Raw genomic sequence first — 72089 nt, 5'->3', positions numbered from 1 at the left:
GGAGTCAAGACGTGGGGACCAGGCTCCAGGTGGGCTGGTGATAGGTATGAGGGAGAGTTTAGAAACAATGTTAGAACAGGTCAAGGAGCTTACTACTGGCACAATGGAGATGTTTACAGGGGAGGATACAAGGATGATTCACAGCATGGGTTTGGGGTCTTGACATGGGCCAGTGGAGAATGGCTGGAATACAAAGGACAGGAGAATGGTCTGGCGGTAAATTTAATGGTTATGGAAGACTGTCTTACAAAGATCAGAGTGTATACATTGGATTTTGGAAGAATAGTAATAGAGAAGGAGAGGGCCTCAAGATGTGGATAAATGGGGTCAGCTTTTATGGTCGTATGAGAAATGACAGCTACTTTCATGGCATGATTATGAATGGTGATACCAGCTTTATATTTTCCCCATTCCAGAATTCTGCTTCACATGGGAAAGGATTTAAAGTAGCCAATGCTACTCATGGTAATGTTGATTGTATTCAGTATGATCAGGCCAATGAGGCTGCAAGATCATGCCACAGACTACCTGATGAGGTTAAACAAATATTCTACAGCAACTTTGATTTCTATGAGGGTGACGTTATTACCCGAAGAGGTCAGGAGAAAAGCGATGGGTTTGGAGAATTTAAAGCGGATAATGGATCTTATTATATTGGTGAATGGAAAGATGGAGCTCAGGATGGGTTTGGTCTGATGAGAGATCCTGTAGAGAGAACTCTGGTTGGGACATTCAGTAATGGTGTTCTGAATGGTGCTGGAGCTTCTTTATCCTATTCTACCAAGTTCAGGACCATTCACTTTGGAGGTAAGACATATGTAGCTAAATCTTATGTAGTATTGAATAGCTTTTAAGATTTCATGCTAGCAAATTATCAATTACCCTGTCAACTATTACTTTTCATAAACTTCATTAGATTTTTTTGAGTCATTCAATGTAAAAAAAACTCACTTTCTGTTTTCCGCAGAGTAATAAATTATAAGATTAAAACCAGTTTTTTAACTGGATATGCTGAAGGCACAGGCCAAAAAAATAAGTTTTAATTATTTGTAGAAAAAAGGATATAATACAATGCTATAAATAATTTTTCAGTATGCCTGAGAACCAGTTCTAATCCAACAGATTTTAATCGGGTTAGAAACCATACTGGGAAAGTTTTTTTTAACTAATAAGGATTTTCTTTTTAAGGATGGTCCAAAGGATGGCAGGATGGACCTGGATTGTTCATTTATCCGAATGGAGACAAAGTATTGGGCTACTTCAACAATGGAAGGCTGGATCATTCCAGGAATCCAATTTTTGTTCATTATAATGGTACTAAAGAAGAACTGCTGTACAACATTGTGGAATAGTTTTAAATTCACTTATCATATAAAAAAATATAAATTTTTGAGAAAGTTTTCTTACTGATAATCATTAATTAAATATATTGGATAATAAAATATATTCTTTATAATGAGTTGTTTATTCTAAATGTAAAATTAAATAATATATTTTTTTTTGCTGTCAAATGAAAAATATAAAAAATTTTTATAAATTAAGTTTGAAATTAACTTATTTCATTTGTGATTAATAGTTTAGATTTTTAAAAGTTGCATTTTATTAAAAGTTGTTAAAATTATATAAAAAAAATTAACAAGCAAGATTAATTATCTTTATTGAGCCAGAATAAATATTTATGTACATATATAAGATGCATCACATTTATAATTACAGGGTGTTTTATAACTCTACAAGTTAATTATATCTGCTTGACTAAAAAATAGTTATATGTTTACCGTATAGGTTTTTAAAATAAAGTATTTTCCTTCCCTTTTTAATAATTTTTCCCTTACACTGTAATACAATATAAATATTAAAGTTTAATAAACTACTTTTAAAAACTTTAATTCAATATTGCAATGATAAAAGAGTTTATTAGAGGTACGATAGAGTTACTCAATAGAAATTCTGTCTGATTCCATCAATAAGAGATTACTAAAGGAACATACAAGAGATCTTATTGGTTGATATTGTGTACACATTTTGTTGTGTATGGTCATAATTTTTCATTTTGTTTGTATTATGAGTCAGTTATAAATTGTCGCATATTTTAGGATTTAGCTTTTCCTGGGTAAATTAATTTGTGGAAAAAATTCTTTCCTTGTATAATTTGAAGCATATAGCGTAACATATTAAGTTAGTTAAAAAACTCTTTTCATAAAGTTAGCTTTCTAAAATTATATAGTTGAATAAATTTGTCCCACGTACCTAGTATATAACAAAATGTAAACAAAATTTCTGTCTGTAAAAATTCCCATTTTAATTTTGACGAAAAATGGGGTCAGTTAGAATTATATCTAGATATAAAATATCTTTTTAGAGGACTGTAACTAACACTGCTACCCAAAATTTAGGAATCACATTATCTTATTCATTGGATCAAAAACATCTGGGGTGAATTCTTAAAAAAACTTTTGCCTCCCTAAAATCAGTTTGCCTCAATAAAATTTAAGTGAGGCAAAATTATCCCCTCTAAATTTTTAGTTAGCCTCACTGATTTTAGTGAGGCAATTTTTTTTAAGAATTCACCTCTGGATTTTAATTGTTTAGTTTCAACATAGTAAACTTCAGAAAAGTCTACAGGTGTTGTTGTATCCAGTCTAGGTACATGTCCAACCTGGTGTACACTCCAGGAAATTCTACAGGTGTTGTTGTATCCAGTCTAGGTACATGTCCACCTTGGTGTACACTCCAGGAAAGTCTACAGGTGTTGTTTTATCCAGTCTAGGTACATGTCCACCCTGGTGTACACTCCAGGAAAGTCTACAGGTGTTGTTGTATCCAGTCTAGGTACATGTCCACCCTGGTGTACACTCCAGGAAAGTCTACAGGTGTTGTTGTATCCAGTCTAGGTACATGTCCACCCTGGTGTACACTCCAGGAAAGTCAGGTCTGGCACAGTCAACACCAAAACTGGTCACCCCAACCACTGCCCATCCAACCTCAGGATGTTGGTAAAGCATGGGGCCACCACTATCTCCATTGCAAGTATCAATGCCTCCGGTGCCAGCACATATTTTGGTGTCACCTAGAGATGTTTACATTAAAATGAGATTGACAACCTTCATAAAAGTTTAATTAAATAGACAGACAATTAAAAAATTTTACTTATTTATAGTCTGCAGTTCAATAAACAGTTGAAGACTGCACAATAGGTACCCTACTAACTGTTAAAGAGATGCTTTTTTCAATGAAGATGTTTTCACCAAATTTAAAAATAATTGGCTTAGTTTTAGTATTAATTCACCAAGCATTGTAAAGACTCATTGGCTAGACTTCTAGACCAAATTTGTTGAGTAGCTTAGCTCTTACAACTAATAATGGTGCCTTCCCTCAAAGCGAATATTGAGCACTAATACTCCAGTAACCTTAACTTTATAATAAATTAAGGGGCGCCTTAACCCTGCGGGACCTAGAATCTAACCTAATCCTGACCTAAAGTAATAAACAAAACAAACAGAGTTCAGCCTAAACCTGATTTTTAATTTACTTTTTAAAAACAAAGGATATTTCTGTGGCACTCAGTAGGCACTCCGAGGGAAACCACTACTTTGATAACCTACCAATGGAAACCTGTCCCACGTTGCCATAAGCCTCAGCACATCTAGACTGAGTTACCATGGGAACCTGCAAGTAAAGGCCTGTATGAAAACAATGTGTAAATACACATTACTGCATACTTCCTACCTTTTAGGAAACTGATATTTAAGAAGAAAATTTTCATATGAAATAAACATATCAATAAAATTTGACTGCATTTATAAATGAGTATATAATATTCATTTAATTATTATTGTTGTTCTTTTTTGTATGAATTCTCATGAATAATAAATCTAAACTAATCTAAAAAGGATGACAGTTTTCCATATTAAGGGCAGCACAAAACAATCATGGATTGAGGTTTTAAAGTAGATGTTCAGTTTCAGCAATAAAAAATCACAAAATGTATACATCTGTATTTTGAAGAATGACTAACAGACTGACGGTCCAAGTAAGTTGTATACTGGTTGATCTTTAGTAAAGGGTAACTTCACTCAATAAAAAATCAACAGTCGATCTCAAATAGCAGCTGAGAAGAAAATAACATTTTCCCCTTGTCATTATGGATGGATAGATTGAGGACGGACAGACAGACAAACCTAATTATAGTGTAGCTTCGCTTATGGGTTCGAATCTCACATAACCCAAGACGTTAAAACTTGTACATACTGCTGCTATGTCAAGCTTTAGTAATGAGAGTAGGAGATTGCCTTGGCTCAAAACGTGGACAAACATTCAAGCAAATTTATGTGCAATCAAAGGGTTGGTTATTTGCAATAGTTGGGAAATTAGTGCTTAAATGCTTGGGTCACAGCTGAAAGTGGAAAATAATGAACAAGTACATACCAAACCAAACAATCAGCAAATAAATGAAAAAAGGGAGGGAGGGGACATTGGACTATGAATTACGCTGATACCCAAAGTTTTATATTTTTTAATCTCATTAGTTGGCTTAAAAAGAACACAGTAATAGTGTCTGACTGATTATGACGTAACAAAAAAAATTAGCCAATGAGAGGCCGTTATTGACCAATGGTAAAATTTATAGTGGCCTCTCATTGGCTAATTTTTTTGTTAATCAGTCAGACACTATTACTGTGTTCCTTAAAAACTTTGATTGGTTGGTTCCAACCTATTTGTCTCGAAAATTTCAACCAAAAATTTTAATTATTGGGGACAGACATCAATTTATCGTTCATTGTCTTATCCCTTAAGATCCCTGAACTAGAAATCGTACCTTGGCCTGCATAAGTCTTGATTGTGAGGGCCCGCCAGTCCTAGTAGAGCCCCAACCTAAACATAATTTAATATACTATAAGAAAAAAAAATTTTGGGGGATGGGGAGGGGTAGTCGACCCTCTTTTTTAATCTTACTTTTTTTTGATGGGATTGTCCCAGGCCCCAGGAAAATAGCTTAAAACCATTATAGGACTAGTAGGTATATTCCCTAAAGCGTAGAGCCCAATCGGTTCAGTGGTTACTGAGATCTTAAGCCTCTGACAGACATAAAGACAGACATCGTTCTACTTCGTATTATTAGATTGAACAAGATCCTCGGAGGGTTCTACAACCAGCCCCTTTGATTAGATGTTGAACCAGAATTGATTTTCATGTTCCCTGTTAATGTAATTATCTCAGCTGGCTAAAATAACGAAAAACCCATCCCAATACTCTCCCATCCTACTGAATGAACGAACTGACCATATTAGCAAGCTAAATTGACAACAAATTTTCCCCTGTCAATATATTCATTGCATCTTTATCAATTGTCTCTCTGATCTAGAAAGTCACAGAAAATGTTTTGAATATTCTTGCTTGTTGATGAATGTTAAAAAATTTCAAAGGGAGAACGTTCAAACTGTTCATCCAATAATGTATACTAATAATATACAAAAGGGGTAATTTTGTATATTACCAATAAGGAATGTATGTACAAAAATTTTCGTCTATTGTCTTATTCCTGAAGATAAATTTGTGTTCAAAATTTTCAACCAATAATTTTGTTTGTTTACCTGCTACTGTGGGGGATGGATTTTGTAGGAGGGAGGGGAGGTCCTTCCCCTGGAATGGATAGGGCAGGCAGGCGGGTTGCACAGTTCTATAATTATTAAATGTATAAGTACTGTCAGCTACGCTCCAAGAGGCCTCTAGGGGCACTTGAGGTGTAAGGAGTCGACCTAACCCCCTCACTTTCAAATTTAGTTAAAAAAGAAAAAAAGCTTTAAAATTTATAGTTTTCTAGTGGTGATTTCTTTTCAGCGGTGGTGGAATAGTTTCAGACCTTCCCAGGGGTTAAGAGTAGCTACATTGCATTGTAAAGGAGAACCATATATACCAAACAATTACATTCCTTAGTCTTCAAGGATCTTAAAAATTGCAGAAAACTTTGCTTATTATTTGTCTTTATTTAATTTATTTTAAAAATATTGGGGAGAAGGGGGGGGGGGATTATCTTTGCTGAAAAGGCGTTATGTTTAAAATCACCCTAAAGTCTTACGTTTTAAAATTTAAAGGTCTGGACAACTTCAGGATGGCAATGTCATTCTCCAAGGTTCTGGCACTCCAGTCTGGGTGCTGAAATAAATATAATATTATTCTCCAAGGTTCTGGCACTCCAGTCTGGGTGCTGAAATAAAAAAAAATAATCAGGTATATTTAAAAGCAATCTGTTGTTCAAATATTTGCTAGTAGCGGCTACGCCCCCTAGAGGCCTCTAGGGGAACTTGAGGAGGAGGGGGGAGTTGAATTTGATAACCCAATTTCTTTTTATTTAGATTTAAAATGAAAAAGTAAAATAAAATATCTAGGGTCGATATATCTTCCACAAAATAATTATAAACCTTCTTACGACCTAAGAGAAGCTATCTTATAAAGGAGTGCCATAATTATATTTTTTATGCATTGAAATGTAATTTATAAAACTTTACAATATTATGATTTTATATTTACAGAAAACTGGATATAATACAATAAAATACACGATTTTTCAGTGTGGCTGAGAACTGGTTTTTATCCACCAGATATTAATATGTTTCGAAGCCATACTGGAAATGATTGACTTACCCTGATAACTTGTGATATAGTTACATCTTCGCCTGTCCCATCCGAGGATGAACTCAAATCTAATAATGAATATAGTATATGTGAATATATTGACATGGTAAATTTAAGTTGCTAACATTTGGTCATTTATTGATCAGCTTTTTCATCCAGTATCCCTTAAGATCCCAGCTAAATAACACATTTTAACTCTTATTTTAGGTTATCTTATCATGAAGTTTTGAATGAATAGAACCATTCAATATTAATACCTGTATCTCCAACATGAACATGGGTTGGGTCCTGGTTTCCATTTCCAAAACAATGAGAGGCTGTGAGGATAGAGTTTTCATTCAGTATGGTTCCACCACATGATACCTAGATAGATAAATAGATAGGAAATCAGATAGATAGATAGATAGACAGACGGACAGAGAGACAGACAATAGATGCTGTCAGAATAGAGTTTTCATTCAGAATTGTTCCTCCACATGATACCTAGAGGGATAGATAGATAATTAGATAGCTAACAGCTCCATTTATCTACCTATCTGTCTATATGTCCACCTGTATGTCTATCTGTCTTTATGTCTATCTATCTATCTTTCTATACCTGGAAGGTACCACCAAAGGATCCAGGCTTGCCGAGAACCACCATCTTTGGATACTCTCCAGGTATAGGTAGATTTTATCTATCTGTCTATATGTCTATTTATCTATATTTCCATCTATCTATATATCTATCTGTCTATCTATCTATCTGTCTATCTATCTATCTGTCTATCTATCTATCTGTCTATCTATATATCTGTCTATCTATCTATCGGTCTATCTATCTATCTGTCTATCTATCTATCTGTCTATCTATCTGTCTATCTATCTATCTATCTTTCTATTCATCCATCCATCTATCTATCTATCTCTACCTGGAAGGTACCACCAAAGGATCCAGGTTTGCCCAGGACCACCATCCAAGGATACTCTCCAGGTCTGGCCACTTGTCCTCCAACAATCCTGACAGGTATAACAACACCTGCACCAAACCAAAACCACATCAAAATTATCATTAAAACCTAATGGTTCAAATTCCAGAAAATTCTGTAAAATATTAATATTTTTACACTGTAAAGTAAGAGATATAAGTTTTCCGGAATTTTAATGTAGGGAGTAGATTTGAAATCTGCATCAAATTTTAAGGATTTTTTATAAAATTCGTTTTTTGTAAAATTCTTTATCTAAAAGCGAAAATACATTTTAAGTTAATTAATTTTGACCAATAGGATAGGTGGATTTTAAACTACCTGCGCTCTAATTGGTTGAATGATGTACGACATCCAATCAGAGCGCAGATTTTTTAAATCCACCAATCACAGATGCCAAAATTAATTAACTTAATTTGTATTTTCGCTTTTAGATATAGAATTATACAAAAAAACGAATTTTATAAAAAATCCTTAAAATTTGATGCAGATTTCAAATCTACTCCCTAGATTACAATTCCGGAAAACTTATATCTCTTACTGTAAAGACAGCGCAAAATGGCACAAAAAATGACGTCATACAATAAAGTTGTCCAATGAGAGGCCAGTATACATTGTAATTGACCAATGCAATGGTAAAAAATATACTCGCCTCTCATTGGTTATTTTATCGTATGATGTCATTTTTTAGGTGCCATTTAGCGCTGTCTCTACTCTGTATATTGGAATAATATTGACTGTTTTAACATTTAAAAAAATACCCATTGGCTTTACTTTCTTTACAGTGCCAAGCATAGACGTCCATTTTACCCCCTCAACAACAACAAAAGCTTGGACGTCCTTGGTGCTATGACTTTTATATAACATGCTAGAGTTAGATGTGGTTTTGGTTTAAAGCAGCAGTACAGGCAAACAGCAAGAAGATTAAAAACAAAATTATAATGAATAAACTTTAAGACACTCTAAGGAAACCGTAAACCAGAGGTAGAAAGGTAACTTGACAAAGTGTCTCAAAAATTACCCATGTGACGTCATAAAAATGAGAGATTATCCATCTCTTTTTAAGTGGTTTTCTTTCCCACTTCTCATCTCATTAAATTCTTATGAGGTCACATGGCTGAGAGGTGACGTCAGTTTAAAAACTGATCTCGGACTAATAGAAAGTAAATATTTAGCGGTGCATTTTTAGTTTTTTATTTGCTTAATAATCCAATGCTTTAAGTTTGCATTTTGATTAAACATTAAAAACTGACCTAAATTTACAAAAAAATGGAAAATTAAAAATATAATAATTTCCCCCCCGTATTCTTTCAAACTGATTAATAGCCGGTGGATTCGAACCGGCTCTCATCCATACGAAAAAACTATATCTAGCGTCGATTTATATCCAGTTTTCTGCAAATTTAAAAATGTACAACCATAAGTTATGCATCTCGGGGCTTAAGAAACTGGTTTTAATCTAATAATTGTATATTTTATATCCGCGGGAAATAACTATTCTCTAATTTCTAACTTTTATCTCATTCTTTAATATGGCTTCTAATCCTATTTATTTCCACTATATAGGAACATTATTTACTGTATCGTATTACAGAAAATTTTCCTCAAAAATGAAATAAATATCAAAGAATTAACGCCTGTTTTATTGGCCAAAAACTGTTGACCATCCGGGATGATAAAACATAAATTGATCAAATAATTTTTAATTTTTTCTATTCGCGAAAAACTGTTGTTTTTTCACAAAGATCCTTTCAATATTTTAAATTCTTTATAAATTTTAACTGATTTTTTTGTAGTTTTTGTTTAAATAAATATATAGTTAAATTGAAAAGCTTGCATTTCATTTTTTTTGTTTTATTTGTATTAATAAAACTGTACAAAGAAAATGTAATGTATAAACATACTAATGTCAACTTTGAATATACAATAATACAATTAAATTAAATTTGTGAAAAAGTTTTAACTCTACTGGTTTGAAACCAACCAATCAAAATTCATCTGAAGTACCCCAATTATATAAGTTAATTACGGAGATATCTTGCTTTTAAAAACTTTGGGTACTGGTTTAATTTACTGTCCAATTTCTCCTCCCTCTGGTTAAATTAACTTTTCAATTAAACCTTTATGCGTATAGAAATTATATTTTTTGAAGCATAAAATCCTTTAAAAGTAAAATATTTTTTTTTATATGAAATAACAAAGATGAAAAAAAGTAGTGAAGCCAGGCTTAGACTGTTAATAATCACGGATCTTAAGGGATAAGACATTGGCTGATAAATTGATTATACTCAAAATTACCCATACTGTAGATTACAATTAGTGGTTGAAACGTTTGGACACTCAACTTTATAAACCAGCCAATCAAAATTCGATAAAAGTCCCAAAAAATGTTGAACCAACAAAATAAGAAAACGTTTTTCTATAAAACTTTGGGGACTAGTGTAATAAACATCCCAATATCCCTTCCCTCCGTGGTTAATTATACTGGTCCCCATAGTTTTAGCAAGTTCTCTATAGCCTTACAGACCGACTGAATAACGAGCAAACATGCATTACTATTATTTAGTAGCTTCGCTAAAAGTTATGAAAAAGCTTTATAAAGCAATATTAAACCATATCATTTATGTAGAAAATTGGGGTATAGTCCCTTTCGTAACATCGCACCTTATGGGGCGATTCTTCGTATTTTTCACAGCAGCTTTTCTCCTATTTCTAGCCCCTGCGGGGGGCTCTAACCCTGCGGGGCCAAATACCTAACCCTGTGGGGCAATCACCTAACCCAATATAACCTAAAATAACCTATAAAAAGCCATTTTAAAAATACGACGAATCGCCCCTTATGGGGTAATGTTACGAAAGGGACTATTCCCGAAAATTGTATGCATTTAAAAAGCAGTAAGAAAGATAATCTATATCTAAAAGCAGAAATCAGTGAAGATAAATTAACATTACTCCAGTGAGGGGATGGGGTTGACTGGTCCATCCCCCCATTTTTAATTTTAGTTTTAAAATGAAAAACAAAGGGTCATTTGTTGGTACCCTCCCCCCATAATAGCTTTAAACCTTCGCAGGACCTATAAATAGCTACATTGTAAAGGAGAACCACATCGGTTCAGTAGTTGGCAAGATATCCTTCAAAACAGGCAGACATATAGACATCTTGTAACTTTAGATTATAGATAGAAAGTAGAAGGAAGAATTTCTGTCGATATCTTTTTTACCTGTTTTTCTGCCTCCCTTTTTTGTACTACACCTATAGTATGTTTTATTTATAAAAGCAATACGAAATTTCTAAAGCTGACTATATCAAATACTTTAGACTAGCGGCAACATCCCTATAGGTCTTATCTATGAGAAGCAACACTGTAAAGAAGAACCATATCAGTGGTTAGCGGAATCATTCGGTACACAAAGAAACACAGATCCATAGACATCCTGTTACTTTTATATAAAATTGAAAAGAAATTAATAAATTGCTTTTTAAATGAAATAATTCCCCCTCACCCCCCCCCCTTTTAAATAATCTTAAAATAAGAAGATTGTAACTTCATGGTTTCTTACTTTAGGTTAGGTAATATTTGGTTACTGGGTAACCCCGCAGGATTAGACCACACCGCAAGTATAGACCTTGAACTGTAAAGGTTAAACAGTACAACCCTTCTTATTTTTGATTTATCTTAAATAAAAAAAGGAGGAGAGTCTTCTTTCACTGTCCCCCGTACAGCGGCTGGCGGCTTACCTGGTTTGAGTGCGGCCACACCGAGACTGCTGCGGGCCCTGGGTTGGCGCGGCAGTTGTACCTGAAATGGATTAGCTTGTTAGAATTGTTCTATTCTTTTCAAACCTTCACTACAGGAAGAGCTCTGTAATGATAAGGCAAATTACAGAAATTTTGATATTTGGAATTAAACAGTCAACTTGTGAACTTAGCAGACAACCCTTTGATTGACCGATCTTTGTCTACACATTTCAAACTTGAACCTCTTACATAATAAATCTGTTACCAAACTTAACAGGGTAATGCCTTGGACAATAAGGTATAACTTTATAAATATAAAACCATTTCATAATTGTTTTCTAATGACCGTATTTTATCAAATATTGGGATTCCCTTTTTATGAGTTTTGAAGAAAATATTTGACTCAAAATCAGAATGTCCACAGGGAATCCCTAGTTTTTTATTGTTATTGTTAATTTATTTATTGTAATAAAAAACCCGACTTACATAAAGTTACGAATAAAGATTTAAAGATTTATTTAATAAATGTATCTACTATCTATCTATCAATCAATGTGCATATCTATCTATATGTCTGTCTATCTATCTATCTATATGCCTGTCTATCTATCTGTCTATCTATCTATCTATCTATCTATCTATCTATCTATCTATCTATCTATCTATATATCTATCTATCTATCTATCTATCTATCTATCTATCTATCTATCTATCTATCTATCTATCTATTTATCTATCTATCTATCTATCTATCTATCTATCTATCTATCTATCTATCTATCTATCTATCTATCTATCTATCTATCTATCTATCTATCTATCTATCTATCTATCTATCTATCTATCTATCTATCTATCTATCTATCTATCTATCTATCTATCTATCTATCTATCTATCTATCTATCTATCTATCTATCTATTTATCTATCTATCTATCTATCTATCTATCTATCTATCTATCTATCTATCTATCTATCTATCTATCTATCTATCTATCTATCTATCTCACTACCTATGGTAGGTCTAGAAGTAGAGGGTATAATTGTATCTTCACAGCACAGTGTGAAATCAAACCCTTCAAATCCACACGGGGATCTAAAATAACAAGGATGACAACATACATAAAAAAAAATATGGATAGGAACACCGACAAGCTGATTTAAAGATCATTTGTTAAAATCAAAAAGATAAATATTTAACAAAACCTTTCTCATGTACTTTTATGCTTTTATTTTTAAGCATGACTGACAAACCGACGGACAAAGTAATGTCATATATTTGTGTTGTGATGTCATATATTTAAGCTTGCAGACCATATGTTAGTTGTTACTCTTAATTACTCTTTAATTGCTCTCAGAAAGAATAAAGAGAAAATATATTTAAGTCAGTTGATATTGAGAGTCCTAACACAGAACATTATCTGGTTTGGGTTCGAGTCTTTATTAAGACCAATACAGCTATTTACAGACATCCTATTACTTTATATAGTTTGCATAAGCAGATATTCTACCCCTTCAAAGTGCATAGTTAATTAATACATTGTATTAATTAAACAGACAGTCATCCTGTTGTTTGGTGTCCTGATATACAGACAGACATCCTGCTACTTCAGAACTATCCAGCTTTGAATAATCAGTAGTTTTGACTTATTAACATATTTAATCATTTCTAAATATAGTATCAATATATAATCTTATTTACTCAAAAACTGCATTTAATCCAACATAATAAATACTTAAAAATCTGTTTGCATTTTGAATTGAACATTAAGTCTACTCTATCATTAACTTATGTAAGTCTGTCTTTATTACATTTGGCGCAGTCTTATTGTGCTACGTGTTATTTAGACCTGCTGCTGAGTTAAGGGTGGGGGAAGTGGTGTTTAATTTGAAGTCAATCACTTTTTGAGATATTTTTTTATCTCGGATTTTTCACAGTTTTGTTTTAATTTTTATATTTTTAACTTGATTTATATTTCAGGTTTCTGTGGAATTTCATTCTTTAACTCTTTTGATCTAAATTTCACGGCGGATCTAGTTCCAGTGCTCGGAAATGGCTGATGGAGAAAAAGGAGAGCGGGGTAAAACTGAAGGCAAGCGTGGACGGCCGCCTAAACGTCCTCGGGAGAATGACAGTCAGGATGATGATGGAACTCCCGAACATTGGGAGGAGGAGGATGCTGCAGCTGAGGATGCTGGTGCAGGTGCCAATGCGAATGTGGAGTTGGCGTTGGGCGAGGTGGAGAATGACGTTGTGCCTGAAAGCATAAAAAAATATGTTAGGGCAATGTTGCAGGAGCATACGACTGTCAAAGGTCAGGTGGATAAGTTAACGGCGGCGAATAAACGGCTGGAGAATAAGGTGCAAGAGTTTAAGAACTCTGATGAGCATAAGAAGTTAGGTTATGATGTTGATTTGGCTACTATTAAGAAAAAGGTGGCGCAATTGCCAGCGGATGGGGATATTAGCGGTTTTTTGTATGAGACAAGTATGGGGGCTAGTGTATCTGCAGTCAAAGCGACGGGAGATGATTCGTTTAATACATCTTTCATTAATCGTTTGAGTGTGGAGGCTAAATTGGATTCTACAAATTTTGAGGCTAAAAGGGTGAGAAGTGCTCCTGGACATTTGAAGTTTTCGCAGATTGAGTTCTTGGGTCCTGTAGGGAATGGAAATTGGATGAATGTTCGTGAGAGTTGTCTGACCGAATATGAGAATCAATTGTTGGATATATTTCCTTTAATTGAGGAAAGGGCTGAAGTGCTTAAGGCCTATAAAAAGGTGGCCGGCGGTAGTGTGAGCCAACAGACTGTAGAGGAGCAGTTTAAGGAGTTTTGTCTTGTAAGAGGAGTCAAGTGGGATAGCGATTTTGTGCGGGATGCTCCATTTTGGGATGGAAACATCGATTTTGAGGATTATTTTTTATCCTTATGGAGGGTTGCTAGGTTCGCTAAGTTGGAGGATCCTATGCTTTTCAAGGATGTCCTGTACAATAGGATTTTTGAGTGCAAAGGGAAGAAGATGGGGCGGCTTATTACGCCGGAGGCTAATGCCTCTTTAAGTGCTTTAGGTTATTACCTGTTGATAAGAAGGTTGGTGATACCCTTTGCTGATACAGAGTCGGCTACCGAATTCTTTTACGCCCTGAAACAAAAGAGTGGTCAGAATGTGGATGTGTTTTTCAATGCTAAGTTGCGGCTGTTTAGGCTTATGCATCCTGGTCAAATTTCTAGACAATCTTGGCGTGATTTTTACAATAATGTGGCTAAGAACTTGCTGTTTTCTGATTTAGCTAGAGATATGGCGAATTTCATTGAATCTATGCATTACCTGGAAGATTACAGTGCTTTCTTGACTTATTTGATTCGCAGAGGTCAGCATTATATAAGCTGGGCTCGTTCTGGACACGTGTCACCTGAAAATGTAACGTCCTGTTATTCTCAGGCTATGGAAGGGTTGAGGCTAGAGGATTCAAGGGAGGTAAAAGCTAGGCCTGTAATCAGTGAAGTGCATGTATCTGATATGGAAGGCAGGACTGAGATTGGCGATAATAATGCGTGGATTGAAGGGGATGATGATATTCCTTGGGATCAGGTTGAGAATGTGATTGGGGCTCTGAATTCGAAGGCTAAAACTATGATCTGTTGGTATTGTGGGAAAAAAGGTCATGTAGTGGCTAGTTGCTGGCAGAAAAGAGATGGCAAGCCGCCAGCTCCTGATTCTCGCATAGGAAAGACCAAAGCTAAGTTTTTCTCAGCCGGTAGCGAAAAGAAAGATGGTCCTGGAGTGCCTAATAATAGGGTAATACCTGAGCAGTTTCTGAAGAAGACAGTCAATCAGGTGGGGCCTGTTGTGGATAGGTGGGGCAATCAGGTGGGGCCTGTTGTGGATTCTGAAAAGAGCAGAGATGAGAAACAGTATGAGGCTATGATTGCTGACATAGCCAGAAACAATTTTCAGCAATATCCTATGTAATGGATATGATTGATTCGATGTATAAATCTCATTTTAGGATGAAATTTATAGATCGTTCTTTTATTTATATTCATTATATAGGCTATAGTACCGTAAATAGTTAATTTTGCTGTTTTGTATTCATATTATTGCTCTCAACTTTATAAAGTATTACTGTCCTGTTTATTCTTCAGTCAAAGTGTGATCGTGTTAATGAAAACATTATATATATATATTTATATATATATATATATTTACTATATATTACATTTTGATAGGTACCTATGCAAGGTAGAATACTTCGAGAGGTACTTACTTGTATAATAAATTGAACAGTATCTTGGCGGCTGGTGACAGATGGGGGGCTGACTGCTGTGTAGTGGAATGATGTATATCTAAAATATATGGATATATTAATTAATTATAATGACTAGTGTTTTCAAGAGAATGTGGAGTTTTTGAAGATAACTAAAATGCCTATTTGTGCGGATTTAGAATTTCTTGTGCCTGGGGTTGATATTCCGGTGAAGGAGTTAGGAATTATTGATACAGGAAATAATTTTAATTCTTTGATATCTAGAGAAATTCTTGATAAACATGGAATTGAGTTTTGTCCTGCTAAATTATCAGCATATTCAGTAGATTTAAAGAAAGTTAATATTATTGGATATGTTGAGTTGAAATTTAGATTTGCTGGGACTCAAGCTGTGTTTACGGAGATATTTTATGTACCTGAGGTGACGAGTAGGTTGGTAAATCTTGGATCTGATTTCCTGAAAAAGAATAAAATTAATATTTGTTTGGATGAAGATAAGTTTGAATTTTGTGGGGAATCTGTTCCTATTAATTCCTGTTTACAGAAACAGGTGGTGGCAGAGATACAGAAAATTCCTATTTTGTCCGGACGAATGAATTCTGAAATTCCATCTAAACCTACCTTGCCAGGGATAAAGGAGGGGGGTGGGTTTGGAGAGTTATATTCAACAAAGTATAATGTGAAGTTGCTGGAGAAAACTATTTTTTATCCTGGAGGATCTACCGCTGTGGTGCATGTGACTGGATTAAAGAATGATGGGCTTTGGTACGTGTCCCCTAATTCTTCTAAGATGACAAGTGGCAATGGAATTATGATTATTGAGGGGGTGTATCAGCCACGAAAAGATGGGTCCTGCGTGGTTAATGTGGTTAATGCGTCAATAAAACCTATTACCTTGCTGAGAAATGTGAAGATGGGGCATTGTTTCATCATGGATAGTCAAGATGTTACCTGTAATAAAACAATTAATGAATTGGATAAGCCAGAAAAGTTGTCGGGGCAAAAAATGCATGAACGGGTACAGTTTATTATTCAAAAATTGAAGTTAGATGAAAACCAGATGATTAAGGAAAATCCAGAATTGAAACCCAGGATTATTAAAATTTGTTTGGAAAATTTTGATATCTTTTCAATGAATGATTCAGATATTGGTGATTGTAGATTAATGACATATAATATAGAATTGTTACCTGGAGCTAAACCTGTGAAGGCCAGAAATATTCCTTTGAATCCAGAGTACGATGCTAAATTGAAGGAACAGTTAACCAAATGGCTGGATGCTGGCATTATTGAGGAGGGTTTCTCGGATTGGTCTAGTCCTATTTTTGCGGTGAAAAAGAAGGCTGCACCTGGAGCAGAGGCTAAGTTGAGGTTTGTCATCGATTTCCGCAACCTGAACAACGTGACTAAGCGGGTGGCGTGGCCGCTGCCACTGATCTCGGATAATCTGACGAAGCTGGGTTCTGGCAAGGTGTTCAGTACTCTTGATTTGACAGCTGCCTACCATTCGATGACTATGGATGAAGACTCTAAACCGTTGACAGCTTTTAGTGCAGCAAACAGGATGTATTTGTTTAACAGGTTGCCATTTGGGTTGTGTAATGCACCCAGCCTGTTCTGTGCTCTGATGGATAAGGTGCTGTCTATCCTGCCAGGTATGTATGGATTCTGTATCAGCTACTTGGACGATCTGATCGTGTTTTCATCAAGTCCAGAGGAACATGTAGAGCATCTGCAGGCACTGTTTCAAGTTCTTAGGCAGGTCAACCTGAAATTGAATTTAGATAAGTGTGATTTATTGACTAGAGAATGCCATTATTTGGGGCATATTATTAGTGCCGATGGATTGAAAATGAATCCTGCATATTTGGAACGGATTAAGGATTGGGGCAAACCTAGGACAGGGAAGGAGTTGCAGAAATTTTTGGGATTTACTAATTACTACAGAGGATATTTTGCTGATTATGCCAAGAAGTCGTGCATGTTGGATAGTCACAGGAATGACACTATAATAAAGTGGACAGAGGAATGGAACAGAGTATGGACTGAATTTATGGAAATGTTCAAGACTGAGATGTGTAAAGGCTATCCTCAATGGGATAATCCTAATCTTTTTATCGTGGATGTAGATTATAGTTCTCAGTATTTTGCAGGGATTATTTCGCAAGAACAGGATGGTGTAGAGAGAGTGTTTGGTGTCTGTAGTAAAAAGTGTAATGCTGCAGAACAAAATTATCCTTCCTATAAAGGAGAATTAGGTGCATTAGTATATGCATTAAAGAATTTTTTACACTTTTGTAGGTTTCGTGAATTTTTGGTTCGGACAGACAGTATTTCACTAGTGCATTATAAACGTTGGGCTAAAGGATCAATAAACGGTGTCACCTATCGATGGATAACTTTCTTGCAAAGTTTTGACTTTACAGTTATCCATCGACAGGGGACTAAGCATGTGAATGTAGATTATTTGTCGAGAACTGAGTTAGATTGTAAGGACCATCGACTGAAGGATTGTCAGGGGTGTAGAGAGACAGATAATAAAATTTTGGATCCTTACCTGGATGATTCACCATTTCTGGATCAAATCTATTCTATTATGCAGGTACATTCTGCAGAGGATGAGGCTGATGTTGAGTTTGTCTGGCAAAGTAGTCTTCAGCAGGACGAGATCCTAAATGAAATAAGATTATGGATATTGGAAAGGAGACAGTTGTCGTCTTATGAGAGGGCGGAGCTATCGGGCAGAAAAGAACTATTATACAATCTTATTGGCCATATGTATGTGCTAGAGGGGGTTGTAATTTTCAGACAGCCTTTGGCCGAAGGGGGTTTTGTTGAGAGGCCTGTGGTACCTCTTTCTTTATACAATGATATATTTGATTCAGCTCATGGTGGATATGGTTCTGGACATAGAGGTGTGCAGGAGACAATACGTAAGATAAATGAGAGATTTTTTATGCCTGGCGTAAACAAGTTTGTGGAATCGAGAATACGAAGTTGTATTACATGTTTGAAAAAGGCTGGAAGTAATCCTAAACATGTTTCACCTATAACTCATTCTGTTCAAAGTAGTGAAGTTTTTGCTAATATGTCAGTGGATCTAGTTGGACCTTGGACTCCATGTTATCATCAGGGACAGACGGTTAAATTTGTCTTAATCATGGTTTGTCTATTTTCTAGATATGTTTTTACATGTCCGTTGGTTGATGCTAAAACTGAAACAACTGTAAAGGCTATATTGGAAAATTTTGTACCTACCTATGGTTTATTTAGAGCTTTGAGATCGGATAGAGGTACAAATTTTACAAGCAGTGTGTTTAAAGGCGTGATGAAAGGATTGGGGGTGGATACTGTCCTAATTCCCCCCAGGAATCCAAATTCGAATCCTGTAGAGAGGCAAAATCAAAGTTTGTATGCTGCTTTAAAAGTAGATGAAAATCATGGAACAAAGGACTGGGCTAAAAAATTACCTTTGGCTACGTTGGTGATTAACTGCTCCAAGAGTACTAGAACTGGATATTCTCCATTTTTTCTAGTTTTTGGTCGGCAGCCACGTATTCCCCTCGATTTTCTATCACCAGTCCCGTCTGTTGAATCTTCATCCTCGCTGTCGTATTTGGAATTTCTGAAAAATATGGAGGATGTAATTAAGAGAATTTCTACAAAATCCAAGTTATATTTGGAGGTTCAAAATAAACACAGAGTACAGAGGGAAGCATTAAGAGTGACAGATGTTTGTTATGCTTTCTTTAATATTGTAAAAACTGACGTGTCCAAGAAATTACAGTCTTTCTATGGAGGGCCTTTTATTGTAGTTAAGAAATTTTCGGATGCATTGTATGAGTTGGCACCTTTTGGGAATAATCCCATCAAGAAAAATCAGGTTGTAGCTAGGGATAAGATTCGAAAAATTCATGCTCGAACGGAAGTTCTAGGGGAGGAGGTTAATTTTAACGTTTTTCCTTTACCTGAAATTTGTCCGTCCGATGAGATATTTTTGGAGGTTGACAATATGCCTGTAGAGAAAGAAACTGTAGAGGAGAGAGAGAGTGAAGATGTTGTGTATTTGTCATCTGAAAATGATGGTTTTGAGTTGGCAGAGGAAAGACAGAGTGACGAGATTCAGGAGAAGGAGAGTGAGGTTGAGGTTGATAATGACAGAGTTTCAGGGGATGAAAATAGAGAAATTATACCTGTAGGTGAAGGAGTAGAGGTGGGAGTGACAGATGAATCTGTGGTGCCTGCTCCTGTAGCTGAGGGTAATTTTGACGAGGTTGAGCTTCCATCGGAACAGTCGTTTTTGACTACGGCGCCGCCGCAATCTTCACCTGAAAGATTAGTTACAATTAAGAAAAGTGGATCACGGGTGGCGAAATATTTATGGGACACTGGAAGGAGGTTAAGATCTCAGGTAGGGGGTCCTGTGGTACATGTTCAGATAGGAACTCGAGGACGGAGAAAGTAGGGAAAGGAGAGCTGATAATAATTATTTTTGAAGAAAAAAATATTATAAAAATACATATAAATATTTAAAAAATATATTATAATAAGAGTTCATGAATTGTTATTTGATTATTTTAATAACAAATATGTGCTGACAAAGCTAGTAGGTAGAAAGTTACCCTGCAATGAAAGGCTAAATCAGTTGATATTTGCGGGTGAATTGGTGAACAGTTATCAGCTAATAATGTCTGGTCATAATAATAAATTCAAATCAGGTAAATATTTTTTAATTTGGGGATTGTGTTTGTTACCCTGTGGGGCTGATGTGATACCTGTGCTAGTAAAGGAGTGTGTTGGCGGCGGTCCTGAGTTGAGGGCTTCAGAATGTACAGTATTTGGTCAGCATGAGTTTAATGGAACAATCAGCGGTCATCTGTTAAAAAAAGTTGGAGTGAGATTTTTGCCCGCGGTACAATGTCACGTCGACAGAACGGTTCACACCTGGTATTGCGGCAAATATAGCCATCTGCATTTAGGGGCACCAGCTGTTGTTAGTAGTGATGAGTTAATTTCTAGTGAAGATTGTAAAAGGATGGAGGAACAGAGGGTGTTAGACATAGATGGACGACGGTTGCCTGTAGCGTTTTATGACCGGTCACTGACTTATTTCATAAATGGTACCATCCTGTATGATGATATGATGACGTATGGGATTGACCCTCAGTGCAGAGGGGATGGTATTTATTTAAATAATACCTTTGTGCCTAATACTTTTCAAGAAGTTCAGATTACAAGTTATTTGAAAAATATACAAATTTCAATGTTACCTGATAACAGTTGTTTTCTTGAGGATCAGTTCATTGGTGCACATTGTCTGGAGTCTGATCTGCGGCTTGGGCTTGATCGAGTGATAGTTCACAATAAATCACAGGAAGATAGACGTTATTTTAGTTATTTTCGGACTGTTGAAATTGTAAATTTAACTTTGTTTACATTTTCTAATATGGCGGATGATGCTAATAATCAGGGTGGCCAAAGTTGGTTGGCGATTTCTCCACAGTTTTCGTTGGGATTGAAACTGGGGAAAAAAGTGGAGTTTTCTGACTTTCTGACTGACTTGCATTATTTTCATACCAACGTTCCTGATGTATTTTTGTGGATGACAACTGCTAAAAAGAATTTTTTTCCTTGGATGCGTAAAAAAGAGGAGGATGGTGCTTTATTATTACAGTTAACTTCTTCCTATCATCAGGTGGAAAGGATTTTGCAGGCAGAACAGGGGTGTTGGGAGAATAATTTGTTTCATTCCAACATCAAACAAGTCGGAAATTTGTTGGTACAACATCTAGGGGAGATGGAGCTTGTGTCTGTATGTAAAAAAAGATGGTTGAATGTGACTATAGGAGCAAATTTGCCGTGTTATCTTGGTCATTTTTCTCTGTTTATGGATGATAGAATTGTTGCTGTGGAACCATTTACAAGATTAGTTAAAAATGTTTCATTGTTGATGGTTGTCGAGTGTAGGAAAAATCCAGTATTTGTGAGAGTTAAACCTGGATTTTATCTAGGCAACAAGGGGGCAGGAATGCAGCTGGTTCAGACTAAACGGCTGGAGGATAGTTGGTTGAAGGTACCATTGAATTTTGAGCATCTGCTGGATAAGGGAGAGAAAGGACAGGTGTTGGAGTCTGTGGAAGAGGCTAAACTTTCGGAATTGGCTGCTAATTCAAATGCGTTTGTTGTAGAGGTGACAGAAGATTGGTTTGTACATTTGTATAATTCCTCAATTGATTGGTTGACTAATAGTTGGCAGCATTTTGTTATGGCTGTGATGGGTGCTGCTGGGGTGGTTATTGGATTGCTGTGTGTTGGTTGTTTAGGCAGACTGTGTAACTGCGTTAAATTTTCGCGTTATCGGGAAAACAGTAATTAAAATTTGGCATCCCTGATAAATATAATTTATGTAAAGTATTTCGTTTTGAATGTCGTCTTATATATGAAAAATGTTAAAATATTAGAATATTAAAATGTTAATATTTAATTATTGATTATTATCAGGAAATGGAGACGGGAACGAAAGGCGGTATCAGCGGCCGTCTGGTCGGCGGGAGGAGCGTGAACCGTCTGTTGAGATGTTGGATGTTGGTAGATCTAATCGGCGGCATGTTGTGTATAGAAGAGATGATAGGAGGCAGTATGATGTTGAATCGCCCAGGTATGAGCCTGGATATGATGATGAGGACGATGTTGGCAACGTGAGTCTTGAAGTTGAGCTTGATTCCAGGGATCGTCTGCCTAGTGAACAGAGTGGTTCGGAGATAGACAGTTGGACTGAGCCTACAACGGACAAGCCTGAAAAGGTGGCAGATACTGGTTCTGGTGAGGGACGGCGCAGATTTGGTAAGTTTGTGCCAAATCAGGCTGCTGGGTCGGTCAGATCTAAGGGAGCCAGCAAGGCTTATGATGATGCTGGGGAAGGTACTTCCAGAAGGGGAGCCAGCAATGCTTATAATGATGCTGGGGAAGGTACTTCCAGAAGGGGCGTGGTCAAGCGGCCTGCTGGGGCAGATTCTCTTGGGCCTAAACAAAAGAGGGAGTTACCAGATTTACGTGCTGAGGTTGAAAGAAATAAGGCTGAGCGCAAGAATGACAAACGTGGCTTGGCGCCGCTCAGTGATGAAGATATAGGTAAAATCAGTAATTCTGTTGCTGTGACTCTAAAGCCTATGATTGAGGAAAAAATTTGTGAAGCTGTAAGAGAATCAGTCAAAAGTTTGAACACTGCACAGAAACTTTGGCAGACGGACAGTCATAATCGGATTAAAGATATGTTGGCCTCGCATAAGAGGGATCTAATGGACTGTATAAGGAAGGTAGATACAGAGATGCAGCAAATGGTGGCTACTACTGCACAGCAAAAGACTTCTTATATGGTACAAAGTGTACAGACAGCAATGACTGATAATTGGGAAAGTAGTTCAGCCAAGTTGGGACAGCAGGTGGGCCAACAAATAGAAAGTGTTTTGGCAGGGCAGGGAACTAAGGTTCAAGAGGCTATTTCTGAGATGGCGCAAAAGGAGGCTGAAGTGCAAAGGCACCTGTCCAACATTTTTAGTGAGCTTAGCGAGATCCGGCGCAGAATAAACAATGACTTACCGGCGGCGTCATATTGGCAGTTGCAGCAGGCTGGAACTTCTGACGGTGCTGGGGCTAACAACGGAGTGATGATGGTCTCGGGAGGTGTTCAGGTCACTGGTGGCGTTGAGATGGAGGTGGCAATGTCGGCAGATGGGCCAGCGGTTGCTGCAGAGGTGGCTGTTGCGAATGATACCGCATCAGCGGTAAATGATGCGGTGATGGTTGCTGTAGGAGGGCCCGTAACTGCTGCAGCGAGTAATGCTGTCATAGCGGCAACAGTGGGCGTTTCGGCTGAGGTTGGTGGAGGGGCGCTGAATACTCCTCCTCCAGTGGATGAAGGAGAGGAAGGACTGGAAGCCGGGGTTAATTTCGATGTAGGTTCACCCAGTGAAGACATTGATCCTAGTTTATTGGATCAACCTGATGGATGGTGAAACCATGCTTAGCTGGATGGTTTCAGAAGGGGGTAAATGTCATATATTTGTGTTGTGATGTCATATATTTAAGCTTGCAGACCATATGTTAGTTGTTACTCTTAATTACTCTTTAATTGCTCTCAGAAAGAATAAAGAGAAAATATATTTAAGTCAGTTGATATTGAGAGTCCTAACACAGAACATTATCTGGTTTGGGTTCGAGTCTTTATTAAGACCAATACAGCTATTTACAGACATCCTATTACTTTATATAGTTTGCATAAGCAGATATTCTACCCCTTCAAAGTGCATAGTTAATTAATACATTGTATTAATTAAACAGACAGTCATCCTGTTGTTTGGTGTCCTGATATACAGACAGACATCCTGCTACTTCAGAACTATCCAGCTTTGAATAATCAGTAGTTTTGACTTATTAACATATTTAATCATTTCTAAATATAGTATCAATATATAATCTTATTTACTCAAAAACTGCATTTAATCCAACATAATAAATACTTAAAAATCTGTTTGCATTTTGAATTGAACATTAAGTCTACTCTATCATTAACTTATGTAAGTCTGTCTTTATTACAGTAAAATACATGTTGGATGCTCACTTGTATAATTAAGGAATCTTCACGAAAAAATAAGCTGTTTATCATGAATAGCAGCTGAAAAAGCACATTTTCCCATAATGTTACGGACGAACTGACTGACTAACAGACGGACAAACAAAGGGAATTAAAAATAACAAGGATGATAACATATACAAAATTGTGAAGCTTAACAAATTAAAAAATCTAACAAACCAACATAAACATAACAAAAGATTAACAAGACTGTTTATTACCCCGTCCCGTTTTAGAAAAATATTGTTAAAATTTTGGCCCCCAGCCAAAATATGGTTGATTTATGCAAAAAAAATGACCCAAGCAAAATATTTTTTTAATTTTTCTTAATTTTAAAGATTTAAAAAAAATTTCACTTCTAGTGTGTCGATATAAACCTGAAATTTACCAAAAAATGGGGGCCATCTAAATAATTACATATGAAGGACAAAGGTGAAGCAAGTAATTTTCCAAAGTAAAAATTGCCAAATTGCATACATAAATAATAGGGTTGGGCCGTATTAGACTAATATGGATATCCAGCTGATTTATAATGCTGAGCTTGATCTTTAAATCGTTTATAGGTGATTTAAACCCGGGCGATTCATTCAGCGCACCATCAAATTATTAAATACCAATCTTTAAATCGAATTTGCATGGGCGATTTGGCGCACCCAGTGGCGCGGTACCAGCGCAGCAATGCCACTCACCAAGTGGCATTGCCGAACCAAATCGGGGTGATTTATTTAATAAATAAATATTTTATTTTAATTACTTTAATATTTTATTGCAAAACTATCGTGAAAACATTTTTATAGTTATTTTTAAAATAAATTATATATTAATGTCTTATGTAAAATACCATACTGACACGGCATTTCATATAAAATACCTTACTGACACTGCTTAAGTAATAAAGTTGTACTGGTGCAGATCGATATTTTAGTGAGTGCGCAAGCGATTTAACAACACCGCGCCGAAAATCTTTTAAAAATCAGGTGCGCTGTGGCTTACCACCAGCGCACCTACGGTTCACCTCTGAATCGCCCCGATTCAGCGCACCATAAAAACGATTTAAAGATCAAGCTCTGGATATCCCATAATCAGGTTTATATTGACAAACTAGAATTGAAATTTTGTGAAAATCTTTAAAATTGAGATTGTACAAACTTTTTAAAATCTGCAAAAAGGCATGTTTTAACGCTTTTGTTCCATTTCAATTTTAAATTTTTACAAAATTTCAATTCTAGGGTGCCAATATAAACCTAAATACTTGATATCCGGCATTATAAATCAACCAGATATCTGTATCCATCCAATTTGGCCCAACCCTATAATTTATGTATGCAATTTTTACTTTGGAAGATTACTTGCTAAACCTTCGTCCTTCAAATGTTATAATTTTATATCGACACACAGGGGCGTCCAAGCTTTTTATTTTGGGGGGGGTAAAATTTTTTTAAGGGGGGGGTAATTCGGTTTTGGGGGGGGGGTAAAATTTGCTTGGGGGGGGTAATTACCCCCCCTGAAATCTGTTGGCAGGGGTAAAATTTGTTTACCCCCCCCCAAAATTTACCCCCAGGGTAAAATTTTTGGGGGGGGTAATTTACGGGGTACTGTTTATGTTTTTTTGCAAACAACATACAGACATAGATTTAACTAATGTTATAACATATGTACGTACCGACAAACATGTTAAACTTATAGATTAGCTTTGCTTCAAGAATAACTTTGTCAGGAATGGAGGGGACATTGGACTTTAAATTACACTTGTACCCAAAAGTTTTATAACCACGTGATCTTATTTTTTGAAATACTTTGGGAACTTTGAATTACATTTTGATTAGTAAGTCCCAAACTTTTTAAGCAATAATTTAATCTACAGAAGAGGTAAATTTGATTGGGTATGTATATCAATTTATCGTCCATTGTCTTATCCCTTAAGAACCCTGAACCACCTACCTAATGGCAGCATATAGATACTGAAGTAGCTGACTGGAAATTGATTGGGTCAGAATTATGTTCAATATCGCGGAACATTGGCTGAAAAAAAAATATAATATGTAAATTCATATTTGTAAGGATTTTCAAATTTTTTTTGGCGTATTCCTTCAAAGTACCTTGTTGAGCAAAGAAACCCCCCACTTATTTATTAAATAAAATAAAAAAGGGGGGCCGGGGAGGGAGGGTAGGGGCTGGTTTGTTTGTTATTGGTTAGGCACCGCAGGGCTAAAACTACCTCCCCTATTTATTTTAAATTTCTTTTAGGATAAGGGTACGATAGGGGGGTGGGGGGGAATTGAGAATAAGGGAACAAATATCTCGCTAACCGCTGCTATATTTTTTCTCTCTTTTTTTTCAATAAATTCTCACAGGTCCTTGGAAGTTTTTTTTATTAATTTTGAGAGAGAAATAACCACTAGAAATCCCCCCCCCGCTCCCATAGAAAAAATGTGGAAATGTGTGCAAAAGTTGGTGGTGTTAGGAGTAAAAATGTTACCTGTCAAAAATATATCTGCAGGTTCCAGGTTGATTTGTGGGGGTTGTGCACTGTGTGCCATATCTAGAGAAAGGGATGCATATATAGGTTAATATACAGAGATATAGACAGATATATTTATAGGTTTCATATCTAGAAAAAGGGAGAGATATATAGGTTGATATACAGAGATATAGACAGATAGATAAGTTCCATATCTAGAGAAAGTGATAGATAAATTGATAACTTTTTAGATGGAAAGATAGATCGATAGAAAGTTATGTTGATTTGCAGGGGCTGTACACTGATTGCTACATCCATAGAAGGTGTATTGATAAATAGATAGATAGAAATTTTGGAAGATGATTAAAATCCCTCTACAGATTATGACGTCATACGATAGAATAGCCAATGAGAGGCTAGTACAGGGGCGTCTAAGCTTTTTTATTTGGGGGGGGGGGGGGGTGTAAAATTTAGAAAATAAAAATTTTGGGGGGGGTAATCTTTTTTTCATATTTTCATAGAGGCATTTTTTTATTTTTTTTTTGGGGGGGGGGGTAAAAATTGAAAAGGCACCTCCAAATTCATTTTTTTTTTGGGGGGGGGGGGGTAATCACCCCTTCCCCCCCCCCCTTAGACGTCTATGGGCTAGTATACACTAATTAATGGTAAATTTATGCTTGGCCTCTCATTGGTTATTTTATCGTATGACGTCATAAGCTGTTGAGGGACTTTAATCATCTTCGAAATTTTGATTTGTTGGGGTTGTATACTGGGTGCAATATCCATAGATAGATAGATAGATAGAATGATAAATAAATGAATAAATGGGTCCAGGTCGTTTTGAGGGGTTGTACAATGGGTGCAATATCTAGGGAAGGAAATAGATAGATATGTTGATAGATAGATTGATAGATAGCTAGATTGATAGATAGATTGAAAGATAGATTGATAGATAGATTGATAGAGAAAGACTAAACTACATAACTTTTGTGTCACTTTTAAGAAAGATGATTCTATATGACGGAAAAGAAAAAGGGAAGGGGGAAGAAAATATCTTCAAAAGAGTTGGGAGAAAAGGGAATCGTCTTCCTCAAAAGTGACACAAAAGTTATGTAGTTTAGTCTTTCTCAGATTGATAGATGTAAAGTCTTAACAACAGGTTGAGTATCGGATGCACAGATTAACATATATATTTTAGTTATAGAGTAGCTGCTCTGATCATAGCCTCGCATTTATCGCATCATATTGAAGACAGCTTCCCGCGGATATTAAAATGTAAAATAACAGAATTAAAATCAGTTTTGTTAGACCCGAGAAACCTAAGTCCCCAGACTGACAAAACTGGCATTAATTTTATGATTTTAATATTCGTAAGAAACTTCTGTATTACGAGTTTTGAGTATATCTGACAACCGGTTCTAATCCAGCGGATAATAATCGGTTTCGAAGCCATACTGCCAAAAAAAAACTTACTTTTTCCTTGAGGACACACCGAAATTAAATCTTGTATTGACACTGTTACCAACATCTTTATCTCCCAGGAGGTCACGTAGGCGGGTAAAATCATTCTTCTAGATAGACAGATATTGATAAATGGATAGATAGATAGATTAATTCTTTTATTGTCACTGTTACCAATGTCTTTATCTCCAAGGAGGTCACGCAAGCGGGTAAAATCATTCTTCTAGATAGATAGGTCAATTCTTTTATTGACACAGTTACCAATGTTTTTATCTCCAAGGAGGTCACGTAGGCGGGTAAAATCATTCTTCTAGATAGATAGATAGATGAATTTATAAATGGATAGTTAGATGGATAGTTAGATGGATAGATAGATATATAGACAGATAGATAGATAGATGGAGAGATAGATTGAATTTTATCAACATCTTTATCTTTCAAAAGGTCACGTAAGCGGGTAAAATCATTCTTCTAGATAGATAGATACACAGGTGTGCAAAAGAGGGGTATATGGGGGTGTCACTCAGGGAGTAAGGGAGGGGACAATGGGCAATTAATTCAATTTAAGAGTTTTTGAAGAAAGGCCATGAAAACCAGAATAATCCCAAAAAAATGGTGGAAATTGTAAAGTGATTGTTGATTAAATCAAGAAAACCATAAACTAAGAAAAAAGTTCCAAGAAAAAAAGCCATCATTTGAAAATAAGATTACCAGTATTACAGACTGACATAACCATTCTGTAATTAATTACTAGAAATATCTCCCTGGATCTCTTTAGATGACAGGGAAAGAGAAAAGAGATTTGGGGGCAAGTGATGTGAACACGGAAAAAAGGGGCAGGCAGGCGTGTAGCTGGATGGGCAAGTATATGAACCGCACGCCTTCCTGCCCCTTTTTATCCTGTTTATTTCCCCCACCTCCCTTCTCCATTTCCCTTTCTCGTTGTCTACTTTAAAAAAGGAGGTGGGGATGAAGGGAGTGAAATATAGTATGGGAGGGGGCCGTGTATTTATATTTGAACTACTCTCTGTCTGCAAAACTATATGTTTTTAAAACTAACATAGCGAGTAACGGCATTTCTTGCGCAAGTCCCCAAACTCAGTCAGAAACTGCTAAATTCTTGCACATTCCCTTTAAGCCAGTCCCCAAAGTCTGAGACTCCTAAAGATTGAATATTCGATCCATTGTCCCCTCCCTTACTCCCTGGGTGTCACTCCTCTTACAAAATTAAGGTGGGATGGATACACCCCTGGGTCTACACTCCCTCCCTCTACAGCCAAGGAGAGTGTCAAGATAAAAAAAAACATCAAATTTAAGGGGGGTGTTGCCAAAATTCGTGCGCTTTTGCCAATTAGGGATTTTTGAGTTAGTTGACTTCTAAGGGGGGGGGGGGGGAGGGTTAATCAAACTCTTTAACACTAAAACTAGAATGATAGATAGAAGGATGGATGGTTGGATATCTATTTAAGAAACAATTTTTTTCTGGTTTCAACTGATCATAATAACAATATCTTTGTTAAATACAAAGTTTCTTAAAATTCTGCTTAAAACTAGATTTTACAACAACTTTTTATTCTAGAAAGTCCCACTGTCCCTCAACCAGCTAAACTTATATCTCTATGTGTATTGATTTGCCCGTGCCCCCCTATGAAAAATAAGTAAGTTTGTGATTAGAGTAATAAACTAGAGGGAGAAAGGGTTAAAACACTGTATCTCCCCATCGCAATCGTATTGTGTAACCTTCCTATTGGGTCATTGAAAATCAATCAATGGTATCGCTTATATTAACACACTAAGTAGCAGAAAATCATTTAAAAGCAGACGAAAGAGGTCTTTGATAAATGAAGGGAGGTAGTTGTCTGTATATACGTCTATACTATAGATCTGTTAGTTTGTGCACAGGGGTGTTAATTGCGGTGTGAGACTTGAAGGGAAAAATGAAAGGAAAAAAGAGGCAAAGCACAATATAATACAGTCAAGGAGAATCAAAGAGCATTTGTTAAAATCAAGACTGACAAAGTAAATTACATACTGGATGCTCATGCTTAAAGGGACTGACTAACCGACGGACGGACAAAGTGAATTATAGAGTTAAAAAGAATAAAATTTTACCTCCTCCTGCCCCCCAAAGGAGACACTATTCTGAGGTCCCCCAAAGTTTGTGGAACTCGAACTCGACCCTCCTCCACCACCAAAATTTATCTGCCTCTTATTTCTGTCCTAAACAGAGGAATAGTTATTTATTGTATCGTATTATAGACAGATTTCCGCAGATAGGAAAATAAAATTATAACATTAATTCCAGTTTTTTTGGACCCAAAGGGCCGGAGTCCCATGCCAACCAAACAGGTATTAATCTTATGATTTTTCATTTATTATATTCGTAGAAAGTTGTTTCCACTATACAATGAGATACGTGTAGAATAGAGTTATAGTCTGACTGACTGACGCTGCTAATTATAGAGTAGCTAGGCTAATAAAATAGACCTTATGTAATTTTTAAGCTTTAAATATTATGACAAATTGGGTAATTCACTGATTAGAGCCCGCTTGAAGTGTTGAAATAATGGATATAGAATACGTGGATATCTCACATACCCTGATAAAATATTTATTCCAGTTGGCTAATAATACTATGCCCCTCCCCCTTATGACTTTACCAATTATGACCATGGAGGAACTTATTGACCAATATCTGAGGACTATATTAGCTACTTTGGATCAACTGCAGTTAACGGTAAAATATTCCTGGTAACGAATATTTCTAAAAATCTATAAATTTTAAAGGCTTATAGCTGCCAAATGGCTGAACGTACAGATCATACCCGCACACGGCATAAGAAAGCCTACAAATAATCTGGAATAGCAAGATCCAATGATGCACAGGGAAAGCTTCACTAAATAAAAAAACGCGTAAAATAGGCCTTTTTCGCGCATTTCTCTTCACTGCGAGATAATTATGCATTATTGATTTATGGCTATTCCAGATTATTTGTAGGCCTTCTTATGCCGCTTAAAACAGTGGTGGGCATGATCTGGACATTCAGCCGTTTGGCAGCTAGCAGCTTTTAAAGTCACTAGATTTTTAGAAATATTCGTTACCAGGAATATTTTACCGTGAACTGCAGTTGATCCGCAACTTTAATTGACGACAAAATCTTCTCTGACACAATATCCACATATATATTACATATCCATTGTTAAAATACCTTTGTAGCTGATATCAATACAGTTTGTATTAATAAAGCTGATACAACTTTTAATTTCATTTTCTGAAAATATCATTTATAATTAATCTTTTAGCAAAGTAACAGAATCTATGTCTGTCTGTGTGTATCGAAGGATCTAACCACTGAACCAATATGGTTCTCCTTTGCTGTGAAGCTTCTCATGGATAGGCCCTTGGTTTAGAGCTATTACCCTCTTAAGAGAAATAACCCCTAGAAAAAAATTACCCCCCCCCACCAAAGAAAAAAATTGGGTTTTAGAGGTCTCTGGGGGCGTAGCCGCTAGTTCGTTTAATATAAATTAGTACATAAATAATTGTTTGCTTGTTAAGATCTCGCTAACCACTGAACCAATTGACTTCTCCATTTTTAGGAAAGCTTCATATAATTCCAATCGGTTTAAGGCTTTTTATACAGATGATCTAGGTATGCTGCCGCTCGTATGTTTATAAAGTAACAGGATATCTGTCTGTCTTTATGTATGTTAGCTAAGATCTCATAAACAGGTGGAATTTGTTTTGGGGAAGTTTAGTGTTAAAGGAAGGTTTTAGGCTGTTTTGTCAAACTATTTTTAAGTTGTATTGTAAAAAACAGATATCTATTTATATAATCAAAAGTTTTCATCAATAAATCACTTTTTTTCTAAAACCCAAAATAATTTTTTGTTATTATCACTATTTTGTATTGAATGTATAGAATACGTGGATATTGCGAGGGATTCTCGCATTGACCAATATCATAGGACTATAATAGCAACCTAAATTGAAGACAAAGATTACCCTGACACAATATCCACGTATTCTACATCCATTAATGTAAGTAAGTAGTTTTCTTTTTAATGGTCACAATTAAACTAGCCAAGAAAATTTCTTTTTCCCCTCTTATCTTTCTTATTTCTCTCTCTCTCTCTCTCCTTCTCTCTCTCTCTCTCTCTCTCTCTCTCTCTCTCTCTCTCTCTCTCTATCTCTCCGTATCCTTACCTTTCTTTCTTTCTTTATATTTTCTCTGTCTCTTGGTCTATTTAGATATTAGAAGTAAAAAAGAATAAAACATAACAGATTTTAGATTAATATATTTTCAAATTTATTTGCCAGTATTGCTTCGAGACCGACTGGTTAAGAATCATTTTCCAGCCAAACGGAAAAATCATGTATAGCATCGTATTACAGACAATTTTCCACGAATATTAAATTAAAAATCATAAGGTCGATAAGGTTTTTTTTAGCCAGTGCCGTAAGACCCTTGGGCTAACAAAACTGGTTTTATTAACGGGTACGTCCCTTGCACTTGAGAGAAGGTGAGTTGACTCTACACTCAATTTGAAATTAAAAAGAAAAAACTATTTATTTTATATATTTATTGGCGGGGGAGGTGTCGTTCAAGGGCGATTTCTCTTTGGAGGCCCCCCCCCCCGCCATAGTTGGAAACAAATAATTACTGAACTAATTGAGTTCTTATTCTTAGGAAATTTTTACATTTGCTTGGGGATGGTTTCAGGCTATTATATTCTTTTATTAGATTTAAGGCTTTGTGAAGATGGTTTTAGTCTATTTTTTACTCTTCTTACCACCTGGAATGCAGAGCTAGGGTCGCAGCAGAAATTTTTTTTATAACCTTTGGGACATTGGACTGCTTATTACACTAGTCCCCAATATTTTATGATAATGTTTTCTTATTCGTTGGCTTTGCAACTTTGTTAACTTTTATTGAATTTTGATTTGTTACTTCATTAAGTTGGGTGTCCACCACTAATAGTAATCTAATAAAGGGGTAATTTTGTGTATCATCATTGGTGATGTACGTCAAGTTATCGGCCATTGTCTTATCCCTTTAGATACCTGGTTGATAACTCTATAATTTATGCGTCTAATATATTTTGTTTGAGTATATATTGAAAAGTGCATGACTCACTACTTCATACTTTCAGGGATAGATATGCCTAGTTTAGCTTCCAAACCGATTAATATCCGCTGGATTAGAACCGGTTATCAGCCGGTACTGAAAAATCGTGCATACTATCGTATTACAGACAAATTTCCACGGAAAATAAAAATTATAAAAAATAATAAAAGTTCTGATATGTTTTACGTCCCTTGAGGCTAACAAAACTAGTTTTAATCTTATAATTTTTCATTTTAATATCTTTGGAAAGCTGTCTGTAATACGATGCGATAAATAACTATCATACTCAAGGATCTTACGGGATAAGACAATTGACAATAAACTTATGTACATCCCCAATTCTGATACTTAATATAATAGATTTTAAATGACTTCAACGAAACATAAGAAAACATCGTTCATTTATATAAATACAAAAAAGAGAGAAAGAAATAGATAGATATGTAGATAGAGAGATATATATGTATAGACAGAGAGATTGAGAAAGAGATAGATAGATAGATATGTAGTTAAATAGAGAGAGAGAGAGAGAGAGAGAGAGAAAGGGAGTGGGAGAAGGAGAAATAAAGTTTTTAGTTAAAAACAAACTTTTCTCTAAAAAAAATATTTATTGATATATGTATAGCCCTGAATCATTTATGTATGTTGTATAAAAAGATTTTATTAAAAACAACCATAATTAATACGTTGCAAATCTAAAAATAATTATTTTTAATTAAACTTATATAAAAGTAACAGGATCTGTGTCTGTCTGTTTATGTGTGTGTACCAAAGGATCTCGCTGAACCGATATGATTATTCAAAGAGTTGAGTAAGTAGGGGCTAGAAATAGCATAAAACCATCCCAGAGGCTTATACCTACCGAGGACCTTTGTAAAACTATCCTTTAAAGGAGAACTCAACCAGTCAAGTAGTTAGCGAGATCTTAGCAGACAAGCAAAAATACCTTATACTACTTTATGAAATAGGACATCTATAAAAAGAGCGAATTTTACATTTTTTGGTTGGTTTTGGTTTTATGCTGCATAAAAATCCCTAAAACTACTGAATAGCAAGTAGCCGCGGGTTACTAAAAACATAATTTTAATATAATCACAGTTCATTTTGGGCTTTGGCGAGACTCTTATTCTGCTGTTATAATAAAGTATCATTAAGATCTTGGGAACAGACACATAGCCCTGGTTTTTCCAAAGCACTTTATATGATTGCATGAAGACATTAAATTTGAGAATGGATATGGTATACGTGGATATATTGACAGGGGAAAATTCGTCGTTAATTGCTAGGTTGCTACAATGTTGTTCATTGATTGGTCAGTTCATTCATCCAATATAAGGGGGTGGATGGGGTTATCGTTATGCAAGTATTTCTTTATTAGAGTACATGCAAATTTGGTGCAACATCAAAGTAATAATATAACGATTATGAAGACACATCGCTTCATACTAAAAACGTTAAAATGGTACTTATCGCTGTTATGTCTGGCACGTGACACTGATAGAAAGAGTAGGGGTAATGTCATGGCGCAACAATTAGGACTTTCAGACAAAGGTCGTGCAATCGTAGGGTTGGTTGTCTGTTTGGATGCTACCTGACCTAAAATCCATAGGCTTTTCTAGATAATGACTTAAAATCAAAGGAGAATCCCGCCCTAACCGCCTTTTTAAAGGCGCAACTTTTTTATATTTAGGGTCGGCCCTTTCGTCCGTAACGGTTAGCTCTTTTCGTTAATTTAGGCATGTTAGAATTGTCCTACCGATTTCAAACTTTGTATGCTGATTCCTTTAACAATTTAAAAAGCGTAGCAACTCTATAATCGTTACCAGAAATCAGTGCGTCTATCCAAAACATGCTGATTCTTAACATCTTGACAACATTTTATGTATGATATGATTATCCTATTCATTTAATTTTGGAATAATGATTTTTAGGACAGTATTATAAGCGAGGCAACTCTATATCTAATCTTAAAAATGAATGTCCTTACTGTACCCTATATTCGCGCAATTTTGCAATAGATTTATGTACAATTTCGTTTAGACTTATAAATTAATGTTCTGCCTATTAAGTTCTGACACTCTACAATTTTAGAGCTTCGCTTTTATGGATGTTGCCATCCTTGTTTTAGTTATGAACATTCATAAATGAAGACGACAAACCAATATCACGCAACCTTACATCAAAATTCCTTCTATAAAATCAAAAGGGATAAGACAATATCTGATTAATTGATGTAATTGTACATCCCAAATTCATTGGAAACATAGATAGATAAAGACATATAATTAGATGACTAATTGAACTAAAGGGATAAGACAATGGCCGATAAATTGGTGTACATCTCCAACAAAATTACCACCTATGAAGATTACAAATTGGACACTAAACTTAATATGAACCAATCAATCAAAATTCAACTAAAGTCCCCAAAGCTGTCAACGAATAAGAAAACGTCATTAAAAAAACTTTGGAGACTAGTGTGAGATCATTTTAGAAAGATCATTTAGCATCGACTGGACTGTAGTTAGACAATTTTTTTTTTAAATTTTTGATAAATATTTAATATAGATAGACATAGACATATAATTAGAAAAGTAATTGATAACTAATGAATAGATAGATATAAAATGTGAATGATAGCATAATCATATGGTTTAAATAATCATATGCTTCATTACATCCCATTTATTCTGGGAGGGAGGGTACATTGGATTGTTTATGGTATTGGTCCCCAGAGTTTTATGAAAATGACCTTTCATTAGTTAGTGTCAAAACTTTTTCACCAATATTTTCAATTTAGAGAAGAATCAACTTTGTTTATTGTAATTTTGGAGCTACTCTTTATTAAAAACTCAGTCTGTCCATAGACGCTGGCTTTAATCTTTTATAAAGATTCTTGTTACTATAAAGTATAATCTTTAAAGCCTAGCAACTCTAACATTGTATTCAGAAGTGAAGAAGTCTAAGTTCATTTGTATTTTTTTTTCAAAGGGTGACTCCCAAGACAATTAGGCCCTATGTTTAATTCGTATTTAGATATATGTTAGTACGATCTGATTAAGCATCCTGAGCTGGATCTTTAAATCATTTTAGTGGTGAGCCAGATCGGGGTGAGCCAACTTTCCACTAATGAGAGCACAGCATTTTATGAAATGCCGCGCTGTGATTGGCTGAAATTCGGCTCACCCCGTTCTGGCTCACCACAAAAATGATTTAAAGATCCAGCTCTGAATTCAAGCAATTTATCCCTTTAACTTTCTTTTATTCCTTATATAAAAGTAACAGGATCTGTGTGGTCCCAAAGAATCTCACTAACCGCTGAACCATAATGGTACTCCTTTACAATGTAGCTTCTCAAATTTTGGGAGAAGCATTTCCCCCTGAAAAGAAATACCAAAAATATTGCAAAGTGCCACTAGAGGCCTAACTGGCATAGAACATATTTTAAAGTACTGCTAGAGACTTCTATGGGCGAAGCTAATATTTTGAAATAAATAGCTATGCTAGCAGTGCGTTTTTTTCATTTTTGCTTGCTAATGATAAATTGATCATATATGTAAGTTATGTATATGTATATGGATGGTTTAAGGCCATTTTGTTGACTTGGTCTTTTCCCTTTTTTAGCAATTTTTTTTATATAAGTATATGGATGGTTTCAGGCTATTTTTTTGACCTACCCTTTTCCCTTTGGATACGAAGCCCCTGGAAACTAAGGGAACAGCCGCTAGTATTATATAAAGTATTTTTTGGTCATTGAACGAATTGAGTTCTTCATTTTAGGAACCTTTAAATAGGTCCCGATATGGTTTTAGGCTACTCAATTTTATATCTATATCTTTGGGTGGTTTTAGGCTCCTTCCCTCCTTTTTAGACCTTGATGCTAGAGGCGTTGTCGCTAGCCTCTAGTAAAGTTTGATTGTAGCTACCATAATGTATATAGGATATACGTGGATATATTGACAGGGGAAAACAACTAAAATGTACCTCATTTATTGGTCAGTTATTTCCTCCAGTGGGAGGGTATGTGATGGGGGTAATGGGTGTTGGATAGAAGTAGTCATCATTTTAGCCAGCTGCTAGTATTACTTTATCGGAGTAAATAAAAATCTGGTGCAACATCCAAGTACAAAAAATCCATTGCTACGATTAATTGGGATAGAAATATAGATATACTAGAGTTTGCTCAATATAACTATATCGCTATTGGCTAGTTTTCTATAAGTACATATCTATTTATCTATTTCTCAATAAATCAATTTTCCTCCCCCGCCATTACTATTACTATCTATAATACAAAGTAGCTTGATGTCTGTCCGTCTGTCCGTCTGTTTGTCCCTTAAGATCTCGGTAACCACTGAACCGATTGGATTCTACTCTTCAGGGTATATACCTACTGGTCCTGTGGTGGTTTTAGGCTATTTTCTTGGGGGGTGGGACACCCCCAACCCCCCCAAAAAACAAAAAAATCCCCCCCCTATTTTTTTTTTTTTTTTTTTTTTTTTGCAGAAGATTTCCTAGGTTCTTTATTTTTTTTTGCAGAAGATTTCCTAGGTCCTTTATTTTTTTTTGCAGAAGATTTCCTAGGTCCTTTATTTTTTTGCAGAAGATTTCCTTGGTCCTTTTACGAATTTCACCTCAATTTTTTTTGATCACCTCTTGGGGCAAAGCCCCTAGAGGCTAGGGGCAAAGCCGCTAGTCTAAAAGAAAGAAGTAAATATTTATTAATTTAAATGATTTTAAAAATATTTTTTTCAATTATATTTTTTCCACATTACCATCACCAAAGGGTTACTATAATAAAAATTTTAGTTTTAATTTTTTAACACGAAGGAAGTGTCGCCACAATCGAATTCTTTTAAAATACAGTTTTCTTAGATTTACTCTATTATGAACGTATATTTTTTATTTATGAAAAAAGGATTAAATACTTCAATGTAATTCAAATATCTACATGAAGTGAAAAACTTAATTCATTCCATAAACAAATAGAATAAAGGTCTTATCACTTTGGTCAATGAGAGTTTAATGAGGATTATTGGAGCACTATGAGTTTTAAACACTTTACCATTGGAAGACTCGAGCTCATTTATAGACGTTTATTTCCTATATAGATCTGACATGGATCTTGAAGCAATAAAGCAGGCTTTTTTGTAAATGTTAAAAATTGGAAGAATCTATTAAATAAAAGTTATCGCAAATATACTTAGTAAATAATTATTTTGTCGTTAGTCAAATTTAATAATAATAACTAAAGCAAATATATTTGACAGGTAATAGAATATCATTTGCAAGGATAAGACAATGGACGATGAATTGATGTACGTACATCCCCAATGTCGATAAGCAAAGTTACCAATCATAGATATTAATAGGAAACTACTAGTTTTTGACCAACCAAATAATATTCATTAAAGGTACCTTAAGTTTTGGAGCTAACTCGGTTATAAAACTTTGGGTAACAGTATAATTTACAGTCATTGTCTTCTCCCTCCCTGATAATTTAGCAAAATTTATCTCTAGAAAGATACCCGAGGCGTGCAGAAGGGGTTGTATCCTCGATTATGGTTGAAAGGGGGCCGGGGTGTCAATATAGCGCGCTGTAAAAACCTTCTGCACGCTACTGCAATATACAAAGATTCCTTACATTGCATTGCCTTTGCCTGACTTTCTTAAACTTTTTAAAAATAAGCTCAATTCAAGAGGGGCTTGGGGGGGGGGGGCCGGGGGGGGGGCGGATGTAAGAAGTTTTAAACCATCTCTGGACCCATGAGAATATTTACTGAATTGGAGATCCAAATAGGTCAAGTGTTTAGCAAGATCCTTTCGTATAGAATACACACAGAAATTCTGTTCCTTTGATATAAGGATGATTGCTATTTTGCTACGTAGGAATAAATCAGGGATATAAAGGGATAAGACATTACAATAGCTGATAAATTGATATACAACCAAAATTACAAAACCCAAAATTATCTCTTCTGTAAATTACAATTAATAGTTGAGACGTTTGGACACTTAACTCAATGAACCAACCAATTAAAATTCAATAAAAGTCCCCAAAGTTGTTAAGCCAGCGAAAATGGATCCGTTGTTATAAATTTTAGAGGACTAAAGTAATAAATTGTCCAATTTTCCCTCCTCTCTCGAAAATTTTTTATTAATATGAATTATAATTATGAATTATAAAAAGTGTTTAATAATTATTTTAATATTTATCATATTCCGTAATTAATTTTGTCATACTTGGCTAAATTTTTATCTTTACTTTCCGTCTATCCGTCTGTAAACAAAGGATGACATTATCCATAAGTAGTAAAGCACACAAATTGTAAATGAACCAACGGATAAAGAGTCACATGTCACATGCCAGACATAGCAGGAGTATGTACCACTTTTAACATCTCTAGTATGATAAGGTGTGGACCAGATTCAAACCCAACAACACCCAACATGAAGCAGGCACGCTATCATTTACCCTAATGCCGCAGGTTCACAATTGTGTAGGAGATTTTAAAGTAAACAACTAAATTTAATAATTTTTTTATTTCAAATTCAAATCTCACTGTGACACACAATCAGCTATCACAAATTTTGTTAATAAACTTATTAACCTTTGAAACATTCATTTGCAACAAAATCTTTCATATATTGAGTACCATAATCATTTCTGTGATGGGCCTCATCTGGCATGCTTACTTGTCTGAAATATATTTCAAACATTTTATGTTTCATAGGCATACTTTTCATTGGGCTGTTGACAAACAAATATTAACAAAGTAATCCTTATACTAAAGTAACAGGATGTTTGTCTGTCTGTCTGTGTATCTGTCTGTGTGTCTGTCTGTGTGTCTGTACCGAAGGATCTTGCTAACCACTGAACCGATCGGGTTCTCCTTAACAGGGTAGCTTCTCATAGGTCCCGGGAAGGTTTATAACTATTTTCTTGGGGGGTGGGACACCCCCAACCCCCCCCAAAAAATGAAAAATCCGCCCCCCCCAAAAAAAAAAAAAATTTTCGCCCCCCCCAAATTTTTTTTTTACTTTTTCTTTTAAAATCTAAAATAAGAAATTGAATTATTAAATTCGACTCTCTCCTCCTCAAGTGCCCCTAGAGGCCTCTAGGGGCGTAGCCGCTAGTAATAAATAAATTACTTAGAGAGGTATAGAATCCTTTCTTAGAATCACATTAAACCTGTTCGAAACCAGCAGATAAAAATCGGTTTAAAGCCATTCTGGAATAGTTATTTATCGCATCATATTATAAACAGCTTTCCACGGATATAAAAATGTACAATGATATGATTAAAACCAATTTTGTTAGTTCCGAGATGCCGAAGGCATGAGCTAACAAAACTAGTTTTAATATTATGATTGTACATGTACATTTTTATATGTATTTGTAGAAAACTGGATTTAACATGATGCTATACATATTTTTTAGTACGACTGGAACCTTTTCTAATCCACCGGACATTAATCAGTTTTGAAGCCATACTTGCAAAAATTATTATTAGTAGCGAAGCTACTCTATAATTCACTTTGTCCGTCCGTCCGTCAATCAGTCCGTAACGCTATGGGGGAAATGGGATTTACTCAGCTCCTATAAAAGATAGAATGCTGAAATTTTTTGACAACATTCCCATCATTAAGGAGCACAATTGACTATAAAACATCATTGGCGTTCGAACCGATTTTTAGCAGGTTTTAGGCTATTTTTATATTTTTCACATTTTTCTCCATATCTTCAGTGTTTATGGTCCGATTTTCAAAATTTTTTCAGTCATAGATATCAAAATTAAATTTCCCGTCTTTAAAAGAAAACAATCATGACGGCCAGACTGCCTTTTTAGCAGGTTTTAGGCTGTTTTTTATATATTTAACATTTTTCTCCATATCTTCAGTGTTTATAGTCCGATTTTCAAAATGTTTCAGTTATAGATATCAAAATTAAATTTCCCGTCTTTTAAACAAAGTAACCATGACGGCCAGACTGCCTTTTTGGCAGGTTTTAGGCTATTTTTATATATTTAACACTTTTTTTCATATCTTTAGTGTATATGGTCCGATTTTCCCAATTTTTTAAGTTAAGGATTTAAAAATTAATTTTTTTGTCGTTTTGATAAGACAACCATGACGGCCAGACTGCCTTTTATCAGGTTTTTGGCTATTTTTATATGTTTTACATATTTCCCCATATCTTTGTTTATTTTGATGCAATTTTCAAACTTTTATGGGATATCAGTATCAAAATGATTTTTCCCATTGTTAATGTTATGAGCATCTTTGATATAATTTACTTTGACCATCATCATCATGCAAAAAAAACAAGGTTTCATGTTTATTTTATCCAATAAATCTATTCTTGATTTTAGTAAAAACCTTTTAAATCTACCTGTACGTATTCCCATCGACGATTTTTTGTGCTTCGCTACTTATGGATGTTGTCATCCTTGTTTTATCTCCTATTCCCATTGCTAATTTGGACAACTAACCTAAACTTAACTCCAGCATCCTGTAGAGCCTTGGCTAACATCATTGAATTTTGAAAGAGAACATTGTCATCAGCTGTACCATGCATCAGCAAAAATGTCTTGTTCTTAAAATTGGATGCTTTTCTACACACATCAGTTGCCTTCAATTTAAAGATTATATTAAGATATCATAAATGTCAAATATAGTTCACAGTAATACTAACATTTTATAACTATAAGATAAATAAAGAAAAGTATATTAACCAATATTCTTACTTGATAACCTTCTAAATTGTCAGACTCATATGGCAGACCCATGTATTTGATGGTGTAGTAACTGTCATAGTGGGCATAGTTGGTGACAGGTGACACACTTATTCCACACTTGAATATGTTGTCTCCTTCAGCATCCCTTGCAAATTAGAGATAATCTAGAAATTTACCTAAAAAAATCAGCCAATATGAAAACAGTTATAGAATTGTTTAGAATAGTATAAAGATTTTGGTATGAAAGGGCATAATTTTTTCATTTCTTTCACATAATAATCAGCTGTAAATAGTATTTCTTTAGAATCGTTAGAATCGTCATAAACTCTAGTTTTTGGGTGTTTAAGAAATATTCCTGTGCTACGTATAGTTTAGTAGCTACGTTAAAACTTTTCAACCTTTCTCACATTTTTCAACGTAGCTTCTATACTACAAATAGCATGAATATGATACATATATTTCCAAAACCTAGAGTTTATGACAATTCTAACAGTATGTGTAACATTTTTCTACTATTAACACAAGCCGCACAATTGGAAATTTAAAAATGCATGCATTTTTGCACACTCTATATTGGTCATGATCCAAAAATAGGTACTTTGGAAAAACCGGTTTTTAAGGCATAATTTGTTGAAAATAGCCAAGTATTTTTTTCTTATACAAATTGCCCCAACCCAATAAATAAATTGAGATATAGATTATTAATTTTTGTCAAAGGAAAGTGGGTTATATTAAGCAATACTTTTGTCCTATTAAAAAAAAACACCCTGTATTATGTCTATTCCTTGCCAGAACATGTGCAGTTGCAAATCCTCCATAACTCATGCCCCATGCAGATAGCAACCTAAACAATTATATTTTTTACAGCCAGAAATAATCTAAATCCTGAAAGATCTTATAGTAAAACAATTCTAAATATAAATTATTTCAATATTTATTTGATTTGAAAAATTTAATTAGGTCTACTTCTAGGGAGATATTAACTGCTGATTAAATAGTTCATGCTTTTTGAGACAGTCTAATGGACATTGTGACCATGAAATTAAATATTACTGCTGTGCTGAAGATAAAAAAATGTATTTTACATTGTTGAGAAATGTCAGTGAAATGATTACCTCTGGATTTTTTAAAGCACATCTTTAAATGTAAAAATAAGATTATGAAATTATATCATCTTATAATCATTTCAAAAATAACAAAATAATGTTTAAAAGAGAAACAATTTTTGTTTAAACCTCTGGTCTCTAACCTTAGATTGATCAATAAATTTGTATGTGTGTATAAGCTGGGTAGTTACATCAATCTGATCCTCTATCTCAACTTGACCAAGTTTTTTATACAATTCAAATAACATGTCATCCCCCATATAAAAAGTTACATTAACCAATTATTTAGAACATTATTTATATATATCACATTAATTACATATTGTGCATATTGATTATTCTAAATTATTACTATTATTTAAGGGCTAGAATGCAATCATAATGGAAAATTATGAAATATCTTGATTTTTAAAATGTATGAGTATATTGGTACCAATTAATATACTAAAATTATTTTTCAAGTATTTGCTTTGAAACTGTTTGATATCCGGTGGATTAGAACCAGATCTCAGCTATACTGAAAAATTAAGTATAGCACCATATTATATCCAGTTTTTTACGAATATAAAAATGTACATTTAAAGATTAAGGCCAGTTTTTTACCCATGCCTTTGACATCTCAGGGCTAAAAAAACTGGTTTTAATCTTATAATTGAACATTTTAATATCCATTGAAAGCTGTTTATAATACATTGAGATAAATAACTATTCTATTGACTTGTATGTAATTACCTTATTTGTAGAACCTCTTCCATCAATTTTACCATAAATAAAATTTTGTTCAGTGGTAAGGTGCCTCCCAAAAGATCCCAGATAATTATCCTTAGTTACCTGCAATTAGCAACTATAGAAGTAACAGAATGTCTATCTGTCTGTATCAAAAGATCAAAAAAGAATCCTTTGCAAGGAAACTTAGAAATGGTTTATAACCACCATGAGAAATTGCCCACTGAGAAAAATGATGCCTCCAAAATGTTTTTCTTCTTTTTATTTTAAAATTAAAATTGAAAATGGGCAGTGATCAGCTCTCACTAACTCAAGAGGCCTCTAGGGGTGTAGCGGCTAGAAATTATGAAAGTAAAATGTATCAACGAGATAAATCCTTTGTATATGTTAATGAAATCAGTAATGTCTGATTAGATAATTGATTAATCTGCAAATTATTACTTACCTGAGGAAAGTTTGGTCCTCCATACACTTCAATCATTAAAGGATACTCCTTGTTCTCTGAAAAATTTGGAGGCAAGTATAGCTTTACTTTTGCCATATACTTTCCTTTGGCAACTGGAACATCAAGGTAAACAATCTGAAAATGAAACTTATATTACATGATTTAAAACAAAAATGATTAAGTCCAATAATTAACAGACTGATAGAAAGACAAAGGATATGATATTTGGTGGTCAAAACAAACTTCATATGTCACACAAAGTTTCAGCAGTCTATCGTTAATAATAGCTGGGTAAAACACACTACCTTTTAAAATCTAATGTATTACAGATCAAGATCAAGGAACCAATAAGGTTATTGAATTGTTAGTAGCATTTGCAAAATATCTAATTGTAAAGACAGCCAAGTTAATTATTTTTACATTAGAACAGACAGATTAGGTGAGTTTACAGAGAATTCTGATAGAAATGTTTATACCTTTTCTCTTATTCATTCGACCCCGGATAGGAACCGGTTCTCATCCATAAGAAAAAAACTATGTCTAGCATTGTTTTATATCTAGCTTTCTACGAATATAAAAATGTACAATCATAAGAATAAAACCAGTTTTTTTAATTGTACATTATATATCCGCGGAAAGCTGTTTATAATATGATGCGAGAAATAACTATTCCTAAGCATCAAGCTGAATTAACTAATCAAATAATATTTCACCGTGTAAATGTACTTTTCTCCAGGTTTCTCTATTGGTGAGGCTTCAAAGTATATCAGGTTAGATTCTTCATCCCATTTATGTATTGAGCTTACAACAAAAGGTCCACTAGTAAGTGGTACTGTTTCATTTCTAACTCTGTCAACAACATTTACCTTAATTAGTAATAATAATGTTACTGACGGTAAGAATTTCAGGAATGTAGGAATGTAAAAGTAAAATATCATTGAAAACAAAGATGTTTTATTTTAACTTTACAATCCCACATTACATATTTTATAACTCAGACCTTATTAGGAATATCTTAAATGCCAGGAGTGTTAATTGTAAATACATTTGAATCCTTTCTAAATTTAGATTTGTAACTGTATGTAACATTTTGATTTTGGGAAAATCACTAATGTTTTAAGTAACAATTTACTTACATGTGCATAGCCCTTTACTGAAAGTATAATTGCAAAATATTGACCATTCTGAAATAATCTGATTTAGTACAAGGTAAATCGCGCTTTCTGCAATAAATTATGATTGACTTACTTTTGTAAACTTTGGTTTATTATCTAATAGCTCAATCCATCCCCTAGAAGATTGAACAATAAGGCTGTCCTAAATTAATGATATATTTTTATTTTTATTTTTTGGCTAAAAAATAAATGAGTATCTTATAAAAACAAGGTTCCAAGTGATTAAAAAGCCTAAATTTAGATTTATTAGGAGTTGTAAGCTTCTTCTTAAAATTTATTAAATATTATTTTTTAACAATCGGCATCAGACCTAGAGAAAGAAGTATTTAAAGATAATAAAGTTGAACACAAACATGACATTTAGGCAATCTTTCATTAATGTTACAAATTCTAATGACTATTTTATTTTGATGTCTGTTTGTCCAAGTCACAGCAATCTAAGATTAAATACAATTAGTTAGTAAATAATATGATATTTTTTTAATAGTTTAGAGAACCAAACTTTAAAATAGTGGGTGTTAAATGGCAAACCTCCTTGTCATTGTTTACCCAAAAAACATAAAAAACAAATCTATCAGATGCCTGTGGAAGTTCAGCAGGAGGATTCAACATTATTGACCTGAACCAAGATTATTTACTTTTATTATTCCAGAAAAAATAAAGAACAATGCAAATAATTTTAACAGTATTTTTGTCAGTCTTAATTCTATACTTTTTTTCACTGAAAGTATTCACGTTTCACATAGTTCTAATAGATATTTAAATTATTTTATTGAAAAGATGATAACTAAGAAGTTTTAAATTTTTTCTATAAGTTTCATAGGTATGAGAGAAATTACAAATGAAACAGTTTAAAATAACCTTGGTGTTTTCTTCACACCTCTTACAGTAGCAAAATAAACTCTTTCTTCTTGAATATGATGTCCAGGTTTAGGGTATCTAAGTATTGTAAGAAATTATTTAGTAGTTATGTCAGAGCTATGAAAAAACATCCAATAAATCAATATTACTTTTCAATTTACCTGAAAGTGTACTCTATTGGATACTCGCTTGGTGGGTTATAATATGTTATATGTGATTGTTGTACAGCTCTAGAATCCATTTCTAACCAGGCTAACCTAATTAATAAAATATTCATATTACTTAACAATCACCTTTAATTATCAATAATGAGAGAAATACACACACTTCCACAAACACATAACATGATGAGGTGGTGATTATAGGGATTGGGAAAACAATTTTTACACTGAAAATTGTGAAATTTTTAACATAATTGGCTATACAGATCCACTAAAAACTTTCCATTTAAAAATATCAAAGATTTATGGCTTTATTCTGCAGCTTTTTGAAGTATAAAATGCCTTGATTTTATTATTTATTATCTATAAGTATCTTCTACAGAATATAAAATTGCCTGTCTCCATTAGGGCTGAACCAAAAACTTTTCTCCTTTTTAATGTCTTTCATTTGGTTTGCATATCCTTTTCCTTGAATAACACACAAAAAAAATTTAAGGAATTACAAGAAACATTTTTCTCGTATTCATTCGAATCCGGTGGATAGGAACCGGTTCTCATCCATATGAAAAAACTATGTCTAGCATCGTATCATATCCAGTTTTCTACGAATATAGAAATGTACAATTATAAGATTAAAACTAGTTTTTTTAGCCCCGTGGTGCCGAAGGCGGAAAGCCGTTTATAATACGATATGAGAAATAACTATTCTTGTATTCATTCGAAACTGACTAATATCCAGTGGTTCTCGACCGTATGGAAAATTATGTCTAGCAGTGTATTTTATTCAGTTTTCTACAAATATAATAAGAGGCAAGAAATAACTATACTTTATTATTATACTTAAAAATAAAAATTATTAAAAAATTTAAATTACCATTAAAAACATCTTCAAGTTTTCCTGATGTAATAATAGGTATATCTTTAGATTCTGGAGTCTCTCTAAATTATTGAATTTGCTATTATCATTGAATATTTCATGTACATAAACTAAATTTTAAAATAAAAAACAATATGCCTGTAAAATATATTTCCACCATAAACATAAGCAATATTTGAACCAACAGGACCCCATTGAGCATCTTCAATCTAAAGGCAAAAATTTATTTAGATTAAAGACTAGAACTTTAAAGGTAGAACAGGAATAGGTTTTATAATATGGAACTTTGTACAAATGTAGATTAATTACACATTTTACTATCTTAGTAATTTAACTCTTTTATATATATTAATGATCCAACCAATACAGGACATTTTAACATACTCATTGTAAAAGGTTATGAATTGTCAAATTTATATAAGAAAGTTATTGTTGCTATATAGGATCAGTAATATTTGACATAAAATCATTTGACATAAACTCATGTCACATAAACATTTGATATAAAATCATTTCACATAAAGGTACATTTGACATAAAAAAACTTAACATAAAGGTACACTTGACATAAAAACGTTTCAAATAAAGTTACACTTTACATAAAGGTACATTTGACATAAAGGTACATTTGACATAAAGGTACACTTCACATTAAGGTTCATTTGACATAAAGGTACACTTCACATTACAGTACATTTGACATAAAGGTACATTTGACATAAATTACACTTGGCATAAAGGTACATTTTACTTAAAGGTACATTTCACATTAAGGTATATTTGACATGGAGGTATATTTCACATAAAGTTACTTTTCACATAAAGGTACATTTCACATAAAAAACGTTTCACATAATTTACATTTCACATAAAAAAATCTCTTAAAGGTACATTTCACATAAAAAAGTTTTACTTTGCTTTATGTGAGATACTTTTATGACAAATTGTCCCTTTATGGGAAATGTTTTTATGGATCTATACCTTTATTTCAAATGTATCTTTATTTGAAGTTTACCTTCATGTGAAATGTTTTTATGTGTAACATTTATGTGAAGTTTATCTTTATGTGAAATGTATCTTTATGTAAAATGTATATTTATGTGAAGAGAACCAAAATTTGTTTTTATTGGAACTGTATCTTTATGTGAAGTTTCCCTTTAAGTAAAATGTACTTTTATGTGAAACATATTTATGAGAAATGTAATTTTATGAGAGTTGTTTTTATGTATAATGCATTTTTATGTAAAGTGCATTTTTCTGTGAAGTTTACCTTTAGGCAATATGTAATTTTATGTAAAGTTTTTCTGTAAAATGTACCTTTATATGAAATGTATCTTTATGTAAAATATACCTTTATGTGAAGTGTAACTTTATGTAAAGTGAACCTTTATGCAAATGTACCTTTATGTAAAATGTACCTTTATGTGAAATGTATCTTTATGTGAAATGTACCTTTATGACAAATGTACATTTATGTCAAATTTACCTTTATGTCAAATGTACCTTTATATCAAATTTACCTTACTTCAAATGAACCTTTATGTCAAATGTACCTTTATATCAAATGTACCTTACTTCAAATGAACCTTTATGTCAAATGTACCTTTATATCAAATGTACCTTACTTCAAATGAACCTTTATGTCAAATGTACCTTTATGTGATGTGTACCTTCATGTGAAACGTTTTTGTGTAAAGTATACCTTTATGTCAAATGAGTTTATGTCAAATATTACTTTATGTCAAATGTTTTATGTGAAATGAATTTATGTGAAGTGATTTGATTTTATCTCAAATATTACTGATTCATTTGGACAGATGGGAAGGATTTTTATATCCAGCCTTATGAATTCTTCCTAATTAAACATAAAGAAATAGATAAGTGCTCAAAATAAAAAGGCCATAATAAAATGTTGTAAAAACCCTATATTAAATATCAAAATATAGTTGATTTACATATCTGGTTATGGTTGATACCTTTAATTGCATGACTTTTGTTTAGATAAGCCCTAACTGTGTATGGCTACAGGCTTCACCTGTTTAGAGCAAAGACATCATTTCAATCTTTTTTTTTTATTTTTTATAAATATCATGTTATGATATAACAGCAGTAAGTACAGACTTCAATATCTAATTATGATGCAATTGTGTTCAAGGTTTGAACCAATTACCTCCCAAACAACAAGCAGATGTACCTGTTGTTATGGTACAATAATATCACTTCAAACTAACTTACTAGCAAATACTCTGAGATTTGAATAATGGGAACATCAAGACCAAGGGATAACAATAGATCATAATCAGGCTGCAATCTTGTCATCCTTTTATATACATGGAATACTTCACAATATGATAATTCTAATTTATTCAATTTTAGTTCTCAATGTTATATGGTTTGGGGTAAATCCCTTTCTTTTTACCCTATAAGTAGTAGTCAACATATTTTTCATAATACAGGTTTTCAAAATACCAATTCCCATCTTCCCCATAAGTTAATAGATGTATTTTTTAAAAGATTTTATCTACAATCCTAAATTGATAACAAAAAAACAGCATGTGAAATAATCAATAGAATAAATAATGTAATTCTTACCTTCCAGTAATTTCATTGTAAATTGTACACAAATAGCTGTATTTCAAACTGAAAAAAAACAAATGTTATCTAAAACTAAACTGGATTACAAGAAACAAAATGATTAAAAATTTATGGTTTACCTCTTCCATCCTTTGTCAACGCCAATACTGAAACAAATAATTATTTGAGGTAGATAATAACAAACTTCAGATCATGGAAAGAAAATGAAGCAGCTGGTTTTGTTATATATTTATAGTAGCTTTAAATATAATACTTTAAGTTAGGGTAGGTTAATGTTAATGTTTTCCCCATAGGGTTATAGCGCCGCACAGAGACTACAAATAGAAGAATTATGACGAAACTAACTACTTTGTTTTCTTTCCATAATTCAAAACTTACTGCTATTGTTTACTAGCAGCTTTGCCAAGTAATGGTAAGTCCGTCTTCAATTTAGTACCATTCATACAGCTTTATAGATATTATCAAAAAATTTCTCTTATCAAGTTTACTCTATGGCAAATTAAACCCTGGATAAAAACTTCTCCAAAGATTTTTTTTATGAATGACAAAAGTGTATACATCTTTGGTGTGGTGGATCCCCACCCCACTTATTTGTTTTTTCTTGGTTTTTGGGTCCCCACCTGCCAAATATGTATCTCAAACTGTTTTTAACCTATTTTAAACGTATATAAAAAATATACTATGACACCAGTAGAATCAGACTGCAGAGCCTAAATTTGAATTAAATCCCCAATAAACTTTTTTAGGGGGATTTAAATATTAATTTTTACTGTTGCCGTGATCATTTTGACCGAAGCAAAAGGTTTTTTTTTATTTGGGTAAAATTCGTAGCTTTTAGAGTGTTTTGCTTCATAAATATTGTATTCTGGTATAGAGTAAAATTAGGCCTTATGATTTTACTATAAAAATTCACTAAAAAGTTAATTCTTTATAATATATCAACGAATTAACATTAACATGTTTGTGTTCTCTCACTTATTTTAAAAACATAAAAAATGGCTGTAAAGGGTTAAATGACAACAAATGTTTATGCAATACAACAAATTTATTTTTGTCACATATACAAATGCGTTATAAAATAAGATTATTCAAACTTATTTTTTAAAATAATTTTAAAAAGAATGTATCTTTTATGTGTATGGTTTTCATTCTTTTCATTTTGATTAAATAAAAATTATTTAACTACATTGGAAATAAGTCACTTTGTGAAAACACTCTTTTTTTGAATTGTTAGGAATTGAAATAAAACAAGACTTCTTATTGGTTAGATTTCAGAATTATTTGTTTTATTGTAAATGTTAGATTTTTCAATGAAATTTATTGTTTTGGAAAAAAAAATTATTTCCAATAAACAGAGTAATGTTTTTTTTATTGTATCAATATAAAGTGAATTATATAAAAATGTTCTGTAAGCCACAATATTACCTGAAGTAAAAAAAGAGCTTTTGCTTCGGTCAAAATGATTACAGCAACACTAAAAATTAATTTTTAAATCCCCCAAAAAAAGTTTATTGGGGACTTAATTCAAATTTGGGCTCTGCAGTCTGATTCTATAGGTGTCCTAGTATGTTTCTGACCCCCCATTCAAAAATAGGTTAAAAACAGTTTAAAACCACCAAAGGAACAGTAGGTATATTCCCTGAAGAGTAGAGCCCAATTAGTCAAAACCTCAAGCTTCATACAGGCCGACAGACATTGTTCTTCTTTGTATTGTTTTACCTGTATGGCTTATGTTCAGAATACATTAAATATTTTCCATCAGCTGGCGGAAATTTTTTTGTCTTCTTGACATCAGCAGAAAATCCTATTGACCTTAACTGATTTCCAGTAGCAATAACTTAATTATATTTCTTAGACCAACAAAAACTAAAATGAGTCTATTTAATTTTAGTGATTAAAATACCATTTGTGGATTATAGTTGATAATAGGGAGACTGAACTGTCAAAAACAATTAAAATTAGGAAAAAATATAATTACCCTTGAATTTCTTCTTGAAGCATCTTTAATAACAAGACTACCATCATTATCTCTAGAAATGTTTTTTAGAAAAACATTGTTATTTTGATAAAGACTTAATTTTAAAACTTGAGAGACTTGATAGGATTTTCAAGACATTGTTCAATTCTTCTGAAAATTCAAATAGAAAGTGGTGAGCTATTGTATTTAAACTTTTCAACAAAATTTAGATTAATATAAAACCTATTTATTTCCATTGTATTTCTAAGATATTCTATTTCAGAAATTATTAAAAGATACAATCTAGGAAGTTCATTTTAAAATTTTCATAAATCATGCTGTAAGTCACACATAAACAAATACAAATACTTACCGAAACAAAAATTCTGTATCACTAATCCATTCTCCATTCCACAAATGAAATCCATTTTCTAATCAAGAAAAATATAAAAATTTAAAGATTTACTTTTTTTGAGGTTTTAGTTATCTGTTCTGAGTAATAAACATTTAAATAATAATTAAATGAAAGAATAAAATGAGAAAATTGTTTTGCTCTGAAATTACCTTTTCTTTGATCATTCCAGGAATCAGACCAAAAGTTTTCCAAATAGATATTGTTCTTAAAAAGTAACTAAATTTATATTAACTGAGTAAATGAGTAAACGTTCAGAATACTCTTCAATAAATTTCTTATATTTTCTCAAAATCTATTGAATGCTATTTTCCCTTTTATATTCTTGAGATAATGGATATTTTTCAGATAAATATAATACCATTTATGAAAAATATAGGTTATCAAAGTTTTTACTCATTTTATTATATTAAAATAAATTCATATTATATCTATATTCAACCTGTTGGGAAAAATTAAGCATGTGGCTAAATTGATGATAGCTTTTTGCATCTTCTCTAAATCTAGATAAATGCTCCTGAATATTAAGAAGTGAGATAAAAATATTAATTATTTTTTATATCTTTATTTTTATTCAATTTTTTTAAAAAAGAATTAATTTACAAACCTTACTAGTTATGTCCTCTCCAAAGAATGAAAGAATTTTTAATTTCTGAAAATATTTTTTTTGTTATTTAAACAACTTACATTGAAAAAGGTAATATAATACAAATTATTTTTTAGAAATATGTAAAAAAAAAAATGTGCACCTGGCCAATAAAAGTAACATCTTCATCTCTACCAGATTTGAAATATTCTCTCTTAATTGATATCTTACTTTAGTGATTAAAATATCAAACAAAGACATAATTTTCATCTACTTTTAATGTCTTTTCTATTTTAATTAAGCAGATTACAATTTCAATTAAGATACACAGATGAAAGCTAAATTTTGGTTTAAAATTCTATCTGTGTTAATTATAAAAAAAATAATTAGATTTGCATATAAATTAATAAAAAATGCTTTACCTTAGCCTCTAAAAAAGTTAAAGTGAAGCTCAACAAAAGTATCATATTCATAATGCAAAGCACCTATATGAACTATTTTGTTTAAAGTTTATTCTATAAATTGATGTTCTAGCTTTAGTCTATACAATGTTTATTTAATTATATTACTGAAGAAGTTCTAGTAAGCATATTTTAAAGTGTCCATTGTTATTATATCATGTTATTAAACAAAGCGCTTTAATTAAAAGTAAATATTGAAATGTAAAAGGATATTCTTGAAGTTTCATTGGTATAATTTTCTAAATATGTGATCAAATAATTCTAATACTGTGATATTTTAAATTTATTATTATAAAAGTTTTTAAGTAAAACATAAATTTTACAATACAACAAGGATTTTAAATATAAAAGTGTTGAATAAAAAAAATATTTGCTTTTTAAAAAATTCAATACATTTATTAACATCTCTTGATAATATTTAATTTAAGGCCAGTCAGTTTTTAGCTTCCTAATTCAAAAAGGTTTATCTTTTTAGGACAAAATCATAATTGTTAATTCAAGATAAAAATTTTAAAAGAAGTATTGTTCCTGTTTTTACTAAAATTCTGAAAAAAACTTATCAAATATTTGATACATTAATCAAAATGAAATTTATAAAGATAATAATAAGCAGAAATAAAGTATGTCCAGTTTAAAATAAAGTTAAATACATTAGTTTAACATATTAACTTTTACACTAAAAGAATATAGCCCATACACCATGCTTAAAATTTAAATTTCATTAAAACTTTTTATCTTACAGTGACTTTCAACTTTATATGTTATTTTTAACAATTATTCGATTTAGTTTGAAATGACAATGATAATAGTTATTAATCACATTGTATTCTCAATGGGTTTCTGTAGACATTATGTCAATTCTATTATTTTTATTTCAGTATTTGTGGAAAATTGTCTGTATATGATGCTATACATGATTTTTCAGTATGGTTGGGAAATGGTTCTAATCAACTAGGTATCAATTGGTTTCTAAGTCATACAGCAAAAGATGTTACAGATAAAACAATTTATGCAATATGGTGAACTTTATAATTGAAGTAAACAAACAATAAATAATCCAAAGTTAAGTTTGAATGTTTAGTAATTATTTCTTGTTGATGAATTGTTGAGCTCTAGTGCCAGTAAGTATCATCAAGTCAACCAGTCCAAGAGCAGACAGACCTAGATAAATTTAAATTTGATATAAAGTTTACTTTTTTAACATTTGATCTCCTAATTGGTCTATAACTCTATTAAGAAGTAGAGCTGCTTGTAAATAGGTTTTATCATAACAAAATTATCCGTGAGGAAATTTAAAACTTATGAAGTATCATTTATTCTTCAGTTTAACTTACCTAACCATAATCCAATTGAACTTCCAATGTCTATGATGAACTCAAACCAGCCATAAGCCAACCTTAAATAAAAACTTTTTCAAGCTTTTACAACAGTAAGATTGGTATAAATAATTTATTTTTTCCTCTCTAAAAGTGTAAAAGAAAATAGATGGGGGCAAAATATTAATACCAACCTTTTGAATTTGAATTTTAATTTTTCAGCAAACTTAATGTTGATCCATGAATACTCATTATAGTCAGCAAGATCTACAGGAAACTTAGTGGCTCCTTTCAACATAACATTAATTTTCATTTGCTTGCAAGGTTCTGCACAATAACTGTTTATTGGTAGAGGATTGAATTGTTCCAGCTGGGAAAAGAACCGATATATTATTTCTTTAAAAACATCATGTTGAGTTTCATTAACCTTTATCACATCAGCACAATAATTCTTTGAGCTAAGCCAAAAAGGTAGGCATGGTAGATTGTTTTCCTTAAGAAAGATTACTATTAAGCAAACATTATATATTACTAGCGGCTGCGCCCATAGCATCTGGAAGTGTAGAAAATTAGACTAAAACCATACTTAGGCTTTTTATAAAAATAAAACAGCCTAAAACCATTTTTGGACATTTAAGAAGCTTCACTGCAAAGGTGGACAATATCGGTTCAGTGGTTAGCAAGATCTTCCACTAAAGACAAAAAAGCTAACTAATTTATATAATAGGATTATTTAGAAAACTGTATAACATATTTGTACAATGGCTATTTGTGCATTTGTTTGTCTCCAAGATCTTTTTGACCACTGAACCAATAAGGATGTGTTTTTTTTTCTGATATTATACTAACTAGTCCTATGGTGGGTTTAATGGTTATTTAATTCAATATAAAACATTTATCATAGGGATTTATCTTGCCCCTTCTTGGGATGAAGCAAACACTGTAATAAAAGTATATATTTACCTTCAGGAATAGTGTTTGTAATTTGTCATCAATGCATGCAGCAAAAGAATTGTCTGCATCACATGCTCCAATTTGAGCAGGATCAGTCAGATCTTCTACCAGAACATCAACTTCATAATACAGTATGAACCCTGGTTTATCAACAATTTGCGAGCCATGCTGAGAGATAGTTTCTATAGAAAATTTTGTTTTTCTGTTTGGATCTGTCAGATAGATTGTGATGTCAGGTGTAACATTACCAAATGAATGTTCATCCCATATGTAAATCAGGTTTTTGCTCATGTCATAATTTTCTATCTGTTGACAAAGTCCTCTAGGATGGAGCAGCTTCATTTCACCTTTTTTGTATTGATGATCGATTGAAAATGTTTCTGCCCAAGCCTATATTCATAAACATATCAAATCTTTATAATTTCATGAGCATTTGATGCTCTAAAATCACATTAGCCTATTTTACTTTTTTTATCAAAAACTATGAAATTTATCAAAATATTTTAGATTGAGTCTATTTGACTTTTTGAAGAAAAGAGATCAAATTAAAGATTGATTTTGTTGATATGTCACCAGAAAGTCAAGCAGATAAAATTTCAGTTTTTTCCACTATTAAAGTGTAACAGAAGAGTAGATTGACAGACTCAAACACTTATGGTGGAGCTTTGTTAATATAAACAGTTGTACCTTGTCATAAGAATAAGTGTTGTCAACTATTTCTTCATGAGATATGTTCCTGTGCCCACCAAATGAGATATCACTGACCTCATTGATACTTCCTTTACAAGATTTTTTAATTATATCTCAGATAGATGCAAACCATTCAATTTAAAGGATTAGCTAAAGATTTGATTTGTTTGACTATATAATATTTATTAGTAACATTTTTTATCATATTAAAAAGATAATTTTTTTATTACTGTATTAAAAATTAATACTGTAATTAATACATATTTGTTTAAAATACAACAAAATTATGTATCACATTTTGTTATAGATTTCAAAATTATTCTGTTAATATAGTGATCACTGTGCAATATATTGTTATTTCTACCTTCTTCGTCCATGAAGGGGATAAAGAAATTTCATGGTTTGCCATCTGATCCAACATTACCAGAATATTTGGAATATTCATTTCAGTATGATCAATATTACAAAAACACCAATATTGCTAAGAATATATTTCTGCTCGATTACAAACATTTTATAGTGAAATGATGTTTATCATTTCAAGCAATAGACTATTTTCCAGAAAATAAAAATTTATTCTTAAAAAAGTTTTAGACTTATACCTTTCAGAAAGTATGCGGGTGACTCATATCCTACACTGTTCAGATATGAGTTGTCAACTGGAAACTGTGGACAGATTGTGAAAACGGGGGGTTCCTCAAGGGTGCTCATTGGGAGTCTTGTTGTTACATCCACTGATGGCTTAGAAATCAGCCTTCGTAATGCAACATTGAACTATAAAAAATTATTTTAACAAAAATATTTCAACATCTGAACATTAGATAAAAAAAAATGTTTAGTTACATAACTAGCTAGAAAAGGCCCTCAATTATATTTATAAAAAGTAATTAATGTGATTATGTCTCTTAATTGAAAAAAATGAGCTATTTAAAAAAAGTTTTTTGGACAACAGATATAAAAAGAAATTTGCAATTACTAAATTGTTTGTTTTATATTTTAAACGGGTTTTGTTTAAATTTTGATGTATCTGAATTTTATTAATTTAAAAAAAAACTTTTTGTGGCTATTCAAGGTTTCAAACAGCTACAAAAAGAAATTAAACAAAATTATTTTGGTATAGTACCTTTTGTAACATCGAACCTTATGGGGCAATTCTTCGTATTTATCAAAGTAGCTTTTCTCATATTTCTAGCCCCTGCGGGGGGCTCTAACCCTGCGGGGACAACTACCTAACCCTGTGGGGTAATCACCTAACCCAATATAACCTAACCTAACCTAAAATAACCTATAAAAGTCATTTAAAAAATATGGGGCGATGTTACGAAAGGGACTATTCCCAATTATTTTGTTGAAAATATGTCTTCTTGACTTTCGTTACAAACAAACAAACAAACAGACAGACATCGTTCTACTTTGTGTTATAGATGAAATAACGTAATGAACCAAAAAAAAGTTTCCTAAAAGTCCATCAAAATGTTTTCGAACAACTTGGTTTGTTAATAGTATTATTTATAGAGATTTAGGAATAGGACAGTGGGTAATTACCCATACTAAGAAGAAAAACAATCCTATTATATAAAGTAGCAAGGCTTTTGCCTGTAGCTGAAGATTTAGAAAAAAACTAAACCGATTTAGTTTTCAATTTTTTTGAAGCTTCACATAGGTTTTGGCTAGTATTTTAGAAGCAACCAAAATCATTTTGTTAGGTATTTTGTAGATTTATAACTTTAATGTCGCTAGTTTTTGTGTTTATTACTTTCAGTAAGATTGGTCTACTAGCAATTATATTTAGCAGCATTATATGCTAGTGCCCATAGTTCTCTTGTCTATAATCTTCAAATCCAAGACAACCAGAAAAATAAATCATAGATCCATTGTCCCATCCCTACAGCCCTGCTTATTCATAATTAATTAATTGTGAATAATTTAAATCATTGTGTTCAAACGTTTTCACACTCAACTTAATGAACCATCCAATCAAAAAACAATAATAGTCTCCAAAGGTTTTTATGTACCTGATAACAGAATATGAGTATTGACATGAGAATAACCGCAGACCTGAGTATTACAGGCAAATTCATAGTCAACTCTACCTCTGACAATATTCTTGATAACTAAACATTTGGATAATGTTTGTAAAATGAATATAGAATACATGGATGATTTGATAAAATATTACTTCCAGCTTGCTAATATGACGATACCCTCACCCAACCCCCGTTTCCCCATCCCCTACCCTACTATTAAATGTACGAACTGACCAATAAATAAGGAACATCGTATCAATAAAAATTAACAAAAAAAATTCCCCTGTCATAATATCCACGTATATTACATCCATTCCTGGTATTAGTAAATTGTCAAAAGAATTAAAACCCTAGATGGGCTATCAAACATTATAATCATACCAAATTAATTTCTAGCAGACAAATAAATTTTTGTTTATTGATAGTTGCATATGATTTTTTACAATAAAATGAGCGATGTAATTTTTGGACTATAAAATTGTCTAAAATCTACTTTTATCCTGAGAAATTCAGTTGTCTAATGTATTTGGATGAAATACAAAACTTAGTGTTTAGGTATCTAGATGTAACATATCTATTGTACTGTTAATGTATAATTAAATAATCCATAATTCTATAAAAAAGTGTCAGTTTTTAAGAAAGGATAATGATTAATACCCTTTTCAGGGACATTGGGATTTTTATTACATTAGTCCCCAAAGTTTTTTAATACTTTTCTTACTTTGGAAACTTTTATTGAATTGAGTGTCCAAACGTTTTAACCAATAATTGTCTACAAATGGAGTAATTTTGTGTATCATCATGGGAGATGTACATTAATTAATCGGCCATTGTCTTATCCTTTTAGATCTCTGTAAACTTTTACTTTTTTTTGCGGTTTTCCTCAAAATGCCTGGTCGAGCATCCTCCCCCCTTCCCTTAATCTGAGGTAAATTAAAAATTAGGGGGCGGATGGGTTTCATATGTTTGTGTTTTTTAAGGTTATGTTAGGTTAGTTTATATTGTGTAAAAGTTAACCCCGCAAGGGTTAGTCTTAAAATTAAAGACTGCCCTTTCTTCCTCTTTATATTAAAAAATTTTTCAAACATATGAGAGGGGTGGGGTTAATATTTTCGCCAAGTATTTTGGTGGAAAGCACCTACATTATTAACCATCTTATTCGTTGGGTCAAAAACTTTGGATACTTTTATTAGATACTAGTGACTGCACCCCCAGGAGCTTCTAGGAGAGGTGGAAAAGTCGACCCGCCCCATTTTCAATTTGGGTTTTTAAAGTAAAAGTAAAAAAATGTTGGGGGAAGGTGGAGATACTTTCCCATTAAACATTCGATTCCCTGAACCTATAAAAAGCTTCACTGTAAAGGAGAACCATCTCGGTTCAGCAGTTAGCGAGATCCTTCGTTACAGACAAAAAAGCTTACTACTTTATATAATAACTAGCGGCTACGCCCCTAGAGGCCTCTAGGGGGCACTTTAGGGTTATATCCCAAAACTTATTTCTTAGACTTATATTAAAAGTAAAATTAGGGGGATGGGTGATTTTTTTCTAGGGGCGATTTCTCTTCTGAGGGTGGTAATACCCTCCCCCAAAATAGTTATAAACCTTCCCGGGACCTATGAGAAGCTACCATGTTAAGGAGTCGATCGGTTTAGCGGTTATCGAGATCCTTTGCTACAGACAAAAAAGCTTACTACTTTATATAATACGATTATTATATGTATAAACACAGTTTATTTTTTTAACTTTCTTTATTGATGGAATACATATGTTTCTCTATAAAAATAAATCATCAGTTCCAATTAAGATGTATAAAATAATAGGATACACTTTTTGGTTTATGAGTGAAAATGGGGATATACATAACCTTATTGTCCATTGTCTTATCCCTAAGCTCTCTGAGTTATTTCAAAGCTTCTAATATTTCTTTACAATTTTGTAATGAACCAATAATAATAATAATTCATATAATATTGATAATTTGAATTTTTTTATGTAAAATGTTGCGCATTTACTATAAATTTTTTATTCAAACAAGGATGACAACATCCATTAAAGCGAAGCTCTAAATTGAGAAGGTAGTAACAGTAATACTTTTTAAGTGTCAGAATATGCACTATATCATTTCTCGTATTCATTCGAAACCGGTTAAAATCTAGTGGATTAGAACCGGTTCTAATCCATACTAAAAATTATGTCTGGCATCGTATGATATCTAGTTTTCTACGGATATAAAAATTTTATATCCGCGGAAAGCTATTTATAATAAGATGCGAGTAATAACTATTATTAAATGAAATTGTATTTAAAACTGTTTCAGTACATTGTATATACCTTTTAGGATAAGACTTTCTAAATTGTTCCTAACTGATACAGGAATCATCGTGTTAAGTTTGAAATCGATAGGAAAATTCTAACATGCTTAAAATAAGAGTAAAGGTTAATTAACTTGGGGTGGGGGTAATTTAAATTTTATAAATTATTTCGTATTAAAAATGAGCTCTAAGCACGCAAAAATTTTTTTTGTTAGGGATTTTTTATTTTGGGGGGGGGGAGTATTTACCCCCCCAAAATTGTTTGGGGAGGGTAAATACCCCCTCCTAATTGGTTGGGGGTGCCTACGGCACCCCCAGGGTAGGGGTAAATTTGAAATTGGGGAGTAAAATAAAAAAAAATTTGGTTGTGCCTACGGCACCCCTAATCTCGTTTGGCGGAGGGGGGGTAATCCCCACTTTAACCCCCCCCCATAGGACGTCCTTATGGATAACAATACTCTTGTATTTTGTAATAAACATAAACTTTTTATAAAGTACTTTCATTTAATACTTATATTTGCGGGAACTTTTGTTTGATAGCTTATTTTTTTGTTTCGCAGTGTAATTCAACTTTTAAAGAATTTGAAGTTTCATATTATTCATATTGAATTTTGTAAAACAGTGCTAGTATTAATATTCAAATGATTGTGAACACTTCTCTTGTTTTATAGAAGGCAGGTTTAACTTAAAATAAAATTATCACAAAAGGAAGGGAAATAAGAATCAGTAGTAATTTATAATATTAAAAAAATACAAATCTGCTAACAATGTTATCTAAAAATGAATTTTCTTGCTGCAAACAGATGGTGCACTACGGGTACAATAATTTTCTTCCCATTCCCAATCCCCACGCCAATACTCTATCTAAATACATAAATGTTAGTTATAAATCTTTGTAAAAACTTAATTTAAATAAATATAAAATTAAAGAACCTGTGCACATTGACAAAGTTCAGGATTTCTGGGGTATCCAGAGAACCAATTTTTGTAGGTAACTGTAATGTAAAACAATACTGTGAATATTTTACAAAATGGAGTGTTAAAAACTACTTTTGTGACAAATCTCTTTAAAACTTGGTTTAATTGGTTATACTTTTCAGTGCAGCTTTGTAAATATTATTAGGTGGTTTAATGCTATTTACCTGACATTCACTGCCCTCCCTTTAAGACTAGAGTAAATAAACTAGTATATATATAAAATACAAAGTTAAAATATTGCTGTAGAACAGTGCTTCAGATTTACTGCTAATCTCCCAGCATTCTGAAGAGGCTCTAAATGTAAAAAAAAATTATAGGCATGATACCTGGATCTCCATTTGACCAGACCCAGTTTCTTTCCTGGGCACGAGCATTAAATCCAATCCAGAATTCACAAAAGTGATGTACAAGATCTCTACACCATTTAATCTTCTTCATGGTCTCAACTAAAATACCTAGTGAACAAAAATACATGACATTGCTATCATCATCAAAATCTCTGAAAAAAAATTGGTTTAATGTGCCTTTGTAAGCGTAAAATCATAGCAGAAACAAATTAAACTAAAATAAAGTGAACAAGAACTGAAAATATCTTGATCAACAAAATTAACTTCCCAATACTTAATCAGCAAGAATTTGCATAATAAAATGATAATAATGCTCAATAATTTTAATAAATGAATAAATTATCAAGAAAGAAAACTAGTATAAAATTTCAATCATTCCTGCTTCAACAACTGAATTAAAATGTATTTATGATGGAATTTTATAAGTAAATCAAATGCAAAAAAAAATCTCTCATTTTTCTTAAAGGGATTGTGAACATAAAATTTTCTCATCTTAATATCAAATCTTAACATTATCTCACTCATAATATCTCACAGATAGAGCAAAACGCGCTTTTGTTTGCTTAAAAAAGGCTTTTTCCAACGATTTTTATAAGGTAAAGGGAAAGGAAGAAATTTTCCATATTTTATAAAATGTGCATTAAAATGCTTTTTTCTCCCACTATAGCTAAAATTAAACTTTTACACATAGTTCTTGATTTTTCCTAACGGTTAAGCTGACTTTTAACATAATACTTGCTATAAACCAATGTATAGTTACTTAGAAATTGATTAAATAAGCAATATTTTTTATTGAAAACCAAATACAATAACAAAGCTAGAAACAGGTTTTTTTTTATTAGTATCCAATTTACTTTAGATGGCCCATTTCTCGCCCACCTTTAATTACAAATTTGTAAATAATAAAGACGCAATATTTCTTTATAAACAGTCTGATAAAAGTATAAACTAATTCTCCAAAGTGTGTTATTTATTGTCCAACACAATAAAAAAGGATATTTTTATTTTAAATAACCTATGAGATTCAAATCTTTGTAGACAGTGAGGTATTTTTTTGTCAATAATACGAATTTAAAATAGGTATTTATTACCTAATTACTATGTTATAAAAAAAAACTAATTGGCAATTTTATATCATAAAATAAATCCTCAACAGTAAGTAAATTGTTTCAACTATATATGACAAGTTAAATATCCCTACAAACATTATAGGAAACAAAATTGTTCAGATTTTCCCTGTTTTTTTCCGTTTTCCCTCCCAAAATACCATAAAATCAAGGCATTATTCCTGGATATTTTTGTTAATAGGACGTTTTTGGTTGAACAGTGTAGTGAAATGTGCTTAGAAAATGTTAAGATTTGATAATCAGATGAGAAATTTTTATGTTCACACTCCCTTTAAGATATATATCCTGATATTCAAATATTAACCCTAATGGTTTGGGGGGGGGGGGGTGTTTAATACCTCCACTCATTTATTAAATAAAAGGGTGAATGAAGCAAAGACAAGATTTTAGGGTGACATTCAATCCCCCGCTCCCAAAACCAACTGATAAAATAATAAAATAAAACACACTTTCAATAAAGTTTGATTCTTGTTGAGAATTGATTGATGCTAGATCTGCTCCATTGCCCTCACTCATGCATGCATTCCTTGCTTCTAGCCAACTCAAATCTTGCTCCAGTACAAGGTAACATATACCTATAATTTATATTTCTTTTGAGCATTGTAAAGATTAAAAACCAACCATTCACAATTTTCATTATAAACCCTACATTTTTGGTTCATATTTTTATTTTAGTTAATCTAACTCATGCTCAAACAATGACAATAAGTATATAAAGTTAAAATCAAAAAGAATATTGACAAATCACGCTTTTAAACTGTTTTTAACCTATTTTTTAATCATAAATCAAAAATATACTATGACACCAGTAGAATCAGACTGCAGAGCCCAAATTTGAATTAAGTCCCCAATAAACTTTTTGGGGGGGATTTAAAAATTAATTTTATGTGTTGCTGTGATCATTTTGACGGGAGCAAAAGCAACTTTTAGTTTGGGGTTAAATTGTTTCTTACAGAACAATTTTATATGATTCAGTTTATATCAATACAATAATAAAAAAACTCTACTCTGTTCGATGGAAATAATTTTTTTTCTAAAACAATCAATTTCAGTAAAAAATTTAACATAATACAATAAAACACATAATGCTAAAGTTAAACCAATAAGATTTCTTGTTTCATTTCAATTATTTATAATTTCCGAAAGAGTGTTTTCACAAAGTGACTTATTTACAATGTAGTTAAATAATTTTTATTTAATTAAAATGAAAAGAATGAAAACTATACACCTAAAAGATACATACTTTTTAAAAATATTTTAAAAAATAAGTTTGAATAATCTTATTTTATATCATATTTGTATATGTGTCAAAAATAATTTTGTTGTATTGCATAAACATTTGTTGACATCATGTCATCTTGTCATCAAATTTAACCCTTTACAGCCAATTTTTATGTGTTTAAAATAGGTGAACGAACACAAACATATTAATGTTAATTCATTGGTATATTGTAAAGATTTAACTTTTTAGTGAATTTTTATAGTAAAATCATAAGGCCTAATTTTACTCTATACCAGAATACTATATTTATGAAGCAAAACACTCTAAAAGCTACGAATTTTACCCAAATAAAAAAAAAGACCTTTTGCTTTGGTCAAAATGACCACGGCAACAGTAAAAATTAATATTTAAATCCCCCCAAAAAAGTTTATTGGGGACCTAATTCAAATTTAGGCTCTGCAGTCTGATTTTACTGGTGTCATAGTTTATTTTTTATATACGTTTTAAAAATAGGTTAAAAACAGTTTAAGTTGCTAACTCAAAATTTAAGAAGAACATTTTTTCAATCATTATTTTATTATTTATTCCTTGTATCTTTGTTTTTCTTTCAGATTTCAAAGTAATATTTTAATACCCATCAATTAAGGACATGAAAGTAAAAAATCAAAAAAATTGTAAAAATATTTTTATTTTTAGTTGGAATCTTAATAAAGCACAGATTGTGGCAATCAAATATATTTTAGGCTAATTTAACTAGCACTAAAAATATCTCAAAAACAGCAATCAGACCTGTTTCTTTGTATAGGGTCCATTTGCTGCTACCACAATCTTCTTCTTCTTCCACAACTAAAAGAATTTAATAAACTAAAGTAAGAGAGGGTTAATGTAATATACATTTTTGTAAGGGACCTCCAAATCTTCTTAATAGGGAAATTTTCACCTTCCTCTTTCTTCTTGGAATTCTGCCAATAATTCCACCAATACCACCAAGCTTGTTGTTCTTTTGTCCATTGTGCAGTTTGCCAGGGTGCTCCTGGTACTCCTGGTGCTCCTGGTACTCCCATCATCATAGGATTTTGTGATCCTGGAATTCCCACAGGTGTCAAAAGATTACTCACCATTGCTTGGCTAGAGAATCTTATAATTTGTAGAAAAGATATGCCTAACCATATTACCTAAAATATTATCATATTTGTGTAAATTATGAAGAACAACTTGTGACTGCACCCCTAGCATCCATGGGAGTTAAAATACCTAAAAACCTCATTACAAATACTGAAGAATGTTAATATTAATAAAGTAATAAAAAATTAAAAGAAATGAAATGCCTTATATAATTATATACTGAATATAATCCTAAATTTAAAATCTTACACTTGACATATCTCTAAAGCAACTAAATGTAAATCAATATTCTTATCATTAAAGGACGCCTGCATGAACTACCACGCTTTAACTGCTGAGAGACTGCCACAAGTAGACCCAATACCCCAAATTTAAAGCCTTCAGCTTCAATAACAAAAAAGTTCTAGGCATTTCAAAATAGCATTTTATGTACAATGAAATTTTGAAAGATTTCCAATGCTTATAAAAGAAAAAAACAATATTAAATTACGTCACCTAGACACAAAATTATAACCTTATCTTTGTCAGAAATTTAGATTGCCGGTAACTGATTACATTTCTACAATAAAAACATCACATTTCATAGTCAAAATCTATGAAAAAAATTCGATTCAAATTGCATTTGTAAACAAAAATCATAACGGAAACAAAGGGGGAAACTAACACAAGCTCAGCTGTGATTGGTTGCATAGCTGATTCAGCCTTCTGATTGGCTACAGTGGTACAACGCAAATTAAACTTAATTATTTTTAATGATTTGACTATAAAAATGGGTATTTTTATTGTAAAAATATAATTAGTTACTGACAATCTAAATTTATGACAAAAATAAGCTTATAATTTTGTTTCTAGGCCACGTAGTTTAATATCAAAATTTCTAACATTAGCATTAAAATTCTTTCAAAATTTTTCATTGTACATAAAATGTCATTTTAAAATGCCTAGAACTTTTTAGTTATAGAAGCTGAAGGCTGAAGGTCTTTCAGAAGTCAAAGCATGGTATTTCTTGCAGGCTTCCTTTAAATCAATTCTTTTATTGTTATTATCTATAGAGTGTCACCTTTCAAACAACAAATACAACAAAGTTTTTAATATGTTTTATCCAAGGTTATCAGAAAGCAATGATTTTAACACATATTAATGATTATTATTTAATTCATTGAAATATATTTCTATAATTTGCCTTTGTCAATAAAATTTAAAAGCAAAACTTTTCTATATAATAGTAACATGATCCCACTCTGTCTGCCTGTAAGTATTTCTGCTTCAAAGGATCTCACTACCTGCTGAACCAATTTGGTTCACTTTTACAGGTTTTTTCATCTAAGTCCAGGGAAGATTTATAACTAATTAGTGGAAGTGTACCACCACCCTCCCAAGATAAATTGACAATACTACCAAAAAAAATGGTTTCTGCTTAGCAGCTTAAATATTTTAAGCACAACTAGATGTGTCTAGTGGAGTAGCCCCTAGTCTAAGATGTAACACAAGAGCATGAACATTTTATTGTCTTGAGGAAATATTTGCTAAGGATAAAACATAATCATAATGGTTTTGGTGTGAATATCTGCTGGGGCCCTTCAATACTTAAAGTTAAATTCATATGTTAAAATGTTTATAACTCTCCATCAACAATTATTTCAATGAATTATATTTTGTCAATTATATATGTAATATTATCTCTCACCTTTGTCATATCTATATGATAACTAACTAAAAATAATAAGATCTGAATTTATTCCTTTATTACTAATATCAATAGGTGTACAATTTCACTTTGCTAAACATTCAAATTATTTAACATTGATTTCTTTCACTGTTGCCTGGCTGACTAATTTTCTTTTTTTTGCAGTATTTTAAACAAATACGTGTAAAAAAAGTTTCAACATTTTAGAATCTTTTCATCTTTATTTAATTTTAAAATCTTTGATGAATTTTTTTTTACGGTGTTGCTATTAGAATATTAAAAAATCATTGGCTCTGGAGATGGATCATGGTTAGCTTTAAAAGATATCTATGTTTGAAGATAATGCATATTTTTAAAAGCGAAGCTTTTCTATAATTAGGGTCGGTCCGTCCGTCCGTAACGGATAGCTTTTCCCGCTAATTTAGGCATGTTAGAATTGTCTCATTGATTTCAAACTTTGCATGGTGATTTCTGTAGTAGTTAGGTACGATTTAGAAAGCGTAGCAACTCTATAATCATTACCAGAATGTCCGTACGTCCATTAAAACATGTTGATTTTTTTACTTTTTTAACAACAAATTTTTATGTGATCTGATAATCCGATTGATCTGATTTTTGGTATACTGATTCCTGGGACAACAAAGTACAATATTATAAGAGAAGCAACTCTATTATCAAGTCCTAAAAATGTAAGTATGTCCATAAACATTATTCTGTATCAAGCAGTTTTTCAACAATTTTACTTACAATTTAGCTTTGACATTTATACATTTATATTCTGATTATTCAGTTCTGACTAGGGTTGGGCCGGATACTTTTTTGGCCGGATACCGGATACCGGATATCCGGCTGATTTCAAACGCCGGATATCCGGTAACCGGCCGGATATCCGGCAAATATCCGGTTATCCGGCCAAATTACCGGATATCCGGCCGGATAACCGGCCAAATTACCAGATACTAAAGTAGCAAAAAAAATTTCTTCAGAAATCTTATATAAATTTACATAAAGTTAAACTTGATCAGAAAAAATGTTCTTCTAGCTTCAATAATAAGAAAATTATAGCCATTTTAAATTTTAAAAAGCAGAGATTTTTGGTGTAAAGTATAAAAAATTATAGAGCCGGATATCCGGCCGGATAGTTTCAATATCCGGTATCCGGCCGGATAGTTTCAATATCCGGTATCCGGCCGGATATTGAAAATGGCCGGATATCCGGCCCAACCCTAGTTCTGACACTATACAAGTGTTAGTGTCCGTTTGTCCTACCGTTTCAGTGCTTCGCTTTTATGGATGTGGTCATCCTTGTTAATAAACTGTTCAATGTCCCCTTCTTCCCTGTAATGCCTTAAAAACCGGTTTTATAAAAGGCCTTATTTTTTAAGATTTAAGGGTTTAAAGGCTGTGCAAAAAAGCATCCTTTTCTAAAAATCAAATTCTACAGTTTGTGTTTAAAGTAGTAATATTTTATGCATACTGTTGGAATCGTCATAAACCTTAGTTTTTTAATATATATAAACCATTTCTTTTCTATGTATAATATAGTAGCTCCATCGAAGAATGTTCCAACTTACTTTAAACTTTTCAACCTTTTTCTCACATTTTCAACATAGCTCCTAAACTACAATCAGAACAAAAATGATACTTATACATATTTCCAAAAACTAGAGCTACACAATACTTGTAACGATATTAGAAATGCTACGATTTCTAAATCATAGCTTTAATAGGAAGCATCATGCAAAGTTTGAAATCAATAGGACTTTTCTTACATGTTTAACTGTGACCTAACCATTACAGATGGTCGGACTGAACTTTATTCTAGAAAAGCTTCGGAACTTGCTTACATGTGGTAGACTGGAGCACCGAAACCCCCCCCCCCCCCGCTTAGTTTTGACAAAAATCAAAAATAAGGGGGGGGGGGGGTAGTTTTTTAATGTCTGAAAAACGACAAGGAGGAAAAAAGCAAGGCAAGGCAAAGACCTAACCCCCCCCCCTTAATTTTTAAGAAAATCAAAAATAAGGGGGGGAGGGGGGTAGTTTTTTCACTGTACAACACGCCAGAAAGTTGAGTGAGGTAAATCAAGTAAATCCAGTATACCAGAGGGGAAACCTTATTACAGGGATATTCATGTTTTGGAGCATAATTTCCTTATTTATTGACCGATTTTAGTAATTGATGTATCCCTGAACAGGTAGTCTTAAGGAGAATATATCAGAAGTGTTTTCATGGGGACTGTCCATTATTATGCTCCAAAACATGAATATCCCTGTTATAAGGTTTCCCCTCTGGTATACTGGATTTACTGGATTTACTTGATTTACCTCACTCAACTTTCTGGCGTGTTGTACAGTGAAAAAACTCCCCCCCCCCCCTTATTTTTGATTTTCTTCAAAATTAAGGGGGGGGGGGTTAAGTCTTTGCCTTGCCTTGCTTTTTTCCTCCTTGCCGTTTTCCAGACATTAAACCCCCCCCCCCCCCCCTTATTTTTGATTTTTGTCAAAACTAAGCGGGGGGGGGGGGGGGTTTCGGTGCTCCGGTCTTCACATGTAAGCAAGCACCAAAGCTTCTCTTTTGAAAATTTAGATATCTGTAGATAATTTTGATCTGTAACATATTTCTCTCTGTACACCTTGTATATAGGAATATTTTCCTAAACTCACCCTATTCACAAAACTTACACCATAAAAAGCACATTTTTCCATTTTGTGACATTTTTTTTGTGTTATAAATAAGTTTTGAACTTATATTGGACTTATTTTAGTTAGATAATTTCCAGCATGTAGATATTTGATTTTATTAAATTTAAGCAAATACAGCCAAATTAACAATGCCAACAATACCCTCTTTAGACCTTCTACTGTACATTTTAGTTTTGAAAAGATAATTAAACACCCTCCTAGTCAATATAGCAAGATGCTTCGATACACAAAGAAGATTAATAATAGACAGACACCCTGTTGCTTTTATATACGGGTTAAACATAATAAATAATACATAGACGTCCAGGGGGGGGGGGTAAAGGGGTGTTTACCCCCCCAAACAAATTTGTGGGTGCCTAAAATAATATTTTAAACTACATTTTATTTAGCCGAGCTATAAGAAATATAAATGACAGATACGTGGCTCTGACACAACGACAAAGAAGTCTATACAAAAATGTAAGTAAATTTGTTGCAAAACTGCTCAATTACATGATACTGTTTAAGGACATATTAAAATTTTTAGGACTTGATTATAGAGATGCTTAGCTTATAACATTGTACCTTTTTGTAATAGGAATCAGTATTAAAAAAACAGATAGATAGGATAATTCTAACACACAAAAATTTGTTGTCAAAAAAATAAAAAATCAACTTGTTTCAAATGGACGTACTGACTATCAGATAATGATTATAGAGTTGCTGCGGTTTTTACGTCTTACCTAACCGTTATAGAAATTAGCATGCAAAGTTTGAAATCGATAGGACAATTCCAACTTGTTCAAATTAACAAAAAGATTTAACAGTAACGGACATACGGAAGGACGTATTGACTGACTCTCATTATAGAAAAGCTTCGCTTTTAATATTAAGAATAAGCCACACACATAGTTCTTCTCACAATAGATGTAAAAACCCTAGATGAGCTGTCAAACACAAGAATCCGTCCAACTGAATAAGGATTTTTTTTCAGACAGACGAACATTTTTATTTATGATAAGTCACATATGATTAATTAAAATTAAAGAAGAAATTTTTGGATGATATGATTACCCAATTGACTTATTAAACATGGATGAAAAAATACAATAAAAACAATAATAATGCCGGATTGTGTATTTACTGTGTTCCTTTTGGCACAATGTACTGAGAAGGGGTTTAGATTGGTACACTAACAACCTCCTAAAGGGACAAACCTCCTTATCGGACAAACCACACTCCACCTGAAGGCATGTTAGTAAGACAAAATAAGACAATAAAGCAGGTTAGGTGAAAGTAGTCTAAAAGTAAAAGTAAAATTTGATCACCAAAAGTAATCTTAAAATTTTCTACAATGGGAAGGTACTAATTCAATTTAGGGAAAGTATGTTCTGAACTCACCATAAGGTCCCAGTACATCTTGTGTAAACTGTTTCTGCGGTTTTTTTTCTAACCTAACACGCCATTGGGTGGAGTGTGACCACCTAAAGGACAAACGTCCTAAAAAGGACATCTCTTAAGTAAAACCTCCTAAAAAATATCACAGTTATTAAATGTGAGGTAAGGGTCGATTTTTGTATTAAGAGATTGTGTCAGGTTCGAAACCATGCCGTTTGATTAGCCAACACAGACTTTGAGAAAACTTTCGGACGGATTTTTAAATTTCAGCCTTTGCACAAATTTAGTCAAGAAATAATATTCAATTTTTAGTTAGGTCAGTGTGCATTATTGCCATATTTGATTGTTAAATTGTTTTACTGTAGGTGGATTTAGTCCTAAAATTTTTGAAGATTTTTTTATTTTAATTTGAGAAAGACTAAACTACATAACTTTTGTGTCACTTTAGAGGAAGACGATTCCTGTGACGTCATATACTTTCAGAAAAGAAAAAGGGAAGGGGGGAAGAAAATCTCTTCAAAAGAGATGGGAGAAAAGGGAATCGTCACAAAAGTTATAAGTTTAGTCTTTCTCTTAATTTTTAGTCCTTAAGAAAGTTTTTCCCATTTGTAGGTTTGTCCCGTCAGGAGGTTTGTCAGTGTACCTTTAGATCTACTAAATCTATTCTTCTGGCCTTGAAATCTAAACTAGTATGTGCTTACAAAACTGAACCAATTTGTAGCTTTTTCATTAATAAACACAGCTTTTCGCAGATAGGAATATTAACAACAAAATAATTATACGATAGGTACATGATTATTAATGGCATAAATCCTGCGGGCATTAATCG

At 32.8% G+C, this 72089-nt stretch overlaps 6 protein-coding genes and 1 long non-coding RNA gene across 9 annotated transcripts in view; 1 reads left to right on the top strand and 6 right to left on the bottom strand.

The window, feature by feature from the left end:
• Positions 1-2057, top strand: part of LOC145329343 (uncharacterized) — a 3236-nt gene extending 1179 nt beyond the window's left edge. For both annotated transcript variants that reach the window (XR_013882870.1, XM_080173404.1), the window contains 2 exons: positions 1-807; positions 1189-2057. The exon at positions 1-807 is cut by the window's left edge. Coding sequence is in view for 1 of the 2 variants with exons in the window: in XM_080173404.1 (XP_080029530.1) it covers positions 165-807; positions 1189-1352 (807 nt within the window). In the remaining variant the exon portion in view is untranslated. The remainder of the gene's footprint in view (positions 808-1188) is intronic.
• LOC145329342 (trypsin-1-like) lies at positions 1642-31508 on the bottom strand. Its single transcript, XM_080173403.1, has 15 exons — positions 31376-31508; positions 30279-30386; positions 28179-28276; positions 26724-26786; positions 26186-26266; positions 12355-12437; positions 11341-11401; positions 7548-7635; positions 6894-6999; positions 6646-6704; positions 6080-6156; positions 5595-5680; positions 4820-4875; positions 3606-3669; positions 1642-3070 (listed from the first exon to the last, which is right to left on the bottom strand). Exons 1-15 carry the CDS (start codon positions 31433-31435, stop codon positions 2868-2870), a joined length of 1293 nt encoding a protein of 430 aa, XP_080029529.1. The 5' UTR covers positions 31436-31508; the 3' UTR covers positions 1642-2867.
• Positions 31509-39823: 8315 nt separating this feature from the next.
• Positions 39824-42207, bottom strand: LOC145330516 (venom dipeptidyl peptidase 4-like). The gene is made up of 3 exons (XM_080175144.1): positions 42043-42207; positions 41788-41927; positions 39824-39995 (listed from the first exon to the last, which is right to left on the bottom strand). The coding sequence occupies exons 1-3, from the start codon at positions 42082-42084 to the stop codon at positions 39902-39904; spliced, it is 276 nt and encodes a 91-aa protein (XP_080031270.1). The 5' UTR covers positions 42085-42207; the 3' UTR covers positions 39824-39901.
• A 2812-nt stretch (positions 42208-45019) lies between these two features.
• Positions 45020-45924, bottom strand: LOC145329341 (uncharacterized). The gene is made up of 4 exons (XR_013882869.1): positions 45839-45924; positions 45559-45627; positions 45447-45494; positions 45020-45176 (listed from the first exon to the last, which is right to left on the bottom strand). It is a non-coding gene; the product is annotated as an uncharacterized LOC145329341 (long non-coding RNA).
• A 26-nt stretch (positions 45925-45950) lies between these two features.
• On the bottom strand, positions 45951-53504 carry LOC145329340 (prolyl endopeptidase FAP-like). The gene is made up of 17 exons (XM_080173402.1): positions 53357-53504; positions 53098-53148; positions 52956-53000; positions 52791-52865; positions 52501-52555; positions 52310-52367; positions 51958-52009; positions 51699-51817; positions 50099-50125; positions 49977-50024; positions 49620-49704; positions 47523-47593; positions 47382-47446; positions 46903-46975; positions 46508-46603; positions 46347-46424; positions 45951-46104 (listed from the first exon to the last, which is right to left on the bottom strand). Exons 1-17 carry the CDS (start codon positions 53405-53407, stop codon positions 45966-45968), a joined length of 1188 nt encoding a protein of 395 aa, XP_080029528.1. The 5' UTR covers positions 53408-53504; the 3' UTR covers positions 45951-45965.
• A 975-nt stretch (positions 53505-54479) lies between these two features.
• On the bottom strand, positions 54480-56069 carry LOC145330426 (uncharacterized). Its single transcript, XM_080175061.1, has 4 exons — positions 55675-56069; positions 54906-55204; positions 54730-54791; positions 54480-54556 (listed from the first exon to the last, which is right to left on the bottom strand). The coding sequence occupies exons 1-4, from the start codon at positions 56005-56007 to the stop codon at positions 54480-54482; spliced, it is 771 nt and encodes a 256-aa protein (XP_080031187.1). The 5' UTR covers positions 56008-56069.
• A 5267-nt stretch (positions 56070-61336) lies between these two features.
• On the bottom strand, positions 61337-67228 carry LOC145329339 (lithostathine-like). 2 transcript variants are annotated; one of them, XM_080173399.1, is made up of 7 exons: positions 67181-67228; positions 65309-65543; positions 65158-65214; positions 63596-63721; positions 61999-62127; positions 61628-61689; positions 61337-61558 (listed from the first exon to the last, which is right to left on the bottom strand). In XM_080173399.1, the coding sequence occupies exons 1-7, from the start codon at positions 67187-67189 to the stop codon at positions 61469-61471; spliced, it is 708 nt and encodes a 235-aa protein (XP_080029525.1). In that variant the 5' UTR covers positions 67190-67228; the 3' UTR covers positions 61337-61468. The 2 variants fall into 2 exon arrangements, with proteins under 2 accessions (XP_080029525.1, XP_080029526.1); XM_080173400.1 differs by lacking the exon at positions 67181-67228 and adding an exon at positions 65743-65842.
• Positions 67229-72089: the final 4861 nt, after the last annotated feature.

The sequence above is a fragment of the Acartia tonsa genome, chromosome 10 (genome assembly GCF_053477335.1).
Source record: "Acartia tonsa isolate MP-2025a chromosome 10, ASM5347733v1, whole genome shotgun sequence".
Taxonomy (NCBI): Eukaryota; Metazoa; Arthropoda; class Copepoda; order Calanoida; family Acartiidae; genus Acartia; species Acartia tonsa.
Note: the sequence above shows the minus strand (reverse complement) of the source record. Positions and strands in the feature narration are given on the sequence as shown.

Coding starts and splice junctions, on each gene's coding strand:
- LOC145329339 (XM_080173399.1), bottom strand. Junction 65,215..65,308: donor TTCCAAGAAGAAAGAGGAAG/GTGAAAATTTCC, acceptor AAATTCTTTTAG/TTGTGGAAGAAGAAGAAGAT. Junction 61,559..61,627: donor AACTTTGTCAATGTGCACAG/GTTCTTTAATTT, acceptor TTATGTATTTAG/ATAGAGTATTGGCGTGGGGA.
- LOC145330426 (XM_080175061.1), bottom strand. CDS start 56,007: ATGAAGCTGCTCCATCCTAGAGGACTTTGTCAACAGATAGAAAATTAT. Junction 54,792..54,905: donor TTAAAATTCAAATTCAAAAG/GTTGGTATTAAT, acceptor TTTTTATTTAAG/GTTGGCTTATGGCTGGTTTG. Junction 54,557..54,729: donor TTCAATTGGATTATGGTTAG/GTAAGTTAAACT, acceptor AAATTTATCTAG/GTCTGTCTGCTCTTGGACTG.
- LOC145329340 (XM_080173402.1), bottom strand. CDS start 53,407: ATGAATATGATACTTTTGTTGAGCTTCACTTTAACTTTTTTAGAGGCT. Junction 50,025..50,098: donor GTTGACAAAGGATGGAAGAG/GTAAACCATAAA, acceptor GTTTTTTTTCAG/TTTGAAATACAGCTATTTGT. Junction 46,425..46,507: donor CCAATAGAGTACACTTTCAG/GTAAATTGAAAA, acceptor TACAATACTTAG/ATACCCTAAACCTGGACATC.
- LOC145329342 (XM_080173403.1), bottom strand. CDS start 31,435: ATGAAATTAAAAGTTGTATCAGCTTTATTAATACAAACTGTATTGATA. Junction 28,277..30,278: donor CCTTTGGGGGGCAGGAGGAG/GTAAAATTTTAT, acceptor CTGTCTATCTAG/AAGAATGATTTTACCCGCCT. Junction 6,157..6,645: donor CTATATCACAAGTTATCAGG/GTAAGTCAATCA, acceptor TATTTATTTCAG/CACCCAGACTGGAGTGCCAG.
- LOC145330516 (XM_080175144.1), bottom strand. CDS start 42,084: ATGGGTCTGCCATATGAGTCTGACAATTTAGAAGGTTATCAA. Junction 41,928..42,042: donor ACAATTTAGAAGGTTATCAA/GTAAGAATATTG, acceptor TTTAAATTGAAG/GCAACTGATGTGTGTAGAAA. Junction 39,996..41,787: donor GATGCTGGAGTTAAGTTTAG/GTTAGTTGTCCA, acceptor AATATATTTCAG/ACAAGTAAGCATGCCAGATG.